Raw genomic sequence first — 72089 nt, 5'->3', positions numbered from 1 at the left:
CTTGCCGGTGTGTACCTCCGCTGCAAGCTAACAACAGATTAAAGAGATCCACATAATCCCAGATGGGTGAGCAAACTCAGGACTCTCGCGGCCTGCTACTGCATTAGCATCAAGCATTAGCCGTGCCCTCGTATTGGCGTCAGCAGCCAATAGCGTCCCAGAATATATGAGCAGCTAACGACGGGATATACCGGGAGACTGGTATGAAGTGACAATAATGCCGCAACATGAGGACGGGACGTGTGTGTCTGCATGTGTGTGTGTGTGTGCGCACATAGTAATGTGTGTGCCAGAGTCTGCCCTTTAGAAAGAGAACAATGTGTATGTGTGAGTGAACAGTATATATGTGTGTGCGCACAAGTATGGGTGCGCGTGAGAGTAGGTGTGTTTGAATGCACGTGAGGATGGAGTGTGCGGGAGCATGCATTAGTGGGTTGTTGGAGATATACAGACACGGGAAGGTTATTTCACAGTGAAGGATGGAGGATAGGGGTCGTTCATACCAAGCGGCGGTTGTGACGTCGTGAAGCGGGATCCGGGAGTCAGAGCAGGCCCCGACGCTGAAAACATCACTGTACTCACGCAGGTCGACTTGACAGGCTGGTGGACTCGTGTGACAGCCTGCAACACACAAATACTGCGGCCGTGTAGTATACAAATGAATATTGTATTTCTTTTTCAAACATTATTTCCAGGGCGTCTGGGTAGCATGGCGGTCTATTCCGTTGCCTACCAACACAGGAGTCGCCGGTTTGAATCCCGGTGTTACCTCCGGCTTGGTCGGGCGTCCCTACAGACACAATTGGCCGTGTCTGTGGGTGGGAAGCCGGGTGTGGGTATGTGTCCCGGTCGCTGCACTAGCGCCTCCTCTGGTTGGTCGGGGTGCCTGTTTGGGGGGGGGTAGCGTGATCCTCCCATGCTCTACATCCTCCCCGGTGAAACTCCTCACTGTCAGGTGAAAGGAAGCGGCTGGCGACTCCACATGTATGGGAGGAGACAGGTGGTGGTCTGCAGCCCTCCCCGGATCGGCAGAGGGGGTGGAGCGGCGACCGGGACGGCTCGGAAGAGTGGGGTAACTGGCCTGGTACAACTGGGGAGACCAAACAAAAAAAAGAAAACAGCATGTGCATGTGTTAATGTCTCTGGCTGTAATTAATTTTCCATCTCTTTTCTCCAGCATGTATACCGGACCGTATGTGGTGGGAGGCGTTGGAGAGAGAACGGTCCCGGCTGAGGGAACCTGGCTTCAGGTGTCAGTCCGGTTACCGTGCTCGGTAGACGGACACCGTTGGTGACGTGCGGCGCTGTCAGTGATGTCTGACCTCTTCAAATCCCACGGATCCGCTGAAAGGGAAGACGAGGTTGTACTGCTGCGTCAGCACCTTGTGCTAAAAAACCCCCCCAGGTTGAGTCTGTCTCATCGTCCGTTGGCGTCGTAGTCTCGGTTTGTTTAGGTCCGAAACGGCAACTGTGACTTATGTAGGGCTGCACAAATAAAACCGACTTGACACACAAAAACATGTATTGCTTATATTCTCACAAACGCGTCTCAGCGTTTCCCTGCAAGATGATAAAAAAAAAAACCCTGACTGGCAAAAATGGGACCAGGTCAGTTTTTTCCTAGTCCCGAGTCCCAAACTTCCGAGTCGTTATGCACGCTTCGTCAAAGTTAATGCCATTACACAATCTTAACAGAGCGGCAGTTAATAAACTACATTTACACAAATCATAAATGGTTTTTTTTTAAATTTTATTTATTACTGACTGACCCAAAGTGTAGCTGTAATCCTAGAAATGAAGAGTCGATTCCCAGATAGCAAAACTGCTGGGGCCCGGACCCGTCCCACACCCGACACTTTCATCCGGCCCACATATCACGTGGAATGACGGCACTTGGGCGGTCCGCTCCTGTTTGCCAGATCTGGGCCAGAACCAAGCCATAGCAATGCCGCATGTGCCACATATTTGCCAAAGGTGGCCCATATTTGGTTTGTGATATTTGGGCCATATTCACCATTTACCACACGGGCCACTTCAGGGTCACATCCAGATCACATGTTGCCGAGAGCGCCGCATCTCTGCAAGAAAAGGCCCACATTTGATTTGGCATATTTGGGCCATATTTGCTGTTATATACATGTGGGCCACTTCAGGCTCACATCCATGTTGTCAGGGCCAGAAGAAGGCCGCCAGTGCCGCATCGCTGCCTGAAGTGGCCCACATCCGGATGCTAATCTGGGTTGGCTGCACACTTTTTAAAAGCATTTTATGTTTGGCTACGGAGAAGGTGTCTAGTCTTTCAAGTCAAACGGCTCAAGTCCAAGTCAAGTCACCAGTCACCGACGCTAAAGTCCACGTCGAATTGCAAGTCTTTTCCAGTTTCGTCAAGTCTGAAGTCGTCAAACTAGTGACTTGAGTCTGACTCCAGTCCAAGTCGTGTGACTCGAGTCGGACCGAAGATAACCGGTACACCTCTGCTGATCAGTGCACCAGTCATCGCTCGTCTTCTTCTTCTAGTCACAGAAAGAGGAAGTCTTCAGGCACAACCCCAACTTGTTCTCAAACAAGTTGTTCAGCTTGAAGTACAAATATATATTACTGCCAAACACTGGACACACACACACACACACACACACACACACACACACACACACACACACACACACACACACACAACAATGGAGGCTTCTGCCAGAAATGAGAACAAGGATTACAAATCGTGCGAAGTTGTTATTGAGGAAGATGGCTCTCTGGCCTAACGGTATGACCACCTATCTCTTCCTCGCTCTCCCCCTCCACCCTCTCCCCCGTTTCAGCTTTGTAGTTTGACAGTTCGCAGCTGTCTTATCTCTCTCTAACCTGTATATAGGCACCTTTTTGTGTGGTTATGGTGTGTGTGAGAGTGCTTGTCTTTGTGTGCATTGATGTGGATGTGTTTGTCCATGATGGTGTGTCAGTGCGTGCATGGCTGTGTGTATCTGTATGTATATGTGTGTGTGTGTGTGCGTGTGTGCGTTTCTCTGTGTTAGTAGTTGTGCTTAGATGTGTGCTTTTGTTTGCATTTGGGTATATGTGTGTGTGCGCTTGTGTGTGCGTGTGAACATTCAGCTCTGGCAAACACTATGGGTAATGAACTCCGGGCCAGTCAATAAAGCACAGACAAGGGGGTGGGGGGGGGTGCATACAGAGAGAGAGAGAGAGAGAGAGAGAGAGAGAGAGAGAGAGAGAGAGAGAGAGAGAGAGAGAGAGAGAGAGAGAGAGAGAGAGAGCGAGCAGACAGGGAAGAAAGGAGAAACACAGAAGAGGGTAAAAGAAACGCTGAGCGAAAGAGAAAAGGGGACAGAAGGGAGGGGAAACGAGACAAAATGGAGGAGAAAATGAGAAGGGGAACATTGCATAGAAAGCAGCGCAATCTTGCAGCTATTCAGCGGCGTCATTATCAGGCAGCGGGCCGCTCGGTTTCCTTACAGAAAAACAGCAGGTGTTCCCAGAGGCTCCTCCACCACCCGCGGAGCCACACAGAGGAAGGTCCTGCTAGCGCCAGTCGTATCTGTAGCACTGCAAATCACCCAAGCAGCATTATTTCTGTTTAAGTGCACAACAGCACTTACATCATCTCCTGCTTCTCTTCGGACTGGTCTCCAGTCAGTTTGTTGAGCTTGTTCATCACACTTGTTTTAAGACCGAGGCGGCGGCGTGCGGAGGCCGGGATGCGGTTTACGCGGCGGCCGGAGGCGGCGAGCCTGGAGCGGACGGCTCCCGTCACACCGGCAGCACTTCTGCAGCGGGTTAGCGGTCAGACTCAGCTGAGGCGTATTAGAATAACCCGCGATCCACGTCGCTCCCTGCGGCGAGCCGGTGTGGGTGCAGGTCTTTGTTCCAACCAAGCAGTTGGAACAAAGACTAATAGACACCCGAGTCTATTAGTCAACCTTAGTCTTTGCTGAGGGCCTTGATTTGCAGACCTGATTTGTAGTAACTGCTTGGTTAGAAACAAAAACCTGCACCCACACCGGCCCGTTCTGGATCACGTTGTCCACCCTTGATCCAGATGAAGGTCGATAAGGTGGCATGGGAACGGTTAAACCCGACGTTTTCCCAGCCCGGTCCCACGGTCCTCCCCGTCCTGCAGATCGTCCTTGTAACCCCTGCATAGGTAGACGTTTCAGATTTCCTTTCTCAGCGCATCTACTTACTTGATAGCTGTCGGGGTGTAGGAAGAGTTTGATCAAATCTTATGAAAACCGCTAAATTTAAATCGCTGACAGCCACTTCAAAGTATACGACGTGCTGGGAGTTACAAAGTGATGCGTTCGGATCAACTCGGTGTCAGAATACCCGGCACTTCCATCACCACCTGTGGAAGGGGAGCTCTGCTAAAGATTGTAACTTATTACTGAAGAGATGATATAAAGGTCGAGGTTAGGGAGGGAGGGATGGGAAGAGAACGACGAGAAACAGGAAAGCAGAGAGGCGGAGAGAGACGGGACAAACGTGACAGGACGGGAGATTCAGGGTAGTGTGTAGGTATGTGTGTTCTTCTCCTGGATCACCACCTTGTCGTGGTGGAGAAGCTTGCATGTACCAATGAGCCCAAGAGCTATATCGTCCGGAGCTTGGCTCCTGGTAGGGTCACCCAAGGCGGGACAGGTCAAGGGGGAGGTTCCTGACGAAGCGCGACCCAACAAAGACCTCAACGGCGGAACCGGAGGAAGATGTCTCCAGGTCACAGCGACAGTGAAGGCGGATGAAGGCTGCAATAGAGGGTGGTCCCCAATCCTCTTGGTTCTCCATGCCATTGGACTCTGGTCTCCCCCTGCCGAGGACCGTGGTGTCTGCAGGAGCATCAGCCACTCCACGTAAAAAGCTGTCACGCGTGGGCGTCCTCTCATTATGCGGCTCCAGGATCGACCTCTACCACCACCTGAAGACCCAGAGGGACCCAGAAGGAGGACGGTCATACTCGACCCTGAGGGACCGCCAATGATGGTGTGTGGTATTTCTATTTCTGCACTTGTAAAAGTGTGCGACTGCGTGTTGTAATATATGAGCAATTCCTCGTTTGTGAATGTATGCATCTCAACGTTGACTCTCCCAAGGCTACTTGGAATCACGGTGCAATTAGGTGTGTGTGTGTGTGTGTGTGTGTGTGTGTGTATGTGTGTGTATATAGAGGTGAGTGTAATTACCCTGTCTATCCATTTCTGCTCAGAGTCAGTGCTTTTCAAACAGCTGTCTAGACAAGGCTAGATCAGGCTGTAAAATAGCCCATTGTCTAGAATGGTTCCATACTTCATCCTAATTAAAGCCATTCAGCCAACCAGGCCAGTCAGAGGCTACACAAAGTGAAAAAAAGTTATGCTCCATTGTTTGTGCAGAGTGGGTTAACTCTGAGGAAACGCGAGGGACGACTTCTTCTCTGGAAGCTTTTACGGCAGCGTGATGGAAAGCTTCTGTCGGGCAGAGTTCAACTTCGGGAACCTTTTATTACAGATTCACCAGATTTCTCCGATGTCCGGTGCTAATGATGAGGGAGAACGGAAGGAGAGAGTGTCTTTCACACGGCAAAGAGACGTTTGGACATTTTCACATGGTTGTTTTTCTTCACCTTGCACCGTCACACAGCAGCGACGGACCGCTGCCATCGCAGCCGACGTTCCCCTGGCACAGTCTGTTACTCTTCAACTTGGTGGTGTATTTTCCATCCATTCTTTCTCCACACCGCTTATCCTGCTCTCAGGGTCGCGGGGATGCTGGAGCCTATCCCAGCAGTCATTGGGCGGCAGGCGGGGGGGACCCCCTGGACAGGCTGCCAGGCCATCACAGGGCCCACACACACACACACACACACACACACACATATTCACACCTACGGACAATTTAGTACGGCCGATTCGCCTGACCTGCATGTCTTTGGACTGTGGGGGGGAAACCGGACCACCCGGAGGAAACCCACGCAGACACGGGGAGAACATGCAAACTCCAAACGACCCCCAAGGTTGAACTACTCCGGGGCTCGAACCCAGGACCTTCTCGATGCGAGGCGACCGCGCTAACCACCGTGCCGCCCGGTATTGCATTTCTATTAATTGAAAAAAAAAAGAGGGGGATATTCACACACAATGCAACAAATGAAAATAAAGGCCTTTTCAACTGCAATGTAATGTGCATGCACACCCTATCTGGAAAGACAGCGCGGCTTTATTCCCCCGCCACTAATTCATCCTCTACAGGCGGCAACTTGGAGTTTTTAAACTGCTTATTAAACTGTAGGGACAATTCCAGAGAGGAGTGCTGGGATGGATGGAGGGAATTAGTTTAGTTCATAATTTCATATCGTTGTACCGGGGGGGGGGGGCACGTCATACAAATATTCGGGAATATTCAAGATCACTTTTTCCCTACAGACTTATACATAAAAAAATCCATTTGGGGTCTTTCCTCACTCACTCACTCACTCACTCACTCACTCACTCACTCACTCACTCACTCACTCACTCACTCACTCACTCACTCACTCACTCACTCACACTCACTCACTCACTCACTCACTCACTCACTCACTCACACACACACACACACACACACACACACCATCTACAATGGGTAATTAATCAAATGCTGTCACAATCTGCAGTCATTTACATCTTCAATGCTTACTATACGTCTGTCTGGCGGTCTATAGGTGTGTTTTGGTGTGTGTGTTTGTGTGTGAGTCACCTACACCATCTGGAGTATAGGAAAGTGTACATGAGCATGTTGCGACACAGAGGGGGTCCTCCAAAACACACACACACATTTTAACATACCCCTCAAGCAACGACCCATGTCATGCGCGCACACACACACACACACACACACACACACACACACACACACACACACACACACACACACACACACACAGATGGATGTGTTCATTATGCAAAGTAATCACTGCCTACATCTCACACCTGTGTTCCTGTCTCTGTTACATGCTTGGAGGTGTGTGTGTGTGTGTGTGTGTGTGTGTTTGTGTGTGGTGCGTGTGTGTGTGTGCGTCTCACCTTATTGTGTGTTTGAAGTGCAAAGTCATTGTGTGGTAGCATAATGGAAACCGTGGACGCTACATATAACTAATTTGATGCATAGTAAATACAACCTTCAGACAATAGTAATCTGGACACTTCACTAATGAACTCTTATAGGCCCATATCAAACCTCACACTTTGAAGTAAAATAATTGAAAAAGCTGTTTTCCAGCAGCTCAACAACTTTATGGCACTAAACAACAGTTTTGACGTCTTCCAGTCAGGATTTCGACCACACCACAGCACTGAGACTGCTCTTGTTAAGGTCTTTGATAACATCCACTTAAAACACAGACAGTGGCAGAATCTCAGTCCTGGTATTATTGGATCTCAGTGCTGCATTTGACTCAGTCGACTACAACATATTACTAGACCGATTGGAAAATTGGGTGAGACTTTCTGGCACAGCACTAAACTGGTTTGAATCCTACTTAAAACAACAGGGACTACTTTGTGTCTATAGGTAATTACAAATCTGAGCATGCAAAAATGACCAGTGGAGTTACCCAAGGCTCTATTCTGGGGCCGCTTCTGTTTAACATCTATAGTTCAGATTATGGAAAACAACAAAATATGTTACCATAATTATGCAGATGACACACAAATTTACATAACCACATCACCAGGGGACTATAATCCCATACAAGCACTGAGTAAGTGCATTGAACAAATCAATGATTGGATGTCTCAGAATTTTCTTCCAATTAAACAAAGATAAAACTGAAATAATTGTCTTTGGAGCCAAGGAAGGACAATTAAAAGTCAGCACTAAGCAACAAACGGTAATGTTAAAAACCATGAACCAAGGCCAGAAATCTTGGTGTAGTCATGGACTCAGACCTGAATTGAGATAGTCACATTAAGACAATTATAAAGTAGCCTTCTATCACCTGAATAATATATCGAGAATTAAAGGATTTATGTCTCAGCAGGATTTGGAAAAACTTGTCCATGCAGTTATATTTAGTTGACTCGACTGCTGTAATGGTGTCTTCACAAATCGTTCTAAAATAAATTTTTACAAAATCGATTAAACAGCTGCAGTTGATTCAGAACATTGCTGCTCGAGTCTTTACTAAGACAAAAAAGTGGATCACATCACTCTAGTCCTGAGGTCACTACATTGGCTCCCTGTTCATCAAAGAATTGATTTTAAAACTCTGCTCTTGGTTTGTAAAGCACTGAATGGGTTAGGGCCAAAATACATTTCTGATCTACAGCTACACTATAAACCATCCAGACCACTCAGATCATCTGGGACAGGTCTGCTTTCTGTCCCCAGAGTCCAAACTAAACAAGGAGAGGCAGCTTTCAGTGTTTATGCACCACATATCTGGAAAAAAACTCCCAAAAAACTGTGCAGGTCTGCTGCAATTCTCAGTTCTTTTAAATCAAGGCTGAAGACTTTCCTGTTTGCCGCTGCCTTTTATTAAATAAAACTCCAAGCGTTTGATTTTCATTTTACACTGCACTGTAACTTTTACTTTTTGTTTTTAAATGTGTTTTTATTGCCTTATGTTGATTTTCTTAATGCCTGTCATGTTTTATTTAAAGTACTTTGATGCTGAAATGTGCTATACAAATAAATTTGCCTTGCCTTGCCTTCAGAGACCCTAAAATCATTACACAAAAGTAGTCATCGGACTAAACTTAGACTCCCCAGCGTTAAAGGAAGTGAGGAAGGGGCAACTGAGGCTTGTGTCTTCAATTTTGATGCCTTCAGTAAAACTACACCACCTCATTTCTGCTGTCACGTAGGCTCTTCTGAAAAACCCATCAGAGTCTCTAAAGATTGAGAACCGTCAGACCACATCTTATTCATCCAATAAAAGATTCGCTTTATCCCAGACATTGAGGAGGAGGAGGAACTGGGTCATGGCTGTTGAATGACATTGTTGACACTGTGGTGATTACAACTCATCTTTTAATTCTAAACACCAAACAGGGAGGAAAGACTGCTCACCGCGGATCTACAACAAACTCGGATTGATAACATAGTGACACAATGCTCAGTACAGCTGAAGCCACCGTGACGCCATCTTGATATTCCTTGAAAGTGAATTGCATCTGGGGTTTCTGTCGCTGGTTACTATTACCAGATTTGCAGTAAAACTAAATATAGGAGGTAGAAATGTTAGAAAAAATAAGAGGAATTTACCACGTTTGTGGATCTAATGTCATTTTTAATGTTAATAGCTCTTAATTGCATACATTTTGAGATCTAATGGCATTAATGGCACATGGTAAATGAAGCAAATTGACCATCGCAACTTAAAAACATTATTGTGGGCAGTATAAATGCTTACCTAGTGGAGAATAAGTTACTGCTGACGTCCGTCCACTTCTGCTGCAATGATGTAGTTTAGCTCAGTTATAGTAAAGAGGCTCTATATAAGGAATACCAAGATGGTGTCATGGTGGCTTCAGATTTTATGTTATCATCATTCCCTCAGTATATCTGATGAAAATACAGCGGGGTGCAGTAAGTGGAACAGTTTACTGATGAAGACATTGACAGATGCTGAATTCTGCTATTTTTTTTTTCTGGCCCCTCAGCTCGCCCCTGTTGTGGCTCCTGCTTTAACTCTGAGCTACAGCTGCCTTGATTAATGACATGGTCAACGCCGAGGGACCAATCTAGTTTATTTTCATGTGTGTGCGTGTTTGTCATCAGGTGCATTCACACCGCGGCTGATAGGGATTCCAATTAAGGTGGCTTAAGACATCGCTCCTTTGATTTTCAGAGGTCACCCGAGGTGTCCCATGTCTCTGTACGACCAAGAACACGGACAAGGATGGGAAATTCTCACCGTGAATACGTTAAGAGGCTATTCCGTTGCCTACCAACACGGGGATCGCCGGATCGAATCCCCGTGTTACCTCCGGTTTGGTCGGGCATCTCTACAGACACAATTGGCCGTGTCTGCGGTTGAGAAGCCGGATGTGGGTGTGTGTCCTGGTCGCTGCACTAGCGCCTCCTCTAGTCAGTTGGGGCGCCTGTTCAGGTGGGAGGAGGAACTGGGGGGAATAGCGTGATCCTTCCACACACTATGTCCTCCCGGTGAAACTCCTCACCGTCAGGTGAAAAGAAGCGGCTGGTGACTTCACGTGTTGGAGGAGGCATGTGGTAGTCTGCAGCCCTCCCTGCATCGGCAGAGGGGGTGGAGCAGCGACCGGGATGGCTCGGAAGAGTGGGGTAATTGGCCGGATACATTGGGGGAGAAAAAGGGGGAACCGCTCCCCAAATGTGTCTGTCGTAGTCGCTAATCTGCATTTTTCAATATCCGTCTGAGGGACAGCTTCTCTCCCAGTGTCCTGGGACCTGGATTTCAATGTTTTGCCTTAAATTTCAGGGAATGTGATGTGTTGTACAGCACAAGTTGAACACCTCCATTTAAAGGAGCGTTGGAGTCCCTTTGGTGTCAGTTCTGTGTTGTAGTTGTGATGTATTTTCATGTTTATACCATTAATGTTTAAACAGAGATAGAAAATGTGCAACCCATGCATTTGTATGTACATGCACATAGCGAGGGATAAACTATGTGTGCACATGCATCTATGTATGTGTGCACATTGTGCATGTATGTGTATGTCAGTGTGGGTGTGTGTGGTGGGGGGTGTTTTTGTGTGTTATCCCACCCTATTGTTCATATGTTAATCCAACCAGCTCCCACGACCACACTCCCATAAAGCTCCATATGGGGTATGGTGTGTGTGTGTGTGTGGGTGTGTAGTTAACAGCAGCCGGTCCATGTATGCCCATTGTGTGTGACCCCCTGTGGTCTGCCAGGCCTTACAAGTGTATCAATGACTCATTTAAATACAATAAAACCCCCATTAAACACATAATTAACCAGTAAAAACCTTCCACCCCTTCTCCGCTATAGGAGAGGGCGTTTTGGCCAGCAAACTGAAATTACCAGCTCTCGTTCTTGCTTTTGATGAAATATTTCTATTTTTTTTTCCCATGAAAATTACTTTTGATGTGAAATATTTTTGGCACGTGTTCACTTTAGTGCACAAAATTGTCCCAGATTTCAGTTCCTCCTGGTTTCCATCCTAAATTTTGGATCAAGTTCAAGTTTTCTTGTTTGCCACATAAATGGATGTGAACTTTAGAGTGGGTTGGATCCATCAACGAGACAAAGCCAGGAAAACATTCAGCATCAGAACAAAAGAAAGAGGACTAAGAGCGACTGAGGACATGTAGGAGAAGGTCTTCAAGGGATCATTTGGTTTCTGGGGTTTTTACGATGCGTCCCGCTCACACGGAGTCAGAAAAATGCATGGGTACCTGTCCCATGTCTCGGTGCAGTTTGAAGGTACGCTAGCTTATCTTAAACCCCGCTATCTCGGACGGCCTATGGGTCTGTCAGTACTGAGGGGGCAAGGAGGTAATGGGATTCAGGGAGAGGGTCTTCAAAACAAGTATCTTCATAAAAACATTGCTCATCATGCCACTTTATATGGATTCTATGATTCATCCATCCATCCATCCATTATCCAAACCGCTTATCCTCCTCCCAGGGTCACAGGGATGCTGGAGCCTATCCCAGCAGTCCCTGGGCGGCAGGCGGTGATACACCCTGCACAGGGCGCCAGTCCATCACAGGGCTTGGATTCTATTATAAACAGCAAATTATCAATGGTCATGTCTCCTGCTAAAAACAGTTTAAATGCTTCATGCTGTTTCCAGTGTTGACTTTTGCTAAGATTTTTTTTATTTTTTGATAAGATGCTAAGATTTTCACTGGAAGTGATGAAGAAGGACAGGATTAGGAACAAGTATATTAGAGGGACAGCTCAGGTTGGACAGTTTGGAGACAAAGCAAGAGAGGCAAGATTGAGATGGCTTGGATATGTGTGGAGGAGAGATGCTGGGTATATTGGGAGAAGGACGCTGAAGATGGAGCTGCCAGGGAAGAGGAGGAGAGGAAGGCCAATGAGGAGGTTTGTGGCTGTGGTGAGGGAGGACATGCAGGGGGCTGGTGTGACAGAGGAAGATGCAGAGGACAGGAAGAGATAGAAAAGGATGCTCCGCTGTGGCGACCCCTAACGGGAGCAGCCGAGAGTAGTGGTAGTAGTAGTGTTGACTTCTGCTAAAATCTGAAATATGTCCCCATCAGCGAGTTGTGCAGCTGTTTGGCTGTGCTCTGGAAAAATGAATGTAATGTATGACCCTGTGTCATTTCTTTTCTAAGGATGTGAGGGAATGTGTAATTTGTTTGAGGATGGGACTACAGATCAAACCTTTTGCTATATTAGCAGAAAATAAGGTTTTGGGAAGAATAAATGAATGAATAGATGGATGGATGGATGGATGGATGGATGGATGGATGAAGTCCATGCTCAAAATCCCATAGCAGAAGGACATTGTGTGATGACGGTGACATTATAAGACATACTAACCAGTCACATGCCCCCCCCCTTTTTTTTTTAAAGATTGGGAATAACAGGAGTAAAGATTTTGTTTGTTGACTGCTAGCAAACATTCCAGCATTCCCTGATTCCCAGACCACTCTCAGGTTAAAGAACCGTTTGAATAAGCGAAACAAAAAGAGAGCGGGACTCATCCCTTGAGTACATATTAGAAGGTCATCTACAAACATTTATACACATATTAAACGCGCTCAGCCATGAAACATATACATTAGCCAGTCAAACATTCCACCGGAGGATGTGCACAATGACAAAAAAACCCCACATACCACACAATCCATATTAGCCAGGCAAACAGGGCCAGAATTAGACAGGAAGTGTCCGGGGATCGGCGGTCCTGGAGTGATGCATGTTTGAACACGGCAAGACTAACAGAGAAACCACTGACAGATGACAGAGGAAACAAAAGCGAGAGACCGCGAGACAGTGAGGTAGAGGATAACAAAAGGAAAATGACAACGGCAGCGGGATGGAGACGGAGAAGACGAAGGAACAGAGGAAGATGGATGGAGGGTGACAGGCGGAGAGAGACAGATACAGGGAACGGGAGAGAGAAGAAACACATGGGAAGGTGAATAACACAAAGCGTTGGTGTATCTACATGACAAACACTGCACAGATGAAAAGCTGCACATCATAAGATTTTCACAGTAAAAGCCATTTTTCTTAATTATGATGGAAAATTGCAAGAGGGGGGCTTTTATTTTGAACATCCCGTAATAGTTTTACTGTGGTGACACAAATGGCGTTAGCTTTACATAAAACGTGATGACAACTGGAATAAGGTTTGAATCTGTAGGTTTTATGAAGCAGCTGCCTCATAAGCCGGTCTCATTGGATTTTTAGCTTTTTAGTGACAACTGGTTCACCGCCTCCCTCATCTCCCACAGATAAACGGGTAATGCTGTCTCTTTTCCTTTCCTTCGGCACACACACACACAGGCCTCCACGATGGTAAAAAAAAAAAAAAAGGTGGCCAGAAGACCCCCCCCCCCGCCCAATAAAGAACGGTTCCTGTGATTACTTTTCTAATAATAAAGGTGAAATATGGTGAAATAAACTTGGAATAAACGAAGGCCCTTTTTGAAAAGTTTCCCCTTTCAAACACTTTTCTTGAGTAAGGGCTGGATGAGCGTGGAAAGAGGGAGGGGGAGGAGGGGAACCAAGTAAGATGAAGGAGAAGAATAGATTTTACAGCAGCTGTGAAAGAAGAGACGAGAGGAAAATCAAAGCGCATTAGCATAGCGTCTCTTTGTCTCCATGTCTGTCTCTTTACCCTCTCTATCTAATGAGCGACCAATGGTCTGCCACACAGAGATAAGGTGTGTGTCTGTGTGTGTGTGTATATGTGTGTGTAGCCTGTCTATCCCAATGGACTGTGTACCGTGACAGCTAGATTGATGTTATCCTGTGTTCGCCCCCAAACACCAACTGATCACTTACACATGCAGTCACAGTTACTGAGTGGAGACGAAGCCGGCAGCTTGTTTCATCGCCGCAGCATCAGTACCGAGTCTCTCATCCTCCCTCATGTGACACGGAAATGTGGAAAGTTATCTGCGGCGAACTTCAAACCTTTCGGCCTTGGTCAAGGTCGGTAAGTTTCGGAGGTCCACACATTAGTGGAAAAACAATTTACTTACGTTAAAAAAACAAGGACTACACGCCGCTTCCGGTGTGGGAAGATGGCGGCGCGGACTCGCGTTTGCAGCGGCCTCACCCAGTACCGATTATACAGTGTCTTTGTCCACGTCTAAGTTTGTGTCATCGTGTGAGGTTTTTATTTTGATCGTCAATTTCGCTTGGCTGGGAGAGCCGGCGCTGGATTGGCTGAGAGAGCTTGGTCTGCTGCGTCCTGTGGGCCCAAGGAGGAGGCACCGAGGGCGATCTGACAGGACGCGGAAGCGGGGCAGGCTAAGCTAACTGCTAGCGCACGGCCCTGCCTGAGAGGAAACACCGAGGCGGTCTGGCGGCGGCCTCGCCTAGCGTCGACTGTGTAGTGTTTTTGTCTGCGTATGCGTTTGTGTCGTCGCGTGGAGTACAGGAGAGGTGTGTTGAGGGTGTCTGGCTGGAGAGCTGGCGTTGGATTGGCTGAGGGTGCCTGGTCTGCTGCATCCGATGGGCCCAAGGACCACGGCCCTGCCTGGAGCTGCGCCTGAACAGGAAACACCGAGGACGGTCTGACAGGACGCGGAAGCGGGGCAGGCTAAGCTAACCTCTAGCCCATGCAGACCGGTAGTTCCGACAGTCCTCCTGGCTGGCGTTCGCTCTCTGGATGGTGGAGTTTTTGGACTGTGTTGCACCGGGTGGACAACGTTGTTGGCTGTTTGTGTTTTTGTCTATTGTGTTGCACTGCTGCGGGCTGGGGGAAATGGAATTTCGTTTCTTTTGTGTACCTAGTACATAAGATGAAATGACAAATGACTTTCCTTTACAGCCATATTGGGGGGGGGACTGGTGACTGGGACCCCCGCCCGAGAAATAAAATGTTTTAGATTCAAATGAGCAAATGCACCATATAAAACGCTTTAGCTCCTCTTCAGTTCAAGAGTCGCAAATTTGATGTCCATTGATAAACCGATGAACCTTGCTGCAGACGTATTAAAGTTAACACAAACAGACAGACAGGCAACATATTATGGAGATAAAACTTTGAAATGGTTTCTCCAAAAAAAAAAAAAAAAAAAAAGAAGGTTCAAACACTACAAAAACCGGTATGGATTTTCAATAAAACTGAAAGAAATGGACCGGCTCCTATTGTTTTCCGGGAAATTTAATCTTCGAATGTTAAGAAATCGATCAACACATGTCGTTTCATCCAACAGGTGAGCGGGCCAGGCAGCCTTGACTATCAAACACCCTGCTGGAGGAAAACCAAAGACGAGGAGATGCAGGAATGCTGAAGCCCGTTGAGTTTTATTCAGAATCTCATACGTCTCAAACCTGTTTCACAGCTCTATTTGTTTGAACGATCCTGGAAAGTTTCCCAGCGTAGCGCTGTCCTGCAATTTGGACATTGAACCTTTTTGTGTATAGATTGTATATAGTACTGTATAGTAGAGACCTGCAATAGATGATTTTTATGCTTTGCACTCTGAAAACCACCCCAAATACTCTGGACAAAATGCTTTGCACTCTGAAAAAAACCCCAAATCCTCTGGACAATATCTATTAATCCCCAATTCATTTACTTGCTTGCCAATTTAGATATTCTTATATGCATAAGCACTCTTCTACAGATATTGTTATAGACACTCACTCCGGGGTGTTTATTAATTTCAGTACTTCTCATGTCAAACTAATCACTATTTAAAATTAAACTCAGATTTGTGGAAGTAATGTGTAACAGTTCTGTCTTTAGGCTATGCTTGCACTTTGAGATCTAATTGAAGATGAAATTTGAGTGCGACGCTACAGCGGCTCAGAATAACACCATGTGCAGCAGAACCGGGGGGCAGGGCCGAGGGCCAGCTGACCCTTCTGCTCATACCGACAGGGCCAACAGCCAATGAAATCCCCTATTTAGGGCCGAGGGCCAATAAGGGCCATTCGTCAGTGTTCTGGGCCATTAGAAGCTATTGGCCAAGGCCTCAAGCCAACTGTCTGGTGTCAACTACAGGAGCGGAACCACGGCACAGGTTAGCCTAGCTTGATTCTTACTTGTTGTTCACATCATTACATCTACCTGGATTTTATTTGCTTTTTGTTGTTGACAGAGATGATTTAATCTGTCTGCAGATAAATACGGACATGCATGCATAAAGATGAACTCAGAACACCAGGAAACTAACTGTGCACTAACAGTGCTCACATCTGCAGAGTGGTACCTCTACTGTAGATATGAATACGACAGAAGATCATGTTGAGTTAGCCCTGGCAGGCCTTGCCTGGCCCTGCTGAGACGGGTTAGGTCTTACGGCCAAGAGAAGAGGACCATCAGTCAGGGCTCTGGGCCAAAAAGACCCTCTGGTTAGCCATCTGAGCCAGACAGAGAGGTCAGGCCGGGGTCAGGTGGTCAAGACAAGGGTCAAATGTCAACAGACTCCCCTAGTGACCAGCACTAATAAATGTCCCCCTGCTAAGCATGCACACACACACACACACACTTACTTGCTTGTTGTTGTCCATTGTGTCTCCTCCTACTTGTGCATCTTCTGGTGGCTGTAGAGTCCTGTTCTGGATGCACAGCTACAGCTGCAGACCGAGCATGCAAAAGTAAGTTGGGGGGATGGGGGTGGCAGACTCAGTTTGCATGTTTTGAAACTGGTGTGCTGATTCTCTATATGCTCCATACCCTGCTAAAAGAATGCCCTCAAACACCATTTCACATTTTACTACCAGCATCTTAAACACCGGTGCCTTTGTCACTGTGTAAAAAACCTACAGCCCAACACCACAGCTCCTCCTGCACCGCTGACAAAACACAGGCTCTGCACCGGATCAGCTGTATAAACCAATTACGGTTAAAAAGCAAGCGAAACAAGAATGATTGTAGCGAGGGGGTCCTTGTGGTTGAGCCTGTACCATGCTGTCTTAGGCCTTGGTATAAAATCTGGTTTAGGATCTTTGTTATATGTCTTCCTCTCTCTCCCCTGCTCTCATCCCTCCTGTCACTCTCAGCTTTCATATCCAATAAATGCTGTGGCACCGAGATGAGAATGCAGTGTGTCTTTGTCTCACTCAATAACGCGCCAAGGATTCGGCCAACATAAAACAGAAATCACACAATTTAACTTCTCCGGCGTCATGGCTCAGACTCTCTGCATGTAATACCGCAGCAGTAACTGCCAATTCACTAAGCTTCACCCGCTCGCCAAATTCCTCAGAAATGATGACTTTCGGGCCCCCTAGCGATTAAGTAATTTCTCCATCTCTCCTGTCGGGCGCTTCTGGGACGGCAGAGAGCTGTGATAATCTCATAAACAGAAACTGTGCAGATACAGGCCATCTATTATGACCGGGAACAGTAGCACGAGATAGGAGCATTTATTATCAGAGACAGCAGACAATACGTTCTCATTCTCTGATACTACCGCTGACAGACACAGAATGATCCATCTTCACCTACGGAGGAGGAGGGAGCGAGGGAGGGAGAGAGAGGCGCCAACAGATGGGAAGTGAGAGAGTAAAGGAGCGAAAGAGGGCGAGGGAGAGCGAGGGAGGAAAGTATAGCGGGGGAGAGAGAGAAGAACAAAGTTGAATGGGTAGAGGTAGAGAGACAGCAGTGTCCTACATTAGCCACACCACCTGTTCTCCTTTAAGCGACTTTAAGCAGGTACGAATCAGCAAATTACAACTGAAACAAAATTCCGAATCCACTCTCCGGGATTCATAGGATGGAGCGACCGTGCAGCTACAATTCACTGCTGCATGCGTCAGTTTTGGGGACGTCTCCACGGTGGTTGTTCCTTATCCGATGCGAGGGTCTAAGGACAGGATGTTGTGTTGCTGTAAAGCCCGTCGAGGCAAATTTGTAATTTGTGATATTGGGCTAGACAAATTGACACACTTGACGTGTTTGCAGAAGTCGTTTCTACCTGCTGTAGATAAAGACCAGTCACACGGTAACCTTGGTAAATCCGTGTCAAACGCTCTTTTTTTTAATCAGTGCATCTGGGTGGCTCTGTATGCAACACGCCGTTGTTCATTTACACATCATAAACATCAGTTATCATTCCATCAATCACATACTCAACACTCGCTGTGGAAGAGAAAGCATTTCTCAGAGAGAAGATCACCAGGATCGAAGAGAGAAATGGCAGATAAAAATAGAATTACAAAAGACAAAGAAAGAAGGAAACAGGAGAAAAATGTCGGACCGGCAGAAGAAATAAATCAAAACAATGACATCATAACAGGCAAAGTTGCAGCTTGTCGTAATTCTTAATGAACAGATAACATGCATTCAGAATGTACCATATGGATGATCATACGGACGTAATTGTAATTAGCATTATAAACGTGCACAAATAACCAAGAGAGAAATGTTGTGCAGCACAATCGTAGCTGACTGACAAAGGGCTTAAAATAAGCGAAGTGATTCAATTCAGAAATTCAGTGGTATCATAATTTCAGTTGTCAGTGCTAGACAAAAAAACTGCTAGTTCTGAAAGCGATCGTAATCATACCAAATTATTCACACAGTTCTCAGTGTCAACAGCTCCCACATGCCAGGCGACTTCCACACTTCTGCCGATTTCTGTTTCCGTATTTCTGACATTTTCAGATCATTCGACCTGAAGTCCCTGGGCCATCGTGTCATCCATCCAATCGGATGCATGTTAGATTTAAGGTCTGGTTTAGGGATCGTAAAACCCAATGTCCACACTCACGGACTCAGACTTTGAGGTGTGTTGCCGCTAAATCTGTGAGGGTTTAGGGCCGTCCCACCGTCAACTCATCAAGAGTACGAGGGCGCTCTCGCAGACATTTTGAGCCTTTTATGCAAACGTTTCGTAAAGCCGAGCTCAGACTACACAATATTTTTGTCTTTCACGGTGGTCACCATATCACATTAGGTAATCACAGTGCCATTAATTCTTGCCCTGTCTTGGCATCACAACAAGTATGACCCCGGCCAATCATCATATGCTGCCTTTCACGCTCTTGCACGCGTTCATAGGTCGTCGGGGTGGAGGGTCATGAAATTGTCAAATTATGGCTACAAGAACGCTATGTGTGATGCTGGCAGTCTTGTGTTCTGAAAAGAAAAAGAAAAGAAAGAAAAACGACTGTGGATGCTGTTGCGGCTAGTGCTACTGGGGAATTGATAACCTAGCATAGTTTAACCTGCTACTCACTGGGTTGCTGAAGTGCCTCCGCCATTTCTCGCCAACATTTAGTCCATCTTTTTTGAATCTGTCGTGGTCCTCCCTTGAGGAAACGTCAAAAGGGCCTGCAGGGGTATTGTTGCCTCTGCTAAACGAACAATTCCTCGGTTTCGTTGTTCCACCTGACAGCAGCAACAGCAGTATTGCTTTCTCTTTGCCATGTTTACTCAGTCATCCTACTGGTCAACGTCAAGGAACATCTCATCTCATCTCATCTTCAGCCGCCTTTTTGGGGTCGGATCGTGGTGGCAGCAAGCTAAGTAGGGCACTCCAGACGTCCCTCTCCCCAGCAACGCCCTCCAGCTCCTCATGGGGGATCCCAAGGGGTTCCCAGGCCAGACTGGACATGTAGTCCCTCCAACGAGTTCTGGGTCTACCCCGGGGTCTCCTTCCAGCTGGCCGTGCCCGGTAAACCTCCAAAGGAAGGCGCCCGGGAGGCATCCTAATCAGATGCCCTAACCATCTCAACTGGCTCCTTTCGACGTGAAGGAGCAGCAGCTCTACTCCGAGCTCCCTCCGGCTGTCCGAGCTCCTCACCCTATCTCTAAGGCTGAGCCCAGACACCCTACGGAGGAAACTCATTTCAGCCGCTTGTATCCGCGATCTCACACTTTTGGTCACTACCCAAAGCTCATGACCATAGGTGAGGGTTGGAACGAAGATTGACTGGTAAATTGAGAGCTGGTAAATTGAGAGCTGGTAAATTGAGTCAAGGAACATGTCGTAGGAAATGTCAGACTAGGCGGGAAAATGCAAAAAAAATCCTGACACGCAAGACTTTTTGTCGGGGTGTCATGGGGTGTCTCAGATGCCGTTGCTGTTCTTCCATTATGTCACTCTACACGGGATAAAGATGCCTGTTCGTCATTCCATACGTTCATAATCGGGCCCGACACTGGAAATTTGTCAGCAACAACAATCGGGTTTAAAACGTGTAGTCTGATCCCGGTAAATCTGCATTTCTGCAGTTTTTGCCTGAGGGAATTACCCACAGTTCATAGCGTTGTGACATTAAACACGGGGTTACCACGGTAAACCCGGATACGTAAACCAGGGTAAGCCAGAATACGGTAAATAAACAAGCATGGAAGGAGACATGGGAACAGTGGCGTTCAGCATGGCATACTGGGCGTGCTGGTATGCCTGAATTTACAAAGAAACACTACATGAACAAGTATTTAAGATGGTACACAAAAAAACACATGAAATCAGAGGAATGCAAGGATATGCTACATTACACACCTAGTTTATTCATCAACCATTTCTTTTAATTTTTGCTTAATGATGCTGTTTTGAGAAAAATGAGTAAACTGATTATTTGACAATGACCTCTCGTCCACTCTGTAAGGCAAGAGCCTGGAAGATGTTCATGTCAGGCATGGCCATGAAGAAAGTAAAAAAAAATAAGTCCTGTCCCGTTCCTAATTATACCATTTTGAGCCCTTGCTGCCCCTCATATTCAAACACTTACCAGGTGACATCAATTAAATCCACGAGGGTTCAGGGCTTAGGCCTAAGGGGGGGGGGGCATTGAAGAAGACACTTTGTTGTCACTGTACATACATACAATGCGGTGACATTTGAATCCACCAATGACAAGTCTTCAGTTGCTTTCATGAAGCATCCCCACCTTCACCTGTGAACCGGATGTGCCGGAGACAGCGTGCCGCAAGATGGCAGAAATGGCATCGCAGTCAGAATGAGAAATTGAAAATGGAAATGAGGACATGAGAGGGTTTGAAAAGAAAAAGAAAAGGAAGAAGAATACATCAAACTACTGAAGGGATTCTAGTCTGTCATTGAGAACAGAGGAGATGTATCTTGTTGGGATGATAGCCGTGACGAGAGAAAAGATTTTCAAGGACCCACATCAGGTCGGAAAGTTTGTCGGGGGACAACTTGGAGATGTATGATCGATCAGGATAACTAGTAGTGGGATGGTTATCATTGCTTGTATCTCAAAGCGTCGGAGAGATAGAGCCCTGAAGATTGATGCATTTAAAGATTACTGCTGCGACTTGCTTCCAGGCACACGGGAAGATGTTTTAAGTAGGGGGGCTGCCAACTAAAACGAAAAGTACTGTGGCGAGCCGGCGTGGAAGAATGAGCCGAGAGGCAGAGAGCTCCTCTTAATTGAAACTCCCGTGCCCCCATACACCGCACGACCCCGGAAGCGCTCTTTTATTCACAACGGCCAGAACGGACCAGAACTGACAACAACGTAACGACATCAGTCCCAGTCCTACAGTCAGTTAGCCAGTAAACGGTCCCCTACTTAATCTGAGTCGAACCCCCAAAACAACAACACAAGAATAACCACGACATGAACACCACATCATTAAAACACAGTTTTAAATCTAACATTAACAGTCCCATCAGCCATTGTGCTCCAGCACAGAACCGCCGACAGTCAGAGCGACCCCCCCCCCGGTCACTACAGCATGACGTCATTGTTTTGTTTGTAAGGCGCTGTGGGTAGCAGATTTAGAATGGAGTGTTTACTCACTTTACTAGCCCACTGTTTACAATAAAGGGATGTTTTATTTATTTATTTGCATTTGTACGTTAGGAAAAGTTAGGCATACTGTTGGGTCTAAGACGTTACACAGCCACCTGCCACTACTACTACTGGGGGGGGGTGTGCACCCACTAATAGGGGGAGCTGCTGCCCCCCTCCCGCGCTAATGCCTGCTTCCCACTTGGATCAAAAACAAAGAAGAAGGGATTGACAAGTGGCGTGCTTGGTAGAGGCTGAGTCATTTCGGGATGTTGCAGGTGTGTGTGAAGCAAGAAGAATGACTAGATTCTGAGAAGGGGAGGAGGAGGACGGTAATTTTGTGTGTTTGACTTTTGAAGGGGAACAGCTGGAAAGGGTATACGTTGATTATGTGAGTTACAGGGTGAGGCCATATGAGAGAGCGCCTCTCAGATGTATTTGTTGTCAAGAATATGGACACGCTGCTGCAGTCTGAAGGGGAGTCAGAAGACGTGGGAGATATGGGAAGGACAACTGCAAAGTGGAGGAGTGTATAGTTGAGAAAGCACAAGCAAACTGTCTGCACTGCAAGGGAACTCATGATATGGGGTCAGCACAGTGTCCAAAAAGGATTAGGTAAGTGAATAAGATGAGAGCAGAAATGGGATTGTTGTACGCTGAAGCTGCTAAGGGAATGGAGAGAAAGGACAAGATAGTGGAAGTGCAAAAAGAACTGGAGCAGAAAAGGAACAGAGCTGACCAGAATATCTGCATGGACAAGAAAAGATTTTTGGCATTCATTGCCATGGTCATAAATTGCGTTGCTGAAATAAAGGGGAAGTGGGAAAGAATCAAGTTGGTGCTGGACGCCGCCAGGAGATATTTGAATGTTTTTGACAGATCTGGAGAAGATCTAGATGTTACACCGCAGGAAGGATTTGCATCAACTCTGACTGGGTCTGGGTTATAGAATGGACAATGCCGCGAATGGGATCACTTTGGGTGTACAATGTAAATAATTAGTACTGTGAATTTCTTATATTTCAGTAGGTGGAGGTAAAGCAACATTTTGGATGCCAACCACCAATAAAAACCAACAAGAAGAAGAACCAGATGTGCCCCAATTATTCGGTTGGGTTTGATAGGACATGAAACGTCTTCCTATCTAGTCTCTTTCTTCTATATGGGATACGTAATAATCCAGTGTATCTATTCTGATCATGATATGAGCTGTGTCATTTGAAGTCAGGAATCAGGAACATTTATTTGTCATTTTATTCCATGCAAAAATTATATATATATATAATCTTTGCACTTTCACTGTCCAAGAGAGCAAATGCCAGGATGACTGTCGGAGCTGCCGGTCTGCATGGGCTAGCAGTTAGCTTAGCCTGCCCTACTTCCGCGTCCTGTAAGACCACCCTTGGTGTTTTCACCTCAGGCGCAGCTCCAGGCAGGGCCGTGGTCCCTGGGCCCACCAGACGCAGCAGACCAGGCTCCCCCAGCTGATCCAACATCAGCTCTCCCAGCCAGACACCTTTGACACACCTCCCTGCACTCCACATGACGACACCAAAAACACAGCCAACACTAGGCGAGCCCGCCGCCATACCGCCCTCGGTGTTATCGGAACTGCCGGTCTACATGGGCTAGCAGTTAGCTTAGCCTGCCCCGCTTCCGCGTCCAACAAGTCTGTTTGTATGGTTTTGTTTGTTTGTATGCCCCCCAAACAGTGTGCCAGATCCTATAGAGCACCCCTAGAACTGGCGGGAAGTTGTTGCTAATGCAAGGACTCCCACCTTGCTGCCAGTGTTTCTTCCCGATTTCATAACATAAATTACAGAGGATGCATTTGAAGTTAAATCACAGAAAACTGTGCCAAGGCTATTTGTTGTACTATTTATGGTAGTACAACACATAGCAAACCAACGCTCATCTAGCTATACCCAGCTAGCATGTGTGTTATTTTGACCACTCAAGAGAAACTGTGAGACCGTCTATGCAATCCATGTTCTTTCTTCCCGGGAACAAAGCCTCTACAGGGGGCATCAATAGCGCTCTTCTTTTCTTTGCACAGTAGGTGCTCCTGAATCCCCGTGATCCCTGAAATGTCACTGTCACACGAAACCCACAATACAGATGACATTTTCACATAAAACCTCTCTTAACACCGGGGGGAGGCCAATCGAAGCGGAGGCCCGCGTCTGCGAACCAGAAGCAGCCGAGTCCCGACTCCGAGCTCACCTTCTTCATTTGATCATTTTCGGTACACTGTGTCTGCTAATTGGCTCCGACATCATCGTTAAATGACCTTTACCTGGGAGGACAGGGAGGCTGAAAGCTAACCGGGTGTCACCGAAGTAAATGTAACAAAGGGTTGGGTGCCTACTGTGCCCTCATGTTACTGCTGTTTCAATTTCAGTCTGCACCATATGTCACTAATACCGCCCCCCCCCCCCAACTCTCTTGACTGAATCTATATTTTCAGGACTCATTTGAGAGAAACGACACGTCATAATCTTCGAGAGTGCATGACGGGGTCAGCAGTCAGTTTATTCTAAAAACGCACTGTATGAGAATCGGAGAGAGGAAAAAAAAAATGACATGCAAGGTTCATTCAAAGTTCACTTCATTTCTACACAACAGCAGCGTGTCTTTTAAGCCGTTTGCCCACCGGGTGCAAATAAAGTTGATTTACTTGTATTGACAAAACATTTCGACATTAGGACGGTAGGATGTTAGAACAGTAATGTGTTGTTGTACTGATGAAACATCAGGCGGGATGCTGCTGCTGCTGCTGCTGCAGCGCGGCCCCAGGGCTACATAGTACCTCGTACACACTGCGTGTGTGTGCATGGAAGCATGCATGCTTGTGAGAAGCTGAGGGGATCTATTTGAGCGTGTGTGTTCATTTATCTGCATGCATTTGTTGTTGAAGGTGTGCATCCCGGGCTAGTGAGCATGTAAGCAATACATGTGAAACGAGCATACGCGTATTTGTGTGTGTGAGAGAGAGAGAGAGAGAGAGAGAGAGAGAGAGAGAGAGAGAGAGAGAGAGAATAAAACATGAATAGGTGTGGACGGAATGAAAGCTGCTGCGTATTTTCAAATTAAAAACCGATCACCGGGGCGTCCGGGCGGCGTGTCTGCGGGTGGGAAGCTGGATGTTTGTATGTGTCCTGGTCGCTGCACTAGCGCCTCCTCTGATCGGTCGGGGAGCCTGTTCAGGGGGGAGGGGGAACTGGGGGGAATAGTGTGATCCTCCCACGCGCTACGTCCCCCCTGGTGAAACTCCTCACTGTCAGGTGAAAAGAAGCGGCTGGCGACTCCACATGTATGGGAGGAGGCATGTGGTAGTCTGCAGCCCTCCCCCGGATCGGCAGAGGGGGTGGAGCAGCAACCGGCACGGCTCGGAAGAGTGGGGTAATTGGCCATGTTCAATTAGGGAGAAAAAGGGGGGGGGAGAATATATATATCTATATTTATTATGATGAGGTTATCAGGGCTACAGAGCTGACTGCCCCTCTTTGTTTGGTTGTTTGTCTTTATTTATTTCTTTGGCTGGCTGAACTTTGTGGCCGAGTCGTTCAGGACTCAAACGACAGAGATCAGAACGTGGTGCAACAGAATTGAACCTCGTGGCTCCAACGACAGTGTTTTATTCAATCTATCTGCTGTAAAGACCATAAAACTGAACCAAATCAAGATTCCTTCAGAGGTCTCATCAAACCCCTCTCCCCGTCTTTCTTTCACAGCCTTGTTATGCTAACGTTATGTTCCCTTTCTTTCCTCGATCCTGTCGTCCTCGCTGTTTTCTCTTTTCCAGAAATATGTTTCTCTTTATCACGCGCGACACCCCGGGACGGGTCTGTCTGAGGCAGGTAATGATTTTTTTGTTCCTGTTTCTGCGTTGAAAGGGATCAGAGGAGTGGCGGTTATCAGGTTATCAGGCCATTTATTACCCCGCCACCTCACCACTCAGCTGTCCGGCTAAATGCAATCTTCCCCGAGTCACACAATTACCCAGACACACAGGGAGGGAGAGAGAGAGCGAGAGAGAGAGAGCGAGAGAGAGAGAGAGAGAGAGAGAGAGAGAGAGAGAGAGATATGAAGGGATGGAGATAAAGGCATGGGGGAGACGAGAGTGGAGGACGAGCGGCAACATGGGTGCATTGGCACACAAACGAGGGAGGTTTTTTGTGGCTTTGTGTTTGAATGTGTTACTTGTTTGGGTGCACATGTGTGTTTGTGTTTCGTTTGTTGTCTCCTCTCCTGGATCGCCACCTTGCCGTGGTGGAGAAGCTTGCGTGTACCAATAATCCCAAGAGCTACGCCCTCCAGAGCCTGGATCCTGGTAGGGTCACCCAAGGCGGGACAGGTCAAGGGGGAGGTTCCGGACGAAGCGTGACCCAACAAAGACCTCAACGGCGGAGCTGGAGGACGATGTCTCCAGGTCACAACGGCGATGAAGGCTGCAACACAGGGTGGTCCCCGATCATCTTGGTTCTCCACGCCATTGGACTCTGGCCTCCCCCTGCCAAGGACCTTGTGGTGGCTGCAGGAGCATCAGCCATGCCACATAAAAAGCTGTCATGTGCAGGCGTCCTCCTGTAAGGAGACCCACAAGGACCTAGAAGGAGGACCAGTCATACCCAACCCCGTTTGTTGTCTCTTGCCAGACTGTGGAATCTTCAAGGGCGGTTCCATACCCGGTCCCCATTACAAACGTTACGCAACATGGGTTTTAACTGACAAAGTGCGGATAAAACATCCATCCATCCATTACCCAAGCCGCTTATCTTAATTAGGGTCGCGGGGATGCTGGACCCTATCCCAGCAGTCATTGCAGGCAGCAAGCGAGGAAACACCCTGGACAGGCCGCCAGTCCGTCACAGGGCCGACACATTCACACCTAGGGGCAATTTAGTACGGCCAAGTCACCTGACCCACATGTCTTTGGACTGTGGGAGGAAACCCACACAGACATAGGGAGAACATGCAAACTCCACACAGAGGACGACCCGGGGCGACCTCCAAGGTTGGACTACCCCGGGGCTCGAACTCAGGACCTCATTGCTGTGAGGCGACCGCGCTAACCACTGCGCCACCGCGCCGCCCGCTGATAAAACACTACAATATTAATTTCGTATTCCTTGACTAGAGAAGACCAAGCCGCTGTGAGAAAACAGCACCAAAAGACAACAAGTCTGTAATAATCATGAGTAACGGCGTAATGCCTCTGGGCCAAGCAGTGACAGCAATTAAATTTCCCATTATTTGGAAGACAAAAGTCTTAATTTCTGTGAAATCTAATCGGAGGAGCCTCGCAGGTCTCAGGAGAAACTGGTTTGCCAGGTCGATTTGCACATACGTACAAAATATCCCAAATTGTCACGACAACAACAAGGAGATCTGATTAAGATTCTTCATCAGGATGCTACGGAGCCCCCCCGCAGCCGGTGGACGGACCCCGAGGTGTTCGTCATTTGCAATCCAGACTGAAAAAAAGTTGAACCACATTCTGTTGTGTTCCATCCTTCACCCCCTCTAATATTTTACAATTACATATCATAAAATTGAGTAAAACCAGATTTTTTTGGGACTCCCCCCCCCTTTTTTTCTCTCCCCCAATTGTATCTGTCCGATTACCCCACTCTTCCGAGCCGTCCCGGTCGCTGCTCCGCCCCCTCTGCCGATCCGGGGAGGGCTGCAGACTACCACACGCCTCCGCCGATACATGTGGAGTCGCCAGCCGCTTCTTTTCACCTGACAGTGAGGAGTTTCACCAGGGGGACGTAGCGCGTGGGAGGATCACACTATTCCCCCTCAGTTCCCCCTCCCCTGCAAAGAGGCGCCTCGACCGACCAGAGGAGGCGCTAGTTCAGTGACCAGGACACATACTCACATCCGTCTTCCCAACCGCAGACATGGCCAATTGTGTCTGTAGGGACCCCGACCAAGCCGGAGGCAACACGGGGATTCGAACCGGGATCCCCATGTCGGTAGGCAGCGGAATAGACCGCTACGCTACCCGGACGCCCCGTAAAGCCAGATTCTAACCCTACACCCCCCCCCCCCCCTTTTCAACCTTTTAGTCAAATAAACGAATCTTATCCTGTCTAAAAGCAGCAGCACCACAGACAACCTCTACCCGTGTAGAAACAGGACAAATTGAAAGGCTTAAAGATGGCGGCGCTGGCGACGTGACACCTCGTGAGGTCACGCTGTCATCACAGCCGCTCAGCCGACACGCCTTATATCACACATTCAGATTCACACAGCCGCAGTTAGTTATTTTACACAGACCACCTGCAAACATGAACAGCCGTGCATGCAGACACCAGCAAGGCGGGAAAAAGAGCTTTTTCGGTGAAAATGGCGTCCTCTGGAGGGAACTTTAGCACCTCACGCTGTTTGCAATTTGCCGGCGTTGCTAAATATGAAATGCAAATGATTACGCGTGTCTGAGTTTGAGATCTAGGTGACCTAGGTTGGCGGCACGGTGGGTGGCGTAGCGGTTAGCGCGGTTGCCACACAGCAAGAAGGTCCTGAGTTCGAACCCCGGGGTTGCCCGGTCGTGGGGGTCATTCCAGGTTGTTGTCTGTGTGGAGTTTGCATGTTCTCCCCGTGTCGGCGTGGGTTTCCTCCGGGTGCTCCGGCTTCCTCCCACGGTCCAAAGACATGTAGGTCAGGTGACTTGGCCGTACTAAGTTGTCCCTAGGCGTGAATGTGATGGACTGGCGGCCTGTCCAGGGTGCCCCCCCCCCCCCGCCTGCTGCCCAATGACTGCTGGGATAGGCTCCAGCATCTTAACGACCCTACTCAGGATAAGCGGCTTGGATAACGGAGGGATGGGTGACTCAGGTAGTAAAAGATAAGAGGTCTGGTCCGGTAAGTGAACCGGCTTCTCCTAGAGCGGTTTTCAGACCACCATGTGTAGTCCCAAGGCTTCTAACAGTCTCAACTTTATTTCCCTCCCCTCCCTCGTTCCCTGCTATTACTCCATTTTCCTCTCTTTCTCTCTCCCCTCGTATTCTCTTCTCCTTCCCTCTCACCTCCGCATGGCCTCCTTTTCTCTCCTCTTTTTCCCCTCCCGATTCTCCTTTCCTCATCCCCTTTTCCGGCCCCTCTCCTGTGTTTTGGGACGCCATCCTGTGCTATCCTGCACACTGCATTCTGTTTCACCAGGACAGCAGGAGTCATCAAAAACTGCAAGAAACAGGCCACATTTCTCCCCTAACCCAGCACTTCTACACGTCTGTGTGTGTGTGTGTGTGTGTGTGTGTGTGTGTGTGTGTGTGTGTGTGTGTGTGTGTGTGTGTGTGTGTGCATGCGGGTGCCTGATGAGAAAAGCTGCTCAGCAATATTTAGTGTTACTGCGACAGAGCAGCTTCAGGACAGAGCAGAACGGGGGCTCACCTTCAGAAGAGACGGAGGGAAAGAAAGATGGAGGGACATGCAGCGAGATGGGGTGGGGGGGGGGTGGGGGGGGCAGACAGGCTAAGAGGCAAGCTCTCGCTTACGATGCTGCTGAATGAAACGTCATCAACAACAAACAACAACAACAACAAAAATGAATGACTCACACTCTCACATGTACACTTTCACCTGGGAGGAGCAATGGAGAGATGAAGAGAGGAAGTTTTACTTGCAATCTTGGCCACGTCAACGTGCCGGGGCAAACGGCGTGTACCTGTGATGTACTGTTAACAGCTCTCAACCTGGTTCAAAGTGTCGACTGTCCTCATTTCACACTCCCCCCCCACCCACCCCCCACCGTTTCCTATCTCGCTCTTACTCGTTTGCCGTTTCGGCTCGTTCTCGCTCTCTCTGACTCGTTCATTCATTTTTACCTCCAGCTCTCTATGGAAAATCAAAACACCTGAACAGCAGGAATTAATATGATGGTCATAACAGAAGAAGAGGGACGGAAGGAGGGGGAGGAGGAAGAAGAAGAGCTACAAGGAGACAGCAGTCCTCTGACATCAAATGTGTCGCTGCGGATAGATGCAGGCTATGGAGTTTTTTTGTTGTTGATTTTTTCCCCCACTTTTTCTCCCCAGGTGTACTTGGCCGATTACCCCACTCTTCCGAGCCGTCCCGATCGCTGCCCCCCTCTGCCGATCCGGGGAGGGCTGCAGACTACCACATGCCTCCTCCGATACATGTGGAGTCAACAGCCGCTTCTTTTCACCTCACAGTGAGGGGTTTCACCAGGGGGAGGTAGCGCGTGGGAGGATCACGCTATTCCCCTCCCCCCTGAACAGATACCCCGACCGGCCAGAGGAGGCGCTACTGCAAGGACCAGGACACATCCCACCCGCAGACACGGCCAATTGTGCCTGTAGGGGCGCCCGACCAAGCCGGAGGAAACACGGCGGCGATTCGAACCGGCGAGCCCTGTGTTGGTAGGCAACGGAATAGACTACGCTACCCAGATACCCCGGCTATAGAGTTTTTTAATCTCCGTCAACGCAGAGACATGCAGACATGGCAATGGCAAGTCCATTCATTCAGCTGAGCGAGTTCTCTCCCTCTGCATGTCCACATGGACAGACAGACAACCCCCTCTTCCTGATAACCTCCATCTGCTAACTGGTGTGTGCGTGCGTGTGTTTTATATTATGAGTGAGGCAGCACGGCAAAGCAGGCAGATGCCTTCCCAGTTACTCGAGAGTAACACACACACACACACACACACGCGCGCGCACACACACCAGCTGGGCAACAGCTCCGGGTTGGGTGTACAACACATGTGTTCAGCCTTCTAGATGACATCAATTAAACAAACCAGGACATCTATCACTGCTTACCTCAGCACAGCTGACACACACACACACCACACACACACACACACACACACACACACACACACACACACACACACTTCCCATCTTCATCTCTCTGTCCCATCTTCTCCCTCCCTCTTGTTTATGTATCATATAATAAATCTTGTATAAATAAAACGTTACAGGAAAAGTGAATGATAATTTTATTTGTGTGTTCGACAATATTCATTATATTACTGACTTACTCCGCCGTCCGCGACATGTTGGATATACCGCAGGCTGGTGTGTAATGTTAAGGTGTTGATAAGACACCGGTATGGGCTTGGACAGATTTTGGATTGGTAATTTGGACCAAATCAGCGCGAACAGGAAGGAACCAAGTAGTCGTGAAACAAGCCTGAAGTCAAGTCAATGTCATTACGGCACGATGCAACGTTTTCTCGCGGACAATCAAGGACAACTTGCAATTTCAATTTTGTTAAATAATGAGACAATGAGAGAGCAAGAGAGAGAGCGAGAGAGAGAGAGAGAGAGAGAATAATCGTATCTTTTTTTACTTGCCTTTGCAACTAAATTATGAGCTTGCTGAAAGTAAATGGGAGGTCAGAAATTGAATGCCACTATGACCAGTTTAGGAATAGTTGATTACATGCGTATCAGTTCTCTGTGTCTTCGCAGCAGGCTCCAATTCAGACCACGCTCTGCAGGACTGTCTGGTCTTTCTCTGCACCAGATACTTGGTCTAAAATTACTGCCGGCTTTCAGTCCTCCCGTGGAGCTCAGCAGGCTCGAGTTTTAGAAAGACAAAGTAAGAAAAGAGACATAGAGAAAAACGGAGACAGCGAGAGAGCGAGCGAGAGAGACTATATCACTGTTCCCTTTACCTCTCTGGTCTAAGGCCCATTACAGGAGGACACAAAGAAATGCAGGTGAATCAACAGCTCTTTCTGATAATGAAGATGTTAACTACAGTATGTGTCCAACAATACAACAGTGGAGCAAAATGTACAGCCAACAGAAACATTTAAATCTCCGTTATACTTCATTACTGGAATGTGATGCACTGACAGAACTGTATGAAGCCATTTGTATAGATGTGCTTTTAGAGTTGGTGTCGTCCTCTTTAAGCTGAGGTGTGTTGACTGGTTCTATTTTACATAACGGAAATGTCCGCACGCGAGAAACAGATGACGTCCTCGTCAGTCCACTCACCGAGACCCATGAAATAAATGTAAAATGGGGGAAGCCAATACCTTAGTCTGTGGTTGGCCCTGTTGCTTCCCAGCAGGTGGGTTCTCCGTCTTCATCCTCGGCCTTCCCGATGGGGTCCAAATCTCCTTTCCATGTCCGCGTGGGTTTCCTCCCATGATCCAAAGACACAGTATATGCACATGTAAAGTTAAAGTTAAAGATTGGCCAATCTGTAAAGGTATGTAGCGCCGCATTATGTAATAACGCCGCATTATGTAATAATGTAATAAATTTTCACACCATTATGTAATAACGCCACGTTTTTTTTTTAAATCAAGACATACATTTTGGTGGTTTATTACATAATGCACCAAATTATTGCATTTTCTTCATAAAAAAGTGTAACATCCGCATTTTGTAATACGTTTTTACATATTGCACCGGTTATTACAAAATGCGGATGTTACCCTTTTTTATGAAGAAAATGTAATAATTTGGTGCATTATGTAATAAACCACCAAAATGTATGTCTTGATTTGAAAAAAACGTGGCGTTATTACATAATGATGTGAAAATTTATTACATTATTACATAATGCGGCGTTATTACATAATGCGGCGCTATCAGTGTAGTTGTGTGTTTGGGGCCCTGCAACAGATCAAGACAGAACCCATCCATTATCCAAACCGCTTATCCTGCCCTCAGGGTGGTGGCGATGCTGGAGCCTATCCCAGCAGTCACTGGGCGGCAGGCGGGGAGACACCCTGGACAGGCCGCCAGGCCATCACAGGGCCCAATACAGAACCATCAAACAAAAAGGACATAAATAAAAGAATACAACTTTTTAGAACCTTGGGAACCATGAAAAACAGGAAACCATTGACCTCCGACTGATTGTTACCCTGAAATATAGGGGGGGGGGCAGTTTGCTCCATCAATGCTAACAGCAATAAGAACCTTCCAGATTTGACTCCATGCCTGTCTCCTCTTCTGCATAGACGTTGAATGGCAGGGTATCATTCATTCACTCATTCTCTGTACCTGCATAAAGTGTCATAACGTTTGGCAGAGTTTCAGGTTGTGTAGTTACCTGGCCATGATGTGGGTCCAAATAATCATGACCTATCTTCAACGGTTGCTCCGTGGACCCCACAACCTATTGTTCCTCCCTCCATTCACTTCCGTCGCACAGCGAAACACGTCTCGAAATCACACGGTTAGCCCATAAACTCTTTCTTCTTCCGGTTTTAGAACATAAACCAACGCAAACACCGCGGGGTTCTGCCGATATATTTAACAACAAGCCCTGCCACCCACATTTTGGGGAAATTAAACGTCTCTCCTCGCGTTAACTTACCGTGTGAGCTTTAATGTACATCCGGTAGGCAGCCTGTAAGTGACCAATTGCCGTGCCGATTCTTTCGCGTGTAAGAACCGATCCCATTGGTCCAAATCTCCACACCCGCTTCTGAGGCCGGAAGTCGTTATCGCGGATTGTGAAACAATTTCACACTTATTTTATGAACGTGTATGTGTGAAACTTTTTTGGCTCGAGGTTGGACATATGTTTGAAAGAATGGGTTGTAGTAAAGCTCATTTGCATAAAAAGGTTATTTTATTTTCTTATGAAAAGAAAAACAAGGACAGAGAATGTTTTTTGTTAAATATTTTATATGGTGAGTTTTACATTCACAGAAGCAGATGGTCGAGTGAAAGACCACATATTGTTCAGCTTAAGATGAAACTTAACTATTATTTTGAATCTCTGCGAAATGTAAAAAACAAAAACGCAATTAAGGCTTTGAAAATATGCAATGCCTTGAACATATGTATTTTCTGTCCCCTGCTGTATTGTTTATAATTGTTTTTTTATTAACATATCTATTTTCTCTTTGTAATATTTTGAACTAGATTTAAATAAAGTTGTTACAAACAAAATGGCGGCCAAACCGAGCGGAAGTTAGCATGCTAGCGTGCTACGAGTTCCGTTTTACATGTACAGCGAAGCTATTACTATAAAAAAAACACGCCGAAACACGACTGATGGGGGCCCTTATCACTCCAACCTTTATATATAACATTTACAGTGAGTTTTAAAAGGTTTAGACGTGACTTAGAGAACGTTCTCATCCCTTAGCTTAGACGTACCAACCACATCCAGGCCAGCGGTTTTCTCGTGTGTGACTTGACGCCAGGAGGAGAATGACGCCCGTGATCTGTGGACCGGGTCAACGCGGTGCTGCCGCTCCTGGTGACCCGGCCCTGGGTTTGTGACGTCATGGTCATTATGTGTGAAACACTTCACGGAAGGTTGAACCTCTACACGTGTGTGTGTGTGTGTGTGTTTACATGTGTTTTAGGGACCATCGTATGCGTGGAGTGCTAGCTGCTAACAAGCATTTGTGTACTGGTGTTGGCATATACTCCCAGCCAGCAAGTAGGTGTGTGTGTGTGCATGGTATCGAATGTTGAAATATAATAATGGTGTTATTTTCGTAGGCTGTCAGATGCATGGTTGTATGTGTTTGTTTTAAAGCCAGCTGTGTGTGCATGTGTGTGTGTGTGTGCATATGTGTGTTAATGTTTAATTGGACCTCCCAGAGCTTATCTCCAGGTGATGGAACTCCTGTGCTCTTTCCTGATTAAGGACAACAGATGGACTGGGATCTGCACGCACGCATGCGCACACACACACACACAAACAACATAACGACGGTCTTCTAAAATTACACAAAATGCTTTTAGAGTCACAATTCACTATCACACACCTTGCTCACACAGCCAGCGTACACGGCCTGTGAGCAGTGCTCTGCATAGCTCTGTAGCTCACATGTACACATACTGCACAGCCTCCACGACGTGTCTGCTTAAACCGCTCCAGATGCCTCAGCCAGTTGGGGGTCCTCATCTTTATTCCTCTTTTCATCATCATTACGGTTGTTAACCACGCAGGCAAACTCTCAGTCCTCTTTATCTTCTCCGATTCATCATCAGCCGCTCTTAGCACCAACCTCAGACGTGTTGTGAAAGCGGAGCAAACATACCCCTTTTCATTCGATTCTTCTTTTTTTTTTTGGAATGGGGGAAATCTGAACAAGATAGAAAAACTTTCCAATTTTTTTATTGGGAATCACATATTAACAGAATTTTTTACATAATCGTCTTTAGTTAGATACTTTATAAAGTGATCCATCTTTTCTGGGGTTGTTTTTTTTACAGAAAAATTATAGAACACGAAAATAGAGGATGGGGTGTTTTTCCATTTGAGATAAAAGAAAAAAGAAAAAGTACAAAAACCAAACTTGCGTAAACAAATTTAAACAATAGAAGGACGTTTTGGTCCCCCAACTTTCCTCAAATTTAGTTTGCTCAAGCCTCACGGAGAAGGTGATTCTTTCCATCACAAAAATGTCATAAATTATGTCATACCAGTCCTCTCTAGATGGGGCGTCTGGTTTAAGCCATTTCTTTGTAATTGCTGTTCTGGCAGCGACACTCACTATTCCAAATAGGTAACTTGTATTAATGTTTGTGGGTGTTGTATGTAACAGACGACCAAACATGAGTTCATCCCAATCAAAAACTGACTTTTTCAAGTGGCATCCATCCAAAAAGCAGCGTCACGACAAATACTACTGTGCCTCAGATATAAAGGAACACATAGGCACGGTGGTGCGGTGGTTAGCGCGGTCGCCTCACAGCAAGAAGGTCCTGGGTTCAAACCCCGGGGTCGTCCAGCCTTGGGGGTCATCCCGGGTCGTCCTGTGCGTGGCGTTTGCATGTTCTCCCCGTGTCTGCGTGGGTTTCCTCCGGGTGCTCCGGTTTCCTCCCACAGTCCAAAGACATGTAGGTCAGGTGAATCGGCCGTACTAAATTGTCCCTAGGTGTGAATGTGTCGGCCCTGTGACGGTCTGGCGGCCTGTCCGGGGTGTCTCCCCGCCTGCCGCCCAATGACTGCCGGGATAGGCTCCAGCATCCCGCGACCCTATAAGCGGCTTGGATAATGGAGTGAGTGGAACATACCTCTGACAAAACAAGCTGTACCAAACTGCTTCTGTCTGGATATGACAATAGTGAAACCAACTGCCCCCCCCCCGCCCCCGTGTTTAGTTGTTAATGTTCCCACCATTTCCAAACCCTGACATTGTCTATGACAATACTACCTTTACATGTTTACTAACATATTGCGACACGTTTGTCACGTGGGGATCCAAACTGTAAATATGACTCTGGGCACCATCATGGTCATATTACGTTAATAAGATTTTGAATGAACACGGCTGGCTCGCAAAATCATTCCCATGCTTCCCCAGTTGAGGGGATGCCGTTCTTGCCATAGGGTTTGTATCCATTATAATGGTCCATGACAGTCGGTGCATCATTTCAACAATAATTGTTCATGTGTAAATGATTGGAACACCCCGATGAATGTGTTGTTGGTTTAACTTAATGGCCTCCAAATAAAAGCGTTTTATATAAACTCCGGCTCATAAATTATCATATATCAGCTCCAGCAAACTAATTTCTACTGGGATGAATTTCAGAAGTGCAGTTTCACCTTCTTTTTTTTTTTAAACGAGAGCATAACACCTGGCATGCTGAGCAAGTGAGGTAGAGAGAGACAGAGAATTTGAAATTGAAACAGCTCTTTATTGAGCCTCCGTCCATTATCCAAACCGCTTATCCTGCTCTCAGGGTTGCCGGGATGCTGGAGCCTATCCCAGCAGTCGTTGGGCGGCAGGCGGGGAGACCCACTGGACAGGCCGCCAGTCCATCACAGGGTCTTTACTGAACAGAAAAACAAAATAAAAATGACATCTTTTGACAATATTAACAAAGTCACTCCTTATCACATCCAAGAGTTCATCTTCCATCACAGAACCCCAGGTCAATTCAGAGAGAGAGAGAGAGAGAGAGAGAGAGAGAGAGAGAGAGAGAGAGAGAGAGAGAGTCCCTTTATCGAACCATTGCAAACAAAAACCAGATCACTGTCACATCATTACTTGAGGGCAAAAAGAGGCATTCCTAAAATACAACAGAACTTATCAACCGATAACAAAAACAATGTTTCTCTGATCAGAAGTTTAAAATCGGCTCGCCGTCCTCCCTCAGAGCATAACGCCCCCCCCCCCAACAGCCCAAATGTGACTGAAGTCCCCCGTATTGTCCATTATATTATAATAAGCATGTTCCACCCTCAGTTGGGCCTTCACAAGTCCCTCCAGAACCTGTACTGACTCCACACTGCCAGCACTCTGCACTCTTGAGTCCGATCCCTGCTTGTCAGCCAGATGGCCAACTTGGCAGAACCAGATAAAAAGTTCACCAATGTGTGTACAGTCGTCTTTTTAGCACAATATTTCAGACCAAAAATATACCAAAAGAAAAAAAACCTCCACAAGATCCTGAAACCACCTTTTTAAAAGTTCAAACAGTGCTGACACCGAACAAATAAATGTACCAGGTTCTCAGTCTGAGAACAGAAAATACACTCCGCCCCCTCCTCTGAATTCAGGTGCTATCTGTTTGTAGCTATTGCCCCATCTACCACCCTCCACTGGAGGTCTGCTGTCCACTTATCAATGGGCACCTTGTACAGGGACTGCCAGCTGCCTTTCAGTTAAAACGTCTGGACCAAAAAAAAACTCAGTCCACCTGGACTCCTTCATCCCCGCCAGAGAGCACAAGTTCAGAATCTTAACGCATATTAGGTAGACCGCTTTTTTCCCAGCATCCTGAAGCTTATCCAGGTGCGGAGTTGTTGTGAAATACAGCAACTGACCTCCTCCTTCCTGCCACCCCCCCCCCCCCACAGCGGGGCTGATAGATAGAGAGGTAAAACTATACTCACACTCTTCATTACACTGGTCACAGAGTATGGTTTTCTGCAAATGTTCTCAGGGATTGTGGCAGGGCGGCACAGACTTCTTCCACCACTTTGTTGGTCAGCCTGATAGAGGTGATGATGCTTTGCTCTCTCAGGGCGTCCACAGATGTTGCCGTCATCTTCATCAGATGGCTCAGTTTGGCGCAGCCAGCTTGTCTTAGATTGGCTCGCAGGCTAGCAGACTGCAGTGTTTGAGTCTTTATCAGGTTGTTAAAAAGTTCCTCAAACAACCACATGCCCGGAGTCTCATTTGCGGCATGTGCGATCTTAAAAATCGTCCATGTCTGCAGTACAGAGCTGCTCTCCTCAGCAGCAATCGGGCTGTATCTAGCCAGCTTGGGCCACAATTTTACAACAGTCATTGTGCAATCTGAAGTCTAAATGAGGTAATTTTGGACTGGATGTATGTTGATCTGCCCCTGTCCCCCTTCAGCCATAGGGAAGTAGGAGGGCTCCTGCCCAGACCCAGTGCTAGCCAGACCAAAAAAAGTCCAGGATGGCTCTCTTAATGTCCTCTATCATGCCTCTTGGTGGCATCAAAGCATTGAGTCTGTGCCAAAGAGTCGAGGCGACCAAGTTATTGGCAACCAGAACGCTCCCCCTATATGACATCTGGGGTAGCAACCATTTCCATTTAGACAACTGATCGCACACTTTCTCCTTAACTCCCTCACAGTTCTTTGCTTGAAAGCCCCCAGTGCCCAGAAATACTCCCAGCACGTTCAGCCCCTCCTTCCCCAACTCAGGTCCTCCAGGCAGACTGGGCGCTGCCTGATCCCTCCACTGTCCTACCAACAAAGCTTCAGTCTGACCAGTTCACCCGTGCAGACGAGGCCTTTTCGTACAAAGGGTATCCTGCAAACACTGAACATCCTCCTGGCTGGAGGTGAAAATATTAACATCGTCAGCATAAGCAGACACAGAAAGATGATCTAAATTGAGGAACCCAGGCAGTGATAGACTACTGATCCAACTTCTCAACCCACACAGCAAGGACTCAATATCTAAGCTATATAGCTGCCCTGAAATAGGACTACCCTATATTATTTCTCACCGTACCGGGATTGGCCCACTCAGCCCTGCCCCCATCTTCACCATACATTGAGCACCACTATACAATAAATAAATCAACCCAAGCCAGAAACCCATCACCAGTACCAAAAGTCCCAAGTGCAGAAAACAAATAAGAGTGATCTACCCTGTCAAAAGCTTTCTCCTGGTCCTGGTCCAAGGAGACAATACCAAAACCAACACTGTAAAAATTACACACATTAACAACATCTCGCATAAGGAAAACATTGTCCATGATTGTTCCGTCAGATACACAAGTACTCAAGGTTTGATCTGTATATACAATTATTTCTAGGATGTCCTTAAGTCTGTTTGATAAGGCTCTGGAAAAAACCTTATAGTCTGTACAAAGGAGGGCAACTGGCCTCCAGTTCTTAATGCCAGGTCCCCTTTTTTGGGCAGCAGGGAAAGTACTGCTCGCTGACGGGGAGGAAAGACAGCCTGTTCTGAAATACTCCCAACAAAACATCATGTAAATCAGGTCTGAGGGTATTACAGAACTGCTTATAAAAGTAAGTGGAGAGACCATCAATCCCTGGTACCCGTCCCGATGCCATCTGGTTGACAGCAACTGCCAACTCCTCCAGAGTCAGCTCACAGTCCAGAGCAGCTTTCTCTTCTAGGCTGAGCTGAGGAAGCCCTTCCAGGAGCTCCTCACAGAACTAATCCGGAGCTAAGACTTAGGGGAATGTAGATCCTGTCTAGTCTGGCTGCACTCATCCAGTTATTGCTAACCTTCACCCACGTGTATTGTCTGGATCGTGGATGTTTAACAGATGTCTAACAGATCTAAGTGTGTAATGGTGCTGTTAAGGATCTGAGATGACTGTGGATGGGGCACCTCACTTGTCCTGTCCACAGTTAAGCGTAGTTGAAATCCTCACCAACGATAAATTGATCCTGATGGTTATTCCTCAGCTCGTTTTTAGCAGGGTAAAAAAAAATAATCTAATCTTTGTGTTCCACTTCAGTAGAGGCTAAAACAGTTGCATTTGTTGTTGCACCAAACACAACAGCTACCCTCTGCGCTAAGGTTGGTTTCATGGCTAAGGGCATACGAACCCTCCCGCCACAAAGCCCCGTCTATCTCATCTGTTGGATTGGTAGGTAGCTCCTGTAAAAATAATGCATCGACCCTTTTTTTTGAGTAGAGATTTCAGAGATTAATGTCCTTTTGTGTCCGTCTCTCCCACCATTAATATTCAAAGACCCTATTTTGAGGCTCTGCATAGAGAGGTCAGAGAAGAGAAACAGGCAGGATGAGACAAGCGGAGAACAGTAAGAAGAAAACACTGTGTGGTGCACGACCATGTTACTTTTTAGTTTTCTAACAGTTTTGTTACTTTTCTCAGAGTTGTGATGTTCTTTTTTTAGGTGAAAGCATTTTTTTTCCTCACCCAGGCAGTCAAAACCGACCTGTTTCTGTAGTACGCCAACAAATCTGACGATGAACAGGTCAGTGTCGCTGAAATAATCCCTCGCTTCAAGAGACTTACCAAACGTTTCATCTAGAACATTTTTATTTCCTCTAAAGAACAGAGATTTGTGTTCCTAGTTTCACCAACAGACACCATATCTGACTCAAGAGTCCTGACTCCATGTCTTCTCCTTCACATGATACCTGGCTGTTGAACACACCCTGTCCTTCGTCGGTGATCACAGTGGGATCCCGGCCTGCAGAACTTATGGAAGCTGCTTCCTCAACATTTTCTGCTGACCGTGAGTGTACTTCAGTGCATCCAGACTGGGAACTGCTCAGACTCTCTCCAGTCACAGAAGCCTGTTGCTTCTCAGGCTGGCTGTTTCTCCCTATCTACGTCATTATTCTTGGAATGTGAACCAGTGGCACCGGCTGCCGCGTCTGCAACACCGTATTCCACCGCCACACTCCCGGCCACAGGTCCACTATCTGCCGCCTCAGCATGAGCGGAGCGAGCCGCCTCTCGCTGTTTATGCGAACACGGAAAGCGTTTCAACTGTCCTGAGCTGGCATACACCATGTAAGAGCCATCACCGTGCTTTACTCTGAATGACACCTCCGGCGTTTGTGTAGGCGAGTCCAGGAACGCCAACACCTGTCGCCTCCGAGACTGCACGTGCTTCAGTTTGGGATCTTTATATCCCGAACTCACTGTTTCGAATCCACTGGCAAAATGATCAACCCTATGGAGCTCGTTCTGGAACATCACATTGGGTATACAAGGCACAACACCGGATATGGAGATCTGCGTGGATGGGACTGACAGCAGGGAGACCCGCACAAACGTGTCCCTGATAAACACACCACTCCCTATCAGAAGATAAACATGAGGCTCCTCTTTCAAGAACACATCCTTGTTGCGAAAGATATCTCCCCATGTTCTACCTGCTCACCGACGGCCAACAGAGCCTCTTCCACGGTGACGTTACCACGCGGCGGGACTATCCTTACTCCCTGCCAGATAGACGGAGGTGGCTTCTTGGAGGACGCCATTCCTGGCCAACACTCGGTAAAAAGTCTTCAGAAAGCTTACCTGATCGTGCACATGGGACAGACGAAGAACACAGGGGAACATCCGGAAAATAAAGGACGGCTAACAATTCAAACTCCGCGCCAATCTCGCATCCACCACCCTCACTCACGCTCACACACCCGACCTCCCAGCATGCAGGGAAGAGAGAGGGAGAAAGAGTGAGGGAGAGAGAGCGGGAGCGAGGGATAGCGAGAGAGAGACAGAGACCAACTGCAGTCTCCAGACAAGCAGGCCTGTTCGTAAGTGAAGTATAAACTCAAGGGGACGCGGTAAGTAACAAAAACAACACGAACCGGCGTAATAACACTGCGGTGCCACATCCAGTCAAGGTGTTACGCAATCACATTTTATAGTAGTTTTGTTAAAAATCTGTAAATAAGAGACTAGAGCCTGGTGAACCCGGGATGCCCTTTGGAGCCGCGAGATCCCCCTCCACGTCCTTATTAGCCGCCAGTCACTGTAAAACACTCCACTCGGTGCACACCCATTCGCCTTGGGGGCCATATTAATGGTAATTACGAGGCTCTTAGCGTAGCTAATATTCCCCTTAAAATGCATGTCCTCATACGAAAAGCAAAAAACGGAATATGCTTAGCCAGGCGGTTAAACGACGAGAGACCCGACCAAGGAGCACTCTGCACCACCCACCCCACCCACCCCCCACCCCCTCACCCCACCGACCCGAACGGGCCATTATTTAAAATTCATCTTACATGCTGCGATGGCTGAATCAAATCGATGAGTACTCGAAAAAACCATAACAATAATTTCCATTCTTATCTCCCCAAAACATGGCGCCTCGCCTTACTCAAAAAAAAAAAAAAAGGAGCAAAAGAGTAGGGTGGCGGTGGGGGTGGAGTGGAGGGGTGGATGAAAGACAGAGAAGGAGGATGGGTGGGGTGGGGGTGGGTGGGTGGGTGGGGTGGGGTAACAGCTTCAATAAATCATTCGGGCCAGTCGCCGCTCCCCGGGGATGTGGGATGGATTAAATTAAGCACTCCTTCTATCCCTGTGTCTATCCATCCTCCACCCCTCCATCCCTCCACCACCACCCCACCCCCCCTCGCGCTCTCTCTCTCTCTCTCGCTCGCTCTCTCTCACTGCGCCGTATAAATGCCAACAGCTGATCGTGAGACGCCACACTCACGGGATCGGCACGGCAGAGGCTACAGCACCAGAGAGAGAGAGAGAGAGAGAGACATAGAGAGAGAGAGGGAGAGAGAGAGAGAGAGAGAGGGAGGGAGGGAGAGAGAGCGGGGGACACAGAGATGCCGCTGAGAGATTCGGCCACGGGGAAACCTCGCCGTGTTTTCCATCGGTGTCAACAGTAAAAACTGGCGACCATCTGGACCGACTCCTCATGCGCCGCCGTTAGTTAGCGAGGGACAGGTGCCCGTCTTTTCTAATGAGGAGCTCCCCCGCCGCCCGTCCTTCATCACTCATCTCGGCTCCCCTCTTTCTTTCTCCTCTTCCGTTCTTTCTTTCTCCGCATCCCTCCCTCCTCCTCCTCCTCCTCCTCCTCCTCCTCTGGCACGCGCGGATAAAGACGCAAAAAGCTTCCGCTTCCCCTTCCCCTTCCGCCGCACGAGCCCGCCCCGGTGTGGCGTTTGTCTGGCCGGCGCGGAGCCGCCGGGGAGCCGCGGAGCTGTCCGGTGCTGAAGTTGCACCTCCGACGCCGCAGAGACGGAGGAGCGGCGCCGAGCAAGAAAACGGCGGATTTGCATCGATTAAAAAAAACAAAAAAAAAAACAACCCTCGGTTTGATTTTAACGGATTAATCCTCACTCGCTCCTGTTCCTCCTCCACCTCCTCCTCCTCCTCTCACCTCTGAAATCCGATCCGAGCCTTTCTGGAAGAAGACGACCCCCGCCGGCTCGCCTCCCTCATCCGGTGTGCAACGGACGAATTTCGCGCTGGCCAGACTGGTGGCCTTTGGCGGTGTGGGTGTGGGTGTGTTTGTGTCGGTGTGCGTGTGAGTGCGTGTGAGTGCGTGTGTGTGTGCGTGTGCGTGTGTGTGTGTTGTGGGGCAGTAACACTTGTAGCAACATGCCAAGGTCTTTCCTGGTGAAGAAGGTAAAACTGGATGATTTCTCCAACGGAGCGGATTTGGACGCTTACCGGCCCAGGGCAGACCTCAGCCTACGGCTGCACGACAAAGGTGAGCTGACCAGAGTACCACACCGACACCGACCAGAGTACCACACCGACACCGACACCGACCAGAGTACCACACTGACACCGACACGGACCAGAGTACCACACTGACACCGACACCGACCAGAGTACCACACCGACACCGACACGGACCAGAGTACCACACTGACACCGACCAGAATACCACACTGACACCGACACCGACCAGAGTACCACACTGACACCGACACCGACACCGACCAGAGTACCACACTGACACCGACCAGAGTACCACACTGACACGGACCAGAGTACCACACTGACACCGACCAGAGTACCACACTGACACGGACCAGAGTACCACACTGACACCGACCAGAGTACCACACTGACACGGACCAGAATACCACACCGACACCGACACCGACCAGAGTACCACACTGACACGGACCAGAGTACCACACTGACACGGACCAGAGTACCACACTGACACCGACCAGAGTACCACACTGACACCGACCAGAGTACCACACTGACACCGACCAGAGTACCACACTGACACGGACCAGAATACCACACTGACACGGACCAGAGTACCACACTGACACGGACCAGAGTACCACACTGACACGGACCAGAGTACCACACTGACACCGACACCGACCAGAGTACCACACTGACACGGACCAGAATACCACACTGACACGGACACCGACCAGAGTACCACACCGACACCGACCAGAACACCACACTGACACGGACAGAGGTCCCCGAAACGCGTCATAGCGCGCAGTTAAAAGGCGGAGGCGTCAGAAGTGGGCGATCTAGATTTGAAGGCGGCGGCGGCGGGCTGCCATGTCTGCATGTTTTTCCACCCGGTTCCCCTGCACGAACTTTCTAAAGGGGAGCGGGACTCCCTGTCCCATTAACACCCAGCGCCCCGAGGTGGCGACAGCACGGTGGTCGGAAGGCAGCGGTGGCCTTACCGTCCATCAAACCACCCGTTTAAGACCAAGTGGTTTTCCAGCGGCTGCTTCCCGACTCCGAGGCGTCGGTGCGTCGCAGTATCCGTGGCTTCAACAGTTGTTCCTGATCCTGTGACGGTGAACCGGTGGTTCATCGGAGAAGTAAACCCCCCCCCCCCTCGGGGGGAGACCTCCACGCGCACGCACCCACTTCTAAGCGTGCGCACGCGCACGCGCTTTTATTCCCTGAATATCTTCGACAGAAGAAATTTAATTGATTTGATTGATTGATAGGTCAGGCAACAGCTGAGGATGAGGCTCCGCCGATCTTAATGAACAGCACGCTAACCTGAACGCACGCACGCGCACGCGCATCTTCAAATACACCGTCACCCAAATATTCTTGTTCCCAGCGGGACCGGGACTTGCCTGGATGTGGACTTTCGGTTACACAGAGACCAGCAAGAAAAGGTCACTTGAGAAAACCACATCGACGTTGTGTGAGGTGTTATCGACTCCGGATTATAGACCAGAGCTGTTCCCACGCGAGGCAGGCTCGTGGAGGAACGACATAAGACGGTGGTTATGAGCGGTCATTGTCAGAAAGAGTTCAGAGCCAATAAAAAAAGAGGAAGTAAAAATGGCTTTCGTAAATCTTCCACAGCCCTGTCCCGTGTCCAGGGCATGTTTTGGGCTAATTGTCTCTACAGTGATGGCTAGTCATCCTGTATAATCTTCGGCGTCACCGCATTCCTGTGATTTTAGGTTAATCCGGTGTTACGAGACTGCACGCGACAGTTTTTAGGAGCGTGCACTGAGGTCTCGACAGCATCGTTTGGGCTTCTCAGGGATCCCCTTCTGCAAAGCGTCCCACGAGCTTATTGACACGCATCCTGCACATGCATGCCAGGGTCAACCCTACTGTACAAGCCCCACATGTCCAAACCCAAAACACACGGTTATAAACCACCACTTGGGTCCGTCTGTCTGCTTCCCACACCACAAGTTAGTGATGTGTCCTATCTGAGCCTATAAAGTGCTCTGTATGATGTCATAACTGAACCTATAAACAGTTCTCTATGATGTCATATCTGAACCTATAAACAATTCTCTATGATGTCATATCTGAACCTATAAACAATTCTCTATGATGTCATATCTGAACCTATAAACAATTCTCTATGAGGTCATATCTGAACCTATAAACAATTCTGTATGATGTCATATCTGAACCTATACACAGTTCTCTATGATGTCATATCTGAACCTATAAACAATTCTGTATGATGTCATATCTGAACCTATAAACAGTTCTCTATGATGTCATATCTGAACCTATAAACAGTTCTCTATGATGTCCTATCTGAACCTATAAACAGTTCTCTATGTCATATCTGAACCTATAAACAATTCTGTATGATGTCATTACCGAACCTATAAACAGTTCTCTATGATGTCATATCTGAACCTATGAACGGTTATCTATGATGTCATATCTGAACCTATAAGCAGTTCTGTATGATGTCATATCTGAACCTATAAACAGTTCTCTATGATGTCATATCTGAACCTATAAACAATTCTGTATGATGTCATATCTGAACCTATAAACAGTTCTCTATGATGTCATATCTCAACCTATAAACAGTTCTCTATGATGTCCTATCTGAACCTATAAACAGTTCTCTATGTCATATCTGAACCTATAAACAATTCTGTATGATGTCATTACCGAACCTATAAACAGTTCTCTATGATGTCATCTCTGAACCTATAAACAGTTCTGTATGATGTCATACCTGAACCTATAAACAGTCTCTAGGATGTCATCTCTGAACCTATAAACAGGTCTGTATGATGTCATAACAACCTATAAACATTTCTGGATGTCATATCTGAACCTATAAACAGTTCTGTATGATGTCATAACTGAACCTATAAACAGTTCTGTATGATGTCATATCTGAACCTATAAACAGTTCTCTAGGATGTCATCTCTGAACCTATAAACAGTTCTCTAGGATGTCATCTCTGAACCTGTAAACAGTTCTCTAGGATGTCATCTCTGAACCTATAAACAGTTCTGTATGATGTCATAACTGAACCTATAAACAGTTCTGTATGATGTCATATCTGAACCTATAAACAGGTCTGTATGATGTCATAACTGAACCTATAAACAGTTCTGTATGATGTCATACCTGAACCTATAAACAGTTCTCTAGGATGTCATCTCTGAACCTATAAACAGTTCTCTATGATGTCATATCTGAACCTATAAACAGTTCTGTATGTCATATCTGAACCTATAAACAGGTCTGTATGATGTCATAACTGAACCTATAAACAGTTCTGTATGATGTCATATCTGAACCTATAAACAGTTCTCTAGGATGTCATCTCTCAACCTATAAACAGTTCTGTATGATGTCATCTCTGAACCTATAAACAGTTCTGTATGATGTCATAACTGAACCTATAAACAGTTCTCTAGGATGTCCTGCGTGAGCCCATAAACAGGGACCGGTGGTCGGATAGCTCCGCGTGCTGATTTTGGTCTTTGTTCGGTGCCCAGGCATGTCCGTCCCGTTTTGCCACGTTGGCAGATTCCTTGCACGGACGATCCCCCTCGCTACACGGGATCTGTTGCTAGCTGCACATCGATTCCTTTACACTTTAGTCTGATGCACAATCCCCTCGACGCAATATCACTAAAGGGGAAACACATGGATCCGGTTTTGATTTCGCTCAACAAGCGTGCCCCCCACCCCTCCTCCGTCTTTTTTTTTTGCTCCGCTGGCATGTTTGAAACGGCTCTCCCTCTGATGACTTGGCATAACTGTTGAATGTGAGTTAGGCTGTATAACCTACGTGCATATATATATATATACATACACATATATATATACATACACATATATATATATATATATATATATATATATATATATATGCAGGGTGTGTTGCATGTGTGGAGGTGTGTTGCATTTGGCACAACGACTGACTATCAGTTATATTAGTCAGTGATGACTGCTGAACTGTCTTGTTTTCCACCTTTAATGAAGGTTGGCTCCCTCCAGTTCTATAAAAAGACAGTTTCCATAAGAGTCCTGCCCGGTTCTTTACTGGTGATATGAACTTCCACACGCCAGACGTGTACGCGCACGCGTCACGCTTTTGCACGAAAAAAAAGAAGAGAAAAGGGGCACGCCTGCGCCATGCAAATGAGGCTTCCGCACAGCTTCCGCCTCAGCGTCGCTGCGCATCACCACGGGCACCCCGCAGGTCGTCCAGCCTGCTTCCCCCTTCCCTTGTAAACGAACAAGACCGGGGTTAACAAGCCTTGTTGGGCTCGACGCGAGATGCGCCTCCTCGGCACCGCGACGCCGTCCGCCTGAAAGCGTCTGGCGTGTCTGCGCCCCCCACCCCCCCCCCCACCCACCACCACCACCACCACAACACGTGTGGCTGCCGGTCTAACGAGGCTTTATAGTCTCCAGCTTTTACAATGAACAGCACCAGGCTCGACTCACTGGATGGATGAAATTATTTATGGGCCACCCGTGTTTCTCTGTGAAGGGGGGGGAGTGTGTATTCAGATGGGACACGACTCAGAAGATACACCCCCCCCCCTTAAATTCAGCCGGAGATCGGATGAATAATAGAGAGGCGAGAGGAATTGCACTGAATTCCAGTCAGGGTTGCTGCTCACTGTACTCTTGATTCAATTACCAGGGCCGTAGTCAGCTAGTCAGCCCACTAAATGAAAAACAGCGGTGGGGGTCTTTGGCCCCAAAAAGTGGACCTTCATATTCTGAACACGGGAAACGTTATGCACGCCGGCCCTTGTGCTACTATGGCAACGAACTTCACCAAAACTTGCAATCACCAAGGTGGCACGCTGGTCCAGTGTTTTTGCCTCAATCAAGAAGGTCCTGGTTTCGAACCCCATGCCGCCCCAGGTCCTTTCTGTGTGGAGTTTGCATGTTCTCCCCGTGTCAGCGTGGGTTTCCTCCGGGTGGGCCGGTTTCCTCCCACCATCAAAAAGACATGCATGTTAGGGTAAATACTCCTGCCTGTGCCCCTGAGCAAGGCAATGGGAAAGAAGAACTGGAGTTGGTCCCCGGGGCGCTGCAGCTGCCCACTGCTCCTATACAACAGGACGGGTTAAATGCAGAGAACACACTCACTGTAACTGTACAATGACAACATAAAGCGCATTTCTTTCAAATGATGGCTCAGGCGTGAAAAGTACACGCGTGTATGAAGGTGCAGTGCCAGCAGGGGGCGATGATTAACTCAATGCCAGCAATTCCCCACGGAGGAAAAGAAGCATACAGCATTTTCCAAAATTCCTCCCCTAACCCAACCCTAACCCTAACCTGTTTTCACCTCTTAATCATCGCCCCCTGCTGGCACTGCACCTTCGTACACGCGTGTACTTTTCACGCCTGAGCGAGGCAAACCGTGACACTGACACGCTGGACCGGCGGGTGTGTTACACGCTGTCTGTAGGGACGCCCGACCAAGCCGGAGGTAACACGGGGATTCGAACCGGCGATCTCCGTGTTGGTAGGCAACGGAATAGACCGCCCCGCGCCACCCGGACGCCGGACCGTTGGTTTTTTGGGGTAGACTGAATGACCCATAATCAATCGATTATCAAATCTACAGAAGAATTTTCCTCGATTATTAAAGAGCTATAGCCTACACCAAGTCCAGCCTACCACAAAACCAGAGCCAGAGCCTCCGCGCAACCAAGCGGATGTCGCCTCTGTTACGATTCCGAACTCGTCAAGCTTAAAACCAGAGCTGCTCCTCTCTCTCCTCCGCGGTACGTTTCCTCCTGTTGGCCCACGGAGTAACACCTCATAACATCTGTGAGGGGACACATCAACGATGTTCAACACCGAACTTTAACCGAATACAGCACACGTCAGTGTTCCCATTTAACCAGTGATGTGTTCAGCATGTAATGCAAACACAACACCAACACACGGTATAACGAGGCTATCATGACAAGTTACCAAGAAACAAGGGGAAGCTCCCGGCTCCTGATGCTACACCACCTCCTGGAGAAAGGCTCCCAAACGCCGGCCTGTGTACCGTACTTAGACTTCTGCTTACGACCACAACCCATACGACCACATAGGTCGTTTGTCCTCTAATACGAACCAGAGGAGCGTTTCCTAAAGTAGCGCCCCCTACCGGCGGCAAGAGATATGCCACAGATACTTTCCGCCTCAATGTATTGTGGGTTTTTAGAACAATTTGAGAATAGAATATGTCGTCAGTGCGTTTTTGTGTTGTTTCGCCGTCTAGTATAGTAACTAAGATTGCTATTGGCAGTATGTTTACCTATGAATAACGTTATAAGAGCTCATTTAACGTTAGCCACAAGTTAGCAAGTCAGCTAGCGTGGACATTATAACCGCTATGTGACATTACACTTTGCTTTTATTAATATTCGTTCTCGCGATAGCTTATGGAAGGAGATCACTTATTGTTACAGGGAAAGTAACGCGTTATAATTATGGAGGACCGCGAGGAAGCAGCTTAAAACGTAACTATAGGTCGTAATAAGCTGCTCATACAAACGACCTATGGGGTCGTTTTTTGGTGGAGGACAGACTCGTTTATATGAAAATATTGCTGATTTCTCTTTTTGTGTTGCTTTTGCGTTGTTTATGCAGATATGCAGGGGAGGAAAAGGTTAGTGGGGCATACACTTGTAGAGCCCCACATAACCCACACATTTTAGATTGTGATTAAACTAAATCAAAACAGGGGGCATCCGGGTGGCGTGGCGGTCCATTCCGTTGCCTACCAACACGGGGATCGGCGGTTCGAATCCCCGTGTTACGTCCGGGTTGGTCGGACGTCCCTACAGACACAACTGGCCGTGTCTGCGGGTGGGAAGCCGGATGTGGGTATGTGTCCTGGTCGCTGCACTAGCGCCTCCTCTGGTCGGTCGGGGCGCCTGTTCGTGGGGGAGGGGGAACTGGGGGGAATGGCGCGATCCTCCCACGCGCTACGTCCCCCTGGCGAAACCCCTCACTGTCAGGTGAAAAGAAGCGGCTGGCGACTCCACGTGTATCGGAGGAGGCACGTGGTAGTCTACAGCCCTCCCCGGATCGCCAGAGGGGGTGGAGCAGCGGAAGAGTGGGGTAACTGGCCAAGTACAGTTGGGCAGAAAAAGCGAGAAAACACCCATCCATCCATTATCCAAACTGCTTATCCTGCTCTCAGGGTCGCGGGAAAACGTCAAAAGATAAATAAATAAATAAATAAATAAATAAACAAATAAACAAAAATCTATTTGCCATCTTCGATCCTGGTTATGATGTAAGCTACCGGAGCAGTAGTCTTTACTAGAAGTAGCACGCTTAAATAAAGACCACTCGCATCGCGAGTGAGTAAGCCGGACCCTCCCAATTATCTGGGCTGCTGGGATGCAGCTATAAACTGCCTCTGAATGGACTCCAGGAGCCTTATTTTTGACCATGGGGGCTGTTGTGTAAGTCTGTAAGTCCCTGTTTTAGAAAAAAAAATAAAAAAAATCCCCAGCACACCACACTGGCGAGTGCGGTGACTAAGCCTCCACAGCAGTCAGGCTAAACCCTGCTATTGTGCTGAAGCGCCACAGTTCTGTGCTTCACAGGATCCGTCCACGGTGCTGATGCTCATTTTCACATGCTAAATCAGCAGGCTCAAGGCCGGGGGTTGGCCTGCACTCATTTCACCCTCCAACTAGGGAAAAAAAAATTACTGCAACCAAGGAGACAGCAACGCATAGCATGTAATACCATTCAGCCTCGCTGCACATTTCCGTCCTTGTGTCTGCTTTGCACTGAACAGTAATCACACTTTCCACTTCTTTGTGACGACAATTTACATCAGCAAAGTGGACTGCCCAGCTGGGTCTGTATCCAGCAGGCTTCATTAGTCTTAATTTTACCATTCCAAATGTCTGTAAGTCAGATAAGTCATCAATCGATCATGTCCTAGCCCTATATGTGATCCGATCCGGCGGGCTCCTTTTACACCTCAGCACTGGGTGCAGTTGTGTACGGGGCAGATGATGTGCCATGCTACAATACGCTGACTCGGTTCTTCACAGGCTTGAGGTAAAACAGGCTGCGGCGGTTTGTACAGCGCTAATGGAGTCTAAGCATTAGACGGGGAGGTTTCATCATGCTTAGCTTTGCAGCACTAATGCAAGCTAGGCGCAGAGGCAGGGACTGGTGCCATGGCTGCCGCCGTAGTAATAATGTAAGACAGATGTGGGATGAAAGGATTCTCCCAAGGCTGCCACTGTACTCAGGTGTTGTCTTCCAGCTGACAGCTGCTTCGTGTAACAACAAAGCGGGGGAGGATCGTGAGGCCTCACGAAACATCACGATTCCTTTAATAAGAGGATACTGTCGGGCGTCCGGGTGGTGTAACAGTCTATTCCATTGCTTACCAACATGGCAATCGCTGGTTTGAATCCCCGTGTTACCTCTGGCTTGGTCGGGCGTCCCTACAGACACAATTGGCCGTGTCTGCAGGTGGGAAGCTGGATGTGGGTTGCTGCACTAGCGCCTCCTCTGGTCGGTTTGGGGGCCTGTTCGGTGGGGTGGGGTGGGGGGAATAGCGTGATCCTCCCACACGCTACGTCCCCCCCCCAGAGAAACTCCTCACTGTCAGGTGAAAAGAAGCGGCTGGCGACTCCACGTGTCTGGGAGGAGGCATGTGGTGGTCTGCAGCCCTCCCCGGATCGGCAGAGGGGGTGGAGCAGAGACCGGGAAGGCTTAGAAGAGTGGGGTAATCGGCCAAATACAACTGGGGAGAAAAAAAGGGGGGGGGTATTGTCCACATATGATCTAAGAGATCTCAGTAACCGTGTATTCTCGGTGGCCCGAGGTCAAAGGTCATTCGAACCCCTCTCCTATGCCTGAGTCCACATAGCTTTCCCAAATTATATCTATATCTCTATCTATCTATCTATCTATCTATCTATCTATCTATCTATCTATCTATCTATCTATCTATCTATCTATCTATCTATCTATCTATCTATCTATTCATCCATCTATCGATATGGAATGGGGGCCACTTACTGTACCAATAAATCCCAAGTCAGTGACATCTTGCAAACGGCACTGCTTGTCCCGTCTTTCCTTGTTGTGGACCGTGGGACGCGGTGAGAACAGCTTAACGGCGTCCCTGCATAAGACAAAACATGCTGGCAACAGTTTAGTGGTCGAATGAATCAGCTGTCAGGAACAATTTATATCCCGCACGCCCTCTGTGTTGTGTGAGAGGTGGTGTTTGTCCCAAGTGCTACGCACACATTAAACTAGTGTGACGCACACCGCTAATGGACTAACACCGTTTTGCTGTTTGAATCCTGTAATGTAAATATATTGCAATTTCGTGTGAAGCTTGATTTTCCTATGTTCTTTACCGCCTCTGTCAGTCAATACAGGCTGTTAGTCTAAATCAATCAATCAATCAATCAATCACTGCCCATGCAGGTGGCTGTATCTGAAGATTGGCAGTGTTAAAATGTGTTTCTAGTTCTTTCCATCCCAGCCAGGGTCCAATGCACACACGCATTTAGCATGTTGCTAGCTACACATTTCAATGCTTTGCAGCCTAACACTGTACTTTGTCCCCCCCCGTACAGCCAGCTACATCAGCGATTACATCACCCCGGGGGTGTATGATGGTGAGAGTGACAGCGGGATCAAGGTGCCCTCGCCCGACCCCCTCTACGATGGTCTCCACAGCGACTACGGGGCGCCGGACTCCGAGTCCCCCGACAGCCCGGGGTCAGAGATCACCGACGGCTACATCAACGGCGACGCCGCGGTGAGCGAGGGCTACGCGGTCGACGCCTTCTTCATCACCGACGGCCGCTCGAGGCGGAAAGCCCTCGGCAGCCCCAGGACCATCCAGAGGCACACCTGCAACGAGTGCGGCAAGACCTACGCCACGTCTTCCAACCTGAGCCGGCACAAGCAGACGCACCGCTCGCTGGACAGCAAGATGGCGAAGAAGTGCCCCACCTGCGGGAAGGTGTACGTGTCCATGCCGGCCATGGCCATGCACCTGCTCACCCACGACCTGAAGCACAAGTGCGACGTGTGTGGGAAAGCGTTCAGCCGGCCCTGGCTTTTACAGGGGCACATGCGCTCGCACACGGGCGAGAAGCCCTTCGGGTGCGCCCACTGCGGCAAGGCCTTCGCCGACCGGTCGAACCTGCGCGCTCACATGCAGACCCACTCGGCCTTCAAGCACTTCAAGTGCAAACGCTGCAACAAGACCTTCGCGCTCAAGAGTTACCTGAACAAGCACTACGAGTCGGCGTGCTTCAAAGGCCCCTTCTCCCCCCTCGGCCCCCTAGATGCATGACCCCTCCCCTCCCCCCCCCCCTTTAGATTAACATCAAACAACAGACGCTACAGACATAGATTGCCGTTATCCTTACAGGATAAACTGCAGACTTGAACAATCTATTTTTGGTCAATCTATGACCTTGCTCACCCACTTCGCTCTCCTTCACTTTCCCTCACCCTCTATTTCCCCCTTGGAACGTACTCATGACGACGACGACGACGACGACGACGACGATGATGATAGCACAATTTTTCTCCTTGAGATTTGCCCTCTTAAGGATTTAACTGATATACGCATGCACTTCCTCAAAAGAACAAAAACATTTAAAAAAAAAAAAAGACTCTTCCTCCTCTTCCTCTATCTATCTACTGCGGATAGAAACAGTAATACTGACACAGCTTCCCTCTGGCGCCTAGATACGACTAAATATATTTTGACACTTCGATTATGACGACTTCGTGGATTATGATGATGATGATGATAATGAGGAAGACAATAGCGAGCCTAATAGCTACTGGAATGCTCCCTGAACTGAAAAGCAGAGAAAGATTTTTCTTTTTCTTTCTGATTTTCTTTTATTTACTTATTTATTTATTGGGGGGGGGGCGGGGGGGTAATAGTAATAATGATAGTAATAATGATAATATTCTGCTGCACCAAGTGACCATATTCCCTCCACAACTGAGGTAACATGTTATTTATTTATGGATTTATTTATTTATTTATCTATTTTGGGTTTCTATGTGTCTTGAATTTATATGTGATTTACCTACGTTGAAATTATTTGATATCGTTCGACATATTCTTTGCACTTTAATTTCTGAGTACATGGGTGTGTTTGCCAACCTCTCTTTATCACTACAGGCCAAAGCATATGTCACTTTTTTTATTACTATTTTTCCTATTCTTTTCTTTACCTTTTTTCTAATTAACGTTATTGCATGCAACAACAACAAAAAAAAAAGAGAAAGAGAAATCTATGCCAACGTCATAAAGAAGCTTATGATTTATTTATTTTTGCCAAAATCCTATAGATAGCACCTGAGGGCAATATTTTTTTTTCTCTTGGAGCCTAAGTAGGACTCTTGAAAAGCAATAATCACCTAATGCATGGTATTTTATGATGAAGTTATGAAGTATTACCTACTACTGTATAGCAGTTTAATAATCAGGTATGTTTTACTTCACCTATAGTCATAAACAGAAAAATAACTAATATTACAGACATCAGGGAACATGCCAACGTAGTGTTAGAGAAACAAAAAGAAAAGTCCTGTCTCTCCTCTCTTGTTATGCACTGCCTGCCTCTTAGTGAGTAGAACTTAAATAGGACGTAGGCTAGAGACTGGGATCAGCTGCCTGCTAGGACTGAGGCCTACTGTGAGACAGACCCCCCAGCCCCCACCCCCACCCGGGTACACCTACGCCCTACCGTTAAAAGACAGAATCCCACTGCAGGGCGAAACCCTCGAAACCCTGAAAGGCCTAACTCGGGCTACCGTTAGCCTTCGTAGGTTTACATGCTAGGTGAAACGCTAAAGCTTGTTAGCCATATGATCAAATGTGAACAGCGCTACAGAAACAGACCGCAGGAAAGCTAAGCTTCAGGGAAAGGCGAGCGTCTGAGATGTTAGGGTTAGGGGATCCCATTTCCTTGAGGCCGAAAAAGTTATTTTGTTTTGTTTTTTTTAACCTAGAGCAAGCTAACCTTAACCCCAAGAGTCCCGCGTTAGCTATGCCCTGACGTTAAACATTTCGCCTACGGTTAAAGCGGACGTCAGACTTGATGAGGGCGGTACAAAGTAATAGGTAGCACAGAGGCTCGGCAAGCTGGCGCCATGCTTTCATGTGAAAAACAAGTCAAAGGGTTCAAGTTGAAACGCTCTGTATTATGCACCGCATACTCCCAGTGCTCGTGAGCTCTGCAGTTAGTGGAACTTTGCACATGCACCCTTTTCCCCGTTGAAAAAGCTAGCACTTAGATCTGGTCGCAGCTTGACCCAAATAGACCCCGCTAGTCCGCGACAGGCCAGCTTTGTCCCTACTGAGCCAACCTAGGCCTAGCCTGTAGTCCTGATATACCTAAAGATAGGCTAATTTTGATCTTGTGTAGACCGCAGTTACATTAATTCTAGCCCTAGCAGGCCAAAACTAGCCTAGCAATGCTGAGCCCAGTTCTCTGCAGCTCAGAAACCTTTTCTCCAGATTTGTGAAGCTCCTTGGAAGACAGACAGAGGGCACACAGACATGCATGCAAAATGTAAGATTGCTTAATCCACACAAAGATGTGCACACACACACACACACACACACACACACACACACACACACACACACACACACACACACACACACACACACACACAGAGTGTCTGTGACTGAGATGATGGACTGTGGCGGGGGTTGGGCTGGAGAGAGGAAACGTGGTGTCATGCTAACCCTAAGATATCTGGTTAAGAGTCAGGTAATGGACTCCATATGACATGGAGTGTTGATAATCACAGTGAAATGAGATTAGAGAAGTGGCTGGTTGATATCCAAGCTCATTTATAGTCACAGGGGGGACAAAGCCTCTACCTGCGCTGTTAGATGTAGTTATCGCATCACTGTATTTGCATCTCAAGTGATAGTTTGAGCCAATAGCTTGAAATTACCTTCCTGCATTAGCGTTTGAATTTAAAGGATATGGTTGGATATGACGGTAACAGATTTAGACCCATTGTCAAGGGAAATAGGATGAAAGCGGTGTGTTTGAAGACACTGACGGAGGTTGCTAACCTAAGTCAGAGGCAGAGCCAGAGCATTTTACCAAAGAGTCTTTAGGATTTACAACTCAGCGATGGAGAAGTTGTGCACGGTATGAATGGAGCTCACCCTTTGTGAATTTAAGCATTTGCCGGTCACGTTTGATATTGTCCAGCTGTGATACCCCTAATGTGTGGACACCAACTGCCACTGGCAACTGCCAAGGGCAATTATTTTCCAACCACATTCCCATAATTTTCCACCTGTCTTTTTTTTTTAGGGTGTTCTAGCCTACTAGGTGTTAGCGTTGTTACCATGCAGAACCATGTGTGGGATTCACCGAGTTCTTCAGCCTCGGCCTCATTTTAAAGTTCTTCCATTATCCAAACCGCTTATCCTGCTCTCAGGGTTGCGGGGAAGCTGGAGCCTATCCCAGCAGTCACTGGGCGGCAGGCGGGGAGACACTCTGGACAGGCCACCGGGCCATCACAGGGCCAAAGAGCAGTTCGACTGAGTTTGTATGGTAGGGAATTCAGGGGGGAGCCACAGCCGGGACGCGAACCCAGGTCTCCCGCACCACGGGCGACTACGTTAACCGGTCGACTAAAGGGTCCAACCCGTTTTAAAGTGTATCCTCACAAAGTTGGTTTCAACACATTATGCTTCAACATCAGTGCTTTCCCCTTAAGCACAAAGCGCTAGCACATTAAACACAATATGAAAAGCACAAGCTCAGCAAGGACACCAGGTTTTCTCAGCTCTTCCTATACACAAAATAAGTCGACACATCCCCGGTGGGTTTGTCTACTTGAGCATTTCTGAGATGCTGGAAAAGGTACTTTGTAATTGACCGTGTCTAACCTTCAGCTCTTGTGAATCTTGTTTCGTATCACGCAAAGCGAGAGCCGAGAGCGCCGCGTCTGTTGCGATCACATCACCGAGCTAGCCAAACAGGCTGATCCGTCGTGACAGTTAGCTAGCTAGCCGCTAAACCAATGGCGAGGAGGTTTCCCGCCACGACGTGTGTCCCGTTACCGCTCACGTCTCACGAAGGCGACCCTCGCGCTCCCTCGCGCGCCGCTTAAAGCGTTGCATTGTGGTCGGAAAGGGTTTTATTTCTTTTCCGGCGTTTAGTTCGATTGACTTGCTTGTTGCCGTGTGTCGCTCTGGGTGGCCTTAAGGCGGGAAAAACGGAGTTGTGTGCCCGTCTGTCTGTCTGTCTGTGTCCTCCGACGAGCTCCGGATCTGCTATCTCTAAGCACTTCCATCCTAGTCATCTCCACCTTAAAGAAAGTAGCACAATGAAACTAACTAGAATTCAGGTAGAGAAGAATTAAAAACCTTGTACTAGCTTGACCTCTCTTCTTTTTTTCGTTTCTTTTTTCTTTTTTTTTCTTTTTTTTGTATTTCCAAGTTAAAGGATGACGATTAAAACTAAATAATCATTTATTGCAAGAGGCTTTGTAAAGAATCCTTTGGATTGAGACGTTTTTACTGCTGTATAGCGATATCCGACATACCTTATCTCCGGAGGTTTGGTTCTCTGGCGCGGAGAGGGAATCTCCCGGGTTTTTTTGAGCCAGTATTCAGACAATGTAAGCACAATGAACACAAAGCATTTTGTGGCACTTCATAATAAAGAGTAACCTTAACCAATCGGGGCCGCTTCTTGTGTTTGTCGGTTTATTTGTTGTGGGTTTTGTTCCAGAACAGAACAAAACCCACGGTGCAGGGGCAGAATGTGAATACAGCAGCTGTGGTTATCGCACCCGGTCGGTATTTACAACGATGGAACTGGTTTTCCGCATTTCTGCTGTCGAAATCAGGCCTCTTACTGCTATCCAGGTAAGTTAAGTTTTTATTTTATTTTTTTATGAAAGTAAAGTATTTTCATGAGAAACTGTATGCGCGGTCAACTTATTTGGAATTACACACAGCCAATTCTGAGCGGGGCACCCACAGCTGATGCTAGCTCCACCCAAAAAACTGGTCTGGGGGGGGAGGCTAATCTCAGAAAACACTGAAAGTGTTTTATTTCATTTTTGTTTTTTGTTTGGCAGCGACGTTCCTTCTGAATGAACAGCTCTTTTTTTTGGGGGGGGGGGGGTGACTTTTGAGTGGTGACGGTGACGCTGACATCTCAAACTTCCGCCTCTGCAAAACATTAGCGTCCCAACTCAAGAGCGGCGTCACCGGCCATCCTAATCACCTCAAAAAGCTGCTCAAATATCACATCACAAGAATGCCTTCATTAAGAGAAGCTGTACAGTAACAACGAGGACGCAGTGAAGTAAATTTCCCTCCCCGAACCAGCAAATTGGTTTCGCAGCAGTTGCGAGGGGACGGTAAAAATGACTGCCTACACCGATGAATCATCCCTTCTGCGCTCTCCCTCCCCCCTCTCTCACTCCTCCCCCCCCCCCCTCTTCTCTCCCTCTATCTCTGTGGCCTGCCTGCCTCCTCATTTCCTTTCCCCTTCAACTCTCTCTCTCCTTTCTCACCTCTGCGTGTGCTTACTTCCTCCCTCCCAAGCTCTGTGTGTGTGTGTGTGTCTCTCTCCCTCTCTCTCTCGGTCTGGTTACCGCTTCTCCTCCAGCCTCCTCCTTCTCCCCCCCCTCCTGCCAAGTCAAACCGGGCCATCGGGCCTTTGAGGACCTGAAAGTCATTTAACTCCTGGTAGATAATAAGTCTTAGAATATAGCTCCTCTCAGATAATAAGCCTTATCACTTGATTGCTCTGCATGCTCCCCACGCTGCCTTTAGATTTACGTCCGGGGACCTGCTCAAGTGGATCACACTATTTCCCTTCCTGGCGAGTCAAATTAACACTTAAATGTATGTGCATGCATGGCTGCATCTGTGCGTGCATGCTTGTGCGCACGTGTGTGCGTGTGCTGGCTGTTAGAGGTGGGGGTTTAGGTGGGGTAAAGGTGGGGATGTTGAATTATAAATGTACGACAGTTATGAGTCGAGTCATCCGAGTTGCATCAAATGCGACAGTAACGTGTGCTCACAAAAGATTCTGTTTGTCTGCGAACGTGTAGCGCACTTGTGTGTGTGTGTGTGTGTGTGTGTGTGTCTGTGTGCGCTCGCTTTACATGCGAGTGCGTGAGGTGACACGAGCATAAAGGGGCTCCTTTACCTCCTGGCGACTTTAACACCAATCACCCCTGACGCTCCCAGAAGAGACTCCTCCGTCTTCACCTGTCCCTCGACTTTTCTGCCGCTCTCTTCGTTTTCCTCCTCCTTCCGTCACTCTCCCTCCTTATCTACTGTACACCCCCCCTTTTTCCTGTCCTCTCCACTCCCCCCCCCCGATCCCATCCATTTAGCCTCTCTCGCGTGGGGCGGTACAGTAATAACTCTGGCTTCCTCCGGGTTGGGCGATGTCATCCAACAAAGCGGGGGTCATTAAGTGACTTATGAGCTGAGTCGTGCCATGCTGTGCTGGGACGGCGCGTATCAGTTCAGCTGTCGCCTTAAATAATTTACAAGTTTTAATTTGGTTTTCGGCAAGTCAAGAAACGTATCTATCTTTATATCGCCTTTATCCTGTCATTCAATGACTGAGCATATTTTCCTCCATCATTATTGTTATTTATCTTTTGGATTTTTCCCCTTTTTCTCCCAATTGTATTTGGCCAATCACCCCACTCTTCCGAGCCATCCCCGGTCTTTGCTCCACCTCCTCTGCTGATCGGGGCGGGGTGGGGGCGGGGGGCTTCAGACTACCACATTACCCCATGCCTCCTCCGAAACATGTGGAGTTGCCAGCCGTTTTTTTTTTCACCTGACAGTGAGGAAGTTTCACCAGGGGGACGTAGCGCGTGGGAGGATCACACTATTCCCTCAAGCCCCCCCGAACAGGCGCCCCGGCCGACCAGAGGAGGCGCTAGTGCAGCGACATCCGGCTTCCCGCCTGTAGACACAGCCAAATGTGTCTGTAGGGATGCCTGACCAAGCCGGAGGCAACGCGGGGATTCGAACCGGTGACCCCCGCGTTAGTAGGCAATGGAATAGACCATCACGCCACCCGGACGCCCTATTATTTACTTATGTCTCTTTACCAGCATTCAGAAGTTCATGCTGTCACTCGAACCAGTTGCAGAGTGTGCAGGGTTCATGCTCTGCAGGGCTCGTGCTCGTTCTCCGCAAAGGAAACCGAATGCTGTGGCGACAGTACGGCCACCTGTCCGTCAGTGCTGCAGCCTCGTCCTTCTCGGTGCACGAAGGAAGAGTCGGCGTAGAAATGATTTCATTAAATCTGTCTCTTCGGTTGTTTAGACGTCGACTTCTCGAATTTCAGGGGCAGTTACAGTTGCTAGCTAGCAGGTAAACCTCGCCTCTCACCAGGGGCCTCCCCGTATCAGTCGTTACTACAGGCAAATGTGTTCTTACACACTCGTGGAATTTTTTTAGCCCTCAAGTTTGTCTGACAGGCAGTCGCAAAGCATGATGGTTATTTGTAATTCCCTGCTCCTAACATCTATTGTCTACCTCTTGCAACGAGCAGTCACCCAGGCCTGCAAAGACGTCAGTGTTAGCCGACCGGTGTCTGAATCCAGGGGTTAGCCGGGTCCTACACTGGTCTCTGAGTCACACCTCAGGGCTAAAAAATCCCGTGGGTGTGCAGGAACACATTTGCCCATAGCAACGACTGACACACGAGGCCCCAGCTGAACTTTCTACACAACTTTGCCTCGTAGGCACATACGACAAATACTGGACCCGTCTTATAAGATGCTCAGTTTTTTGACTCCTATTTACTGGGGACCCATAATGAAATAATAGCTATGACAATACTACAGTTTTTCCCTCTCGATTGCTAACAAGCGTCGGTCAAGCCAATTTTACAAAACGCCTCATACCAACATGCACCATGGCCCCAACAGTAAATCTCACCACCAAAACTCACTCAGACCACCAAAAACACCCCATGCGTGTCTCAAAACAAGCTCGTCGGACCACAACACTGAATCAGAACCAGATTTAGAATCAGAACCAACTGTACTGGCGGAGGGTGCCTGTACATACGGGGAATTTGACTCCAGTCAAAAAAACAAACAACAAAAAAAGAAATAAATGGAATAATTTCATATATTACGGGAGGTTTGTGTGCACAACCGGTATGTCAAACCTACACAAGAGTTTTGTTATGGCTGAATAATCGATCATTTATTATGCTTGTATAGTATATTGCTTATATATCACATTATACTAATACAACTTTATAAGTTATTATGCTTATATTGCTTATATATCATATTATACTAATACTATAACTTTACAAGTTATTGTACTTATATAGTATATTGCTTATATATCACATTGTACTAATATAACTTTATAAGTTATTGTCCTTATGTTATATACTAAAAATATAATATATATTTATCTATTATCTATTATATAATTATACAATACATTGTATATTTATAATTATAACAATAACAGCAATAATTTGTGACCAGTATACAGCAGTTATATGTGTATTTACAACTGCGCATTGTATTGCACAAACATTTGTATTGCTTGTCTGGTTTAAAGAGGTAGTGTATATCGTAGATATGTAGGTGAGACGTGTTGACCGGAAAGGGGGGGGGGAGGAATTTACAGAGTGTCATATTTACATAGCAAGTGTGCATTATTGCACTATGCTGCTAAGTGTTCATGAGAGGCCTGTGAGGAAAAACTGTACCTATGTCTGGTGGTTTTGGTGCACATTGCTCTGCAGTGCTTGTCAGAGGGTAGGAGCTCAGACAGACTTGTGTCCTGGGTGTGGGGGTCTGTACTGGTTTCCGGGCTCTAGATGTGTACAAGTCCTGCAGGGTGGGCAGGGGAGTGCCAATGATTTTTCTGCCGTCCTTACGGCGGTGCTGTGGCCCAGCGGTTAGCACTGTTGCCTCACAGCAAGAAGGTCCTGGGTTTGAACCCCAGGCCGTCCCAGGTCCTTTCCGTGTGGAGTTTGCACGTTCTCCCCGTGTCTGCGTGGGTTTCCTTCGGGTGCTCCGGTTTCCTCCCACCATCAAAAAGACATGCGTGTTTGGGTTAATACTCCTGTCTGTGCCCCTGAGCAAGGCAATGGAAAGAAGAACTGGAGTTGGTCCCCGGGCGCTGCAGCTGCCCGCTGCTCCTACACAATAGGATGGTTTAAATGCAGAGAACACATTCATTGTAAGAATACAATGACAAAATAAAGTGGCTTTACTGTTGGCTGCAGTCTGTCCCTGTCCTGTTGTGTTGCTGCTCCAAACCAGACGGTGATGGATGTGCACAGGACAGATTCAATGACTTGCGGCGTAGAACCGGCTCAACAGCTCCTGCGGGAGACCAAATTTCCTCAGTCGCTGCAGAAAGAACATGCTCTGCTGGACCCTTTTGAGGATGGAGTTGTTGTTGGTCCCCCATGTCAGGTCTTTGGAAATGGTAGTTCCCAGAAACACTTTGAAAGGATTTTTCACGTAAACTGGTTTTTCACTACAGAACAAGAACAACACCTTTTCACTTTACTGACTGTACTGAAGTATAAGTAACACCAATGAATCAGAAATGCAGCAATTTGCTTCAAATCGTAATTTACCTGCGAAAAATATAAAGTTGTGGGAAAAAAATCAACCCAAATTCCTGAAATTCCAGGGCTGCAAATTCCAGGCTCTCTCTTGCAATTGGCCGCAAGTTCTCACCAACATCTCATCCGATGTCTTCTCTGGCGATGCGTCTTGGAAAGTATCTTCTGGAATGTCTTTATGCATGCTCAATAATCCAGGTAAGAAAATCAAAGTTGAATCAGTTCATTTGATACAACATTTATTAACTGTCAATAAACGTTGTATCCAGATGAACTGATTCAACTTTCTTATCTTCTGGAATGGCCTATCCAACCCTGGCAGTCTTCAGGAGAAAGGTCTCCGCACCCGGCATTCATTCATGGCGTCCAGTAAGGACATCTGGTCATGTGGATGGTGGTCATAAGCCTTCCACCTCCACGCAGAGAAAAACTCCTCTACAGGGTTTAGGAAGGGGTAGTATGGAGGTAGGCGTACTATGGAAGGGGTTTAGGAAGGGGTAGTACGGAGGCAGGAGTAGTACGGACATCTTGGGATGTGCAGCAAGCCAGTCTGACTGCGGCAGAGTGGTGCAAGGCCACATCATCCCACACAACAACGAAGGTAGGGGAGTTTCCTGCGCCTCGACTTCTCTCCTCCGCTGGCACAAGTCCATTATGCAGGTCATCCAGAAAAGAAATGAGCCAATGAGCGGTTTGTGTAACAGCAAACCATCACTGGACAGTGCTGCACACATTGTGATGCTAGCTCCTCTCTGGCCTGGGACGTCCACGGTTGCTCGCCGTCCACTCACATTTCTTCCCCTGCGGCGTGTTCTCGCCAGGTTGAACCCAGCTTCATCCACAAAGATCAACGTATGTGCTTCCATCTCCATCACTCTCTAAAATACAGTAAATCCACAGTTTTACAGTACTTTATACATTATGCATAGCCGCGTATGTACCGTGTTTGGTTATTGAACTGACATCTTACCTTGACATATCGATACCCGAGTTCTTTCACACCTTCACCGTTTGTCTCAACGGGTGCAGAGTACATCTGCTTCATCCTTATTTTATGTTTGCTGGGGCTCTGGCAATTGTCATGGTGCTGACTGTATTCACATTCCCAAAAAGCGATATTGTCTGTCAGCACTCTGTCCCAAATTTCCTGCAGTTTTATTGCATTGCTGCCAATTACCATGTCAGCAATGGCAATTTCCTGCACATCTGAGGCCATTCTGCCTCTCCCTCCCGCGGGGGGCAACCTTTGGATCCTACTGTAAAACACAAAACAATCAATATAATTCAAAATGTCAGTACAAGTAAAAATGTAAACATACTGTATTGTACTGTAATTAATATGTAGTTCAATTACCGCTGAAGGACGCACATCTCACCTGTTGTTTTGCTGGAGATGTCGTTCAATTGATGCAACTCAGAAGTAGGTGTTGATTTTGAAAAACATACATGCAATCAGAGGCGGCACGGTGGCGCAGTGGTTAGCGCGGTCGCCTCACAGCAATAAGGTCCTGGGTTCGAGCCCCGGGGTAGTCCAACCTTGGGGGTCGTCCTCTGTGTGGAGTTCGCATGTTCTCCCCGTGTCTGCGTGGGTTTCCTCCGGGGGCTCCGGTTTCCTCCCACAGTCCAAAGACATGTAGGTCAGGTGAATCGGCCGTACTGAATTGTCCCTAGGTGTGAATGTGTGTGTGCGATGGACTGGCGGCCTTTCCAGGGCGTCTCCCCGCCTGCCACCCAGTGACTGCTGGGATAGGCTCCAGCATCCCGGCGACCCTGAGAGCAGAATAAGCGGTTTGGATAATGGATGGATGGATGATGCAACTGTTGACCGCTGCAGACTTGGTCGCACCATTAAAACCGGTCTCTTGTCATCCGGAGGCCACGGTTTACAACACGGTCAGTAATTGTGGCCCTCATCTCATCAGAGACCACCACTCTTGGTCCTCCACACGTTCTCCCTCTGCCTGCCCCTCCTCTTTCCCCACCAACCGGTCTTCCTTCATCCACGTTTCCAAACAAAATCCTTCTAAAGCCATCTGTTTTGTCTGTTTGGTGGCGAGACTAAAAACAGGGCACCAGGGTAGGCTTTCAGCTGAAATCATCTGTGTTTGGAATGATAATTATTTCTTTTTATTGTAACTATTCTGCTCAGATTTTCTATATATTCCAATATGTATAGTTACTGCAGAAATGCACGAAGTGTGCCATCATTGTGTTTTGAATGTGTTTTGAACAGATTTGAAAACAGCGTGTTAGCGTTTGAAGCATGTGCTGTACATATATATGTATAGACATATATATACATATGTATGTATGTACATATATATAAATAAATATATGTGTATATGTATGTATGTATATATATGTGTGTGTGTGTATGTATGTATGTACATATATATAAATATGTGTGTATATGTATGTATGTATATATATATATGTGTGTGTATGTATGTATGTATGTATGTGTGTGTGTATATATACATATATGTGTGTGTATATATAGTGCTTTGCAGGTGGTGGAGTATGAATGAGAATGGATGTCATGGATTTTGGAAAATGTGGTCTCTGAAGGCATTTTGTGTGAAAGCAGTGGAAAACGATTCACCGTTTGGGCCACACAGACTTCTGTTTCGCTGGCTGTGTGAAGAGTTTTCATATGTGACTTCAGATTTGACCAATCCATGTTAGCAGTAAAAAACAAACTGTAATATCAGTAACAGTCCTTCTACAGTTCAAAACCAAGCATGGTAGGTGAACCTGATTTGGATAAAGTGAGCAGACAGTAAATGAATGACTGAATGAATGAATGAATGAATGAATGAATGAATGAATGATTCTCCTTCACACTATAGCAGGTGTTAATGACGAGGTAGATAATACTTCTCCATCTCATTTAACCTTACACACACACACATATATATATACACTACCGTTCAAAAGTTTGGGATCACCCAAACAATTTCGTGTTTTCCATGAAAAGTCACACTTATTCACCACCATATGTTGTGAAATGAATAGAAAATAGAGTCAAGACATTGACAAGGTTAGAAATAATGATTTGTATTTGAAATAAGATTTTTTTTACATCAAACTTTGCTTTCGTCAAAGAATCCTCCATTTGCAGCAATTACAGCATTGCAGACCTTTGGCATTCTAGCTGTTAATTTGTTGAGGTAATCTGGAGAAATTGCACCCCACGCTTCCAGAAGCAGCTCCCACAAGTTGGATTGGTTGGATGGGCACTTCTTTGAGCAGATTGAGTTTCTGGAGCATCACATTTGTGGGGTCAATTAAACGCTCAAAATGGCCAGAAAAAGAGAACTTTCATCTGAAACTCGACAGTCTATTCTTGTTCTTAGAAATGAAGGCTATTCCATGCGAGAAATTGCTAAGAAATTGAAGATTTCCTACACCGGTGTGTACTACTCCCTTCAGAGGACAGCACAAACAGGCTCTAACAGGTACTATTTAATGAAGATTCCAGTTGGGGACCTGTGAGGCGTCTGTTTCTCAAACTAGAGACTCTAATGTACTTATCTTCTTGCTCAGTTGTGCAACGCGGCCTCCCACTTCTTTTTCTACTCTGGTTAGAGCCTGTTTGTGCTGTCCTCTGAAGGGAGTAGTACACACCGGTGTAGGAAATCTTCAATTTCTTAGCAATTTCTCGCATGGAATAGCCTTCATTTCTAAGAACAAGAATAGACTGTCGAGTTTCAGATGAAAGTTCTCTTTTTCTGGCCATTTTGAGCGTTTAATTGACCCCACAAATGTGATGCTCCAGAAACTCAATCTGCTCAAAGAAGTGCCCATCCAACCAATCCAACTTGTGGGAGCTGCTTCTGGAAGTGTGGGGTGCAATTTCTCCAGATTACCTCAACAAATAAACAGCTAGAATGCCAAAGGTCTGCAATGCTGTAATTGCTGCAAATGGAGGATTCTTTGACGAAAGCAAAGTTTGATGTAAAAGAAATCTTATTTCAAATACAAATCATTATTTCTAACCTTGTCAATGTCTTGACTCTATTTTCTATTCATTTCACAACATATGGTGGTGAATAAGTGTGACTTTTCATGGAAAACACAAAATTGTTTGGGTGATCCCAAACTTTTGAACGGTAGTGTATATAGTTACTCAAAATATCCCAATCACCCTCACTTAATTCACCAAATGTACTGGGTACTCAGGGACTTGCCTTTGGCAGATCAGCACAACAACATATGACACAAACTTACAGCATTAACACTGGCGGTCACATGGGGTCTGTCCTCCCTCTGGGTCCCTCTGGGTCCTCAGGTGGGTGTAGATGTCGATCCTGGGAGGACGCCTGCACGTGACAGCTTTTTACATGGAGAGGCTGATGCGCCTGCAGCCACCGCACGGTCCTGGGCAGGGGGTGTCCAGACTCCAATGGCACGGAGAACCAAGACGATTGGGGACCACCCTCCGTTGCAGCCTTCATCCACCTTCACTGCCGTTGTGACCTGGAGACATCTTCCTCCAGGTTCCACCGTTGAGGTCTTGGTTGGATCGCGGTTCATCTGGAACCTCCCCCCCTTGGATGACCCTACCCGGGGCCAAGCTCCGGACGGCATAGCTCTCGGGATCATTGGTACACGCAGGCTTCTCCACCACGGGAAGGTGGAGATCCAGGAGAAGAGCATTAACATATTCACACATAACCATGCAACAAGAGCGGATGCATAAGCGCACATCATGTAATTGCTAAAACATGATGCACGGGATAGTCTGAGCTAACGATGGAGAACTCGCTTTGATAACCCCTAACCCCAAAACCCACGACCCTATGGACGGATACCCATGCCCCATTCAGATACAAGCGCAGTTGTGAGAAGCTACTCTCACTTCCCGGCACTGCTCCCATTGCCTCCGAATGGCCGGCGGTTCATGCTAATAACCGCTCCTCCTGTAGTTTCTTAACAGTGTACACAGATAAATATTCAGAAGCTGACACGGCTTAACGTCTCGGGCCTCTGAGGTAACGACGCCGGTCTGAAGGAGTGGAGGGGAGGCCGTGCCAGAGAACACAAGAGGAGAAGAGGTTCAAAGTAAAGACGGGGGGGGGGGGGCAGCGAGAGAGACGGAGGAATAAAAGGGATGCGGAGACTCGTCAAGATTTGTATGATTACGAGTTAATGAGTTGTCTTGCTGTGTATCCTTCTGAAGCCACGCAGAGCGAATGCGGGCTGCGCCGCCTTGCTGTGAAGTGCCCGGGGTAAACGTGTTAACCAGCTAGCATGGTGCGCCTCGACCGTGCAATCTATTTTTGCTCAAATTACTTGAAAATGGTGTGTTTATCTACTGAAAGTAAGGGGGAACGAGAAAAAAACGTCTCCTGGGGGGGGGGGGAGGATGCCCTCAGCCTCCCCCTGCAGATGAGGTCTGGGCTCCCGACGTCTCCGCATCCTAGCAACGGCCCTTCATTATATTACGTGTTTGTCGGCAAATACGTGTGGTTTTTTTTTCTTGACGGAACAAAAGTGGCGTTTCGAACTAGCGGGATAAAAATACACGCGCGAGGTATGTGACGGCCGGGGGGGGGGGGGGCGGGCAGCGAGGGGGCCGTTCGCCGTGTTAAGAGTGTCTGACACTTGTTCCTCTGCCGTTGTGTGGCATCCACATCCAAATATCAGACCTGTTAACCATAACTGCAAACAGTGGATGGTGTCATACGGCGTCGCCGCTGCCAACTCGACTCCCACGCCGCCGCCACCCGGCGCTGAGAGCAGAACAGGGCGAGGCGAGGCTGCGAACGTTCTCACCCCCTTCGCGGGCTGTTACAGGGGGCTATTTGTAGAGGCGGCAGCTGTCATCAGAAACATCAAGAGGCCGGAGGAAGCGCTGTTCACGGCTACAGTCGAGGAGAGGATAGGGGGGGGGAGGAGATGAGAGAGGAACAAAGGAGAGGACAGCTGGTGGAGAGGAGGAGGAGGAGGAGGGGGGCGGGTGGGAGGGGAGAGGGGCTGAACTTGTATTTACAGTAGATGTTTGATTTCTCAGGATCACCCGCCCCCCCCCCCCACACCAAACACCCCCCCCCCCATCTGTCTCAAATTGTTACACCTCCAGTCATAAGGGCTTGTTAATGGGTGACAAAAGAGGAAACTACAAACTACATCCGCTGTTTCTTCTTCACAGCTCTTGAAGATATAGAGTAGACTGGCAGTTGCAGAACGGGACATGGTTAGATTCCCTATGGGACAAAAAAAAAAAAAAGGAAAAGCACCAGACAGTGTGCTCCAGTTATCGGGGCGTCACACTGCTCAGCCTCCCTGGGAAAGACTACTCTAGGGTGCTGGAAAGGAGGCTCCCGCTGACCGTCGAACCTCGGATCCAGGAGGAACGATGCGGATTCCGTCCTGGCCCCTGGGACGACGGACCACCTCTTTACCCCTGTGGAGGTGCCGAGGGGGGGCACGGGAGTCTGACCAGCCAGTCTACATGTGTTTTGTGGACTTGGAGAAGGCTTACGACCGTGTACCCCGGGGCACTCTGTGGGGGGTACTGCGGGGGTATGGGGGTACCGGGGCAGTTGCTACAAGCCATCCGGTCCTTGTATAACCAAAGTGAGAGCTGTGCCCCCCATTCTCGGCACAAAGTCAGACACGTTTTCGGCAGGTGTCGGACTCCGCCAAGGTTGTCCCTCGTCTCCGATTCTGTTTGTGATATTCATGGACAGGATCTTAAGGTGCAGCCAAGGTGAGGAGTGTGTCCTTTTTGGGCACCTCAGAATTGCGTCTCTGCTCTTGGCAGATGATGTGGTTTTGTGACCTCCAGCGAGCACCGGGGCGGTTTGTAGCTGAGTGTGAAAAGGCCGGGATGAGAGTCAGCACCTCCAAGTCTGAGGCCGCGGTTCTCCCTCCGGGTTGGGGATGAGCTGTTGCCTCAAGTGAAGTTGTTAAAGTATCTCGGGGTCAAAAAAGAAAAAAAAATCAGAATAGGCATCCAGGTAGCGTAGCGGTCTATTCCGTTGCCTACCAACATGGGGATCGCAGGATCGAATCCTCGTGTTAGCTCCATCTTGGTCGGGCGTCCCTACGGACACAGTTGGCCGTGTCTGTGGGTGGGAAGTCAGACGTGGGCGTGTGTCCTGGTCGCTGCACTAACGCCTCCCCCGGTTGGTCGGGGCGCCTGTTCAGGGGGGAGGTCCCCCTGGTGAAACTCCTCACTGTCAGGTGAAAAGAAGCGGCTGGCGACTCCACATGTAGGGGAGGAGGCATGTGGTAGTCTGCAGCCCTCCCCGGATCAGCAGAGGGGGTGGAACAGAGAGCGGGACAGCTCGGAAGAGCGGGTAATTGGCCGGATACAATTGGGGGGGAAAGCGGGGGAGGGGGGGGGTCAGTATTTGGGAGCCAGTATGACCGTGACGTGGTGTTTCCAATGTTTAGCCTTGGATAAAAAAACAAAAATAAAAACAAAAACAAAACAGACATCATGGTTATGTTTGTTTCTGCTCCTTTGAACAAGTGATAATAATTTTAAACACACACACACACACACACACACACACACACACACACACACACACACAAGTCAAAATAGCAGCCACAAGTAGCTTGTGTAGCAACAGGCTTTATTTAGTAGAGCTGTTAAATGGTGCTTCTTCTCAACATATGACCAGTGATGGGCTCTGGCGTGATGAACGGCACTGCCCTGAGACTTACTGTGTGTTTGTGTGTGTGTGTGTGTGTGTGTGTGTGTGTTAGTACTTTAGTGTATGTTCGTGCACGTGAAGAAGTGTTTTTGTGCGCTTGTGTGTGCATTTGTATGCATGCAAATGTGTATGCAGGTGCAAAAATGCACATTTGCATGTGCATTTTTGCACGTGTGTGTGTGTGTGTGTGTGTGTGCGCGCTTGAATGTGGGCATGCACTTGTATTTTGTGCATGTGTGCACGTGAACATTTGTTCATCCATGTGTGTGCGTTTCTGCGTGTCTGTGTGTATTTTTGCTTGCGTCCGTGTGTGTCTCCAGCATATGTGTGTGTGTGTGTGTGCATGTGTGTGTTTTTCGCTGTTTGACTAAGAGCAATACGGCTCAGCTACGCCGTTCAGAGTAGCTGACTCACTGTTTCAGCAAGTAGACGGAGATGTCCCAAGGCCGGCTGCAAGGCCGGGAATCAGACAGGGATGAAGGAGTGAGCGCACAGCCAACATCAGGCCGTACTGTACCATTTTTTATCAAGACAAGTGCAGGACGCACACACGCTGTGTGTTTTAAAAAAGAGCTGAGCGAGGCTAAAGAGGGAGCCGGGCCCACAAAGCGCCGTGCAGGGTTGCGACGTGCGATTTGGGGCGTTTCACCCGCCAATATAATGTGAAAGGGTGTTTTCTGCCCCGCTGCCTTCTCTACCGCCTCCATTTACTGGACTTGGAGGTCCACCTGTAGACAAGCTCAACTGGTGAGGCTCGACCTTGTGCCAGTGACAGTCACGCTATATGGAGGTGTTCACCCAAAACCTACACTTGATGATGTTACCAGTAGACATAATTACCACAATCACCTTCCACATTATTATTATGACTTTATCGTCATTATTACATCATATTACATTATTACATTATCATTATTGCATTACATTATTATTGTGACAGTATTATATTATATTACATTATCATTATTACATTATCATTATTGCATTACATTATTATTATGACATTATCATTATTATGATGACAGTATTATATTACATTATCATTATTGCATTACATTATTATTATGACATTATTATATTACATTATCATTATTATTATGACAGTATTATATTACATTATTATTATAACCCATCCATCCATTATCCGAACCGCTTATCCTGCTCTCAGGGTCATGGGGATGCTGGAGCCTATCCCAGCAGTCATTGGGTGGCAGGTGGGGGAGACACCCTGGGGGGGGGGCCAGCAGCCCCCCCCCCACACACACACACACACATTCATACCTAGGGATAATTTAGTATGGCCGATTCACCTGACCGACATGTCTTTGGGCTGTGGGGGGAAACCCACGTACGGGGAG

The 72089-nt window shown here is 47.7% G+C and overlaps 1 protein-coding gene across 1 annotated transcript; it reads left to right on the top strand.

Annotated features, from left to right (window-relative positions):
- The first annotated feature begins 43312 nt into the window (after window positions 1-43312).
- LOC130118380 (transcriptional repressor scratch 1-like) lies at window positions 43313-53763 on the top strand. Its single transcript, XM_056286812.1, has 2 exons — window positions 43313-43424; window positions 53036-53763. The coding sequence occupies exons 1-2, from the start codon at window positions 43313-43315 to the stop codon at window positions 53761-53763; spliced, it is 840 nt and encodes a 279-aa protein (XP_056142787.1).
- Window positions 53764-72089: the final 18326 nt, after the last annotated feature.

This window comes from Lampris incognitus, chromosome 9, assembly GCF_029633865.1.
Source record: "Lampris incognitus isolate fLamInc1 chromosome 9, fLamInc1.hap2, whole genome shotgun sequence".
In the NCBI taxonomy this organism is placed as follows: domain Eukaryota; kingdom Metazoa; phylum Chordata; class Actinopteri; order Lampriformes; family Lampridae; genus Lampris; species Lampris incognitus.
This window is presented reverse-complemented; position numbering and strand designations above follow the sequence as displayed.

What these genes read in the sequence shown, in the direction of transcription:
- LOC130118380 (XM_056286812.1), top strand. Translation starts at nt 43,313, where the DNA reads ATGCCAAGGTCTTTCCTGGTGAAGAAGGTAAAACTGGATGATTTCTCC. An exon ending in CCTACGGCTGCACGACAAAG is followed by an intron (nt 43,425 to 53,035) that starts GTGAGCTGACCA and finishes CCCCCCGTACAG; the next exon opens with CCAGCTACATCAGCGATTAC.